General features: G+C 48.8%; 1 protein-coding gene and 1 pseudogene across 1 annotated transcript; both read right to left on the minus strand.

The window, feature by feature from the left end:
- Nucleotides 1–28742: 28742 nt before the first annotated feature.
- On the minus strand, nucleotides 28743–37268 carry LOC103824873 (serine/threonine-protein kinase pim-1-like; annotated as a pseudogene).
- A 10581-nt stretch (nucleotides 37269–47849) lies between these two features.
- Nucleotides 47850–48260, minus strand: LOC115484165 (zinc finger protein 3-like). Its single transcript, XM_030228537.1, has one exon. The coding sequence runs from the start codon at nucleotides 48258–48260 to the stop codon at nucleotides 47850–47852; it is 411 nt and encodes a 136-aa protein (XP_030084397.1).
- Nucleotides 48261–71369: the final 23109 nt, after the last annotated feature.

Raw genomic sequence — 71369 nt, forward strand, 5'->3', positions numbered from 1 at the left:
AGGACAGGCTTGCCCTGTGCCTACCTTCACATCCAGAGTTCTTCTCTTTGTTTAAGCTGCAGGATCCTGGTCTGGAAAAAACAGAGGACAAAAGAACATAGGAGGAGGCAGAAAGAGAAGGGAGGGAATGGGCTGAGCATGAAAGGACTCAAATCTTCTTAGCATGGTCACTCTGATGAAGGAGGAAATGCAATACAGAAACCCAAAAGGATGCAAAGCTGATTCATTATCCTTAAGATTTCAGTTGCTGCAGTCACAGAGAGCCTGCCAAGCTCTGTGTGAAACAATAGCCATGTTCAGCAGAGGACCCATCTAGAGGTGCTTTGAAGCCCTGCCTCCTCTTCCCTGCCACCACCTCTGCTCTTGGGACATTGGTGTTGGCTTTGACATTGTGCTGGTTCATCACAGATGGCCAAAATGCAGAATACACAGAGGTTTGCCTGAATACATGGGACATCTGATTGGGCAAAATTACCACATGTAATGGGAAGAGAGAGGTGAACAGCACACTGCAGGAGCAGACACCATGGCTTACCTCATCTCCCGGGACTCCTGGAATTCCAGCTGTGGAGAGTTTTGCAGAGACCCCGCAGCACTACCAAGAGGGGGACTCACTGCCTTGCGAATGGGGGGGATCAAAAGTGGTCTCCATGACCCCTTCTTCATATGCCCACCATTGGAATAGAGCAAGGAAGTCTGGAAAGAGTAGAACACACAGCTCAGATCAAGCATCCGGCCTTGCCCCCATTCATGCCTCAATGCATTTAGCCAAGCATTTAACTGGGACCTGGCGGGAAAAGTCAAATTTATAGAGCAGCTTGGCCTAGGACAGGGAAAGGTGACCAAGGAAAGGGAAGTGGTGAGGAAAAATCCATGTCACAAATTTGCCACCTCTCCCCTTGTGCTCAGTTTTCTTCAAGAGTGGCTACACTCCCAGCTGGCATTCACATGTTTGACGTCAAGATGGTCTGGGATACCACTGCCTCCACTGGCCTTTTGGATGGCATGGGAGTGGCTTTAGATCACTCTTCTCTCCCTGCCCCGAATGTACTTAACAGCCAGTATTGATCTCCAGCCATGTCCCCACAAAGCCATTCTGCAGGATGTCAAAACCGGCTTTTCTCAAGCCCCTCATTTCTTCTGCTGCTGCCCTTCCCTCCTACACTTCCCCAGCAGCCTTTGAGCCCTGACGCTGCTGAGCTCTCACGATCCTGGTTGCTCTTCAGCTCCCACACATCCATCATCTCAGGCTCCCTGGCATTTAGGAAGTTCAGCAGAGCTCCCTGCCCTGCTGCTCTCTGCAAGCTCTCTGCCTGCCCAAGTTGCTCCAGATCCCCTTCCCATGGCCAGGAATGGGGGTGGAGGCAGCAGGAGCAGATGCACACCCTTCCTTCATATCCCATCATTTCTGGCCCAGCAAAAGAGACAAATGAAGACCTGTTTAAGTTCACTGAAAGGGTCAGTTCCTGTCAGGGATACATTGGGCCCTTTCTCAGCAAGGCTGAAATCAACTACCAAAGTCCTTGTTTGGATATTCTGTCTGCCAAAACTGTTGTTCATCTGTCTTCTCCTGCACCCCACGGCAAACCCAAAACCACTGCAAGTCCTGGCCTTGCTGCAAAGGTAATCGTGGGGCTGGGCTCTGGGCTGCTCTCCCCATGGACACCTCCCTTCACTTCCCTCTTGACTAAGCCATGCCACAGCACAGAGCTCCCCAGAAGCTGATGATGTCTAGAAATAGCATCAGGGACAACTGTGCAGACAGCATGGCTGTACAACTCAAAAGCTGAGCCAACCTGACTTGCAGGTTTTAGCAAACACCTTTTCCCATCCTAACCAGACATAGCTTGACAGAAACCACCACCAAGACACAGAGATGGTTCAAAGAAACCCATACCTTACTAAATCTAGAAGGACAGGTTGTCCAGAATGGACAGCTTTAGCTGCTTTGACTGCTTATTGATGTTTTCTCAGCCATAAGACACACGAGGAACCATGACAGAGCCCAGAAACCATTCAAAGACCTCTGCTTTATTGATACACGCTGAGGACGTGAAGTTCGCACTGCACACCCATTGCAGAGATAGCCTGAAGCGCAGTGTCCAGCTGAGCTCTTCCTTGGCTCAGCTGCTTCCCTGGACTCACAGCACAGGAAAAGGTTTCCAAGCTCTGCCTCCAGCACATAAACTGAAAATCTACTGCACAGGTCTAAGCTTGGTCTCCATACCTTAGAACTTTTTCCTTCTGAACTCTGCTCCTGGTTTTTTCTACTGACATTATCATAGCCAGTGCCAGTTTCTTTGTTCTCTTCTTCCATGCTGTCCATTCTATTACTGTTAGGAGAGCTCTTCCGGATGGGCAGCAATGGCTTTGAGGGAAGGAGCCAAGAGGGACACGGCCGGAAAGACTTGGAGAAAATGAACCTTGTCACGCCTGCAATGTGGAGGAATTTTCACTGCACCTCCAGAGAACACTCCCAGGGACTGGGCTCTGGGAGAGTCCACTGAGCCCATGAAGGAATTGAAACTAATTTAAAGAAATTTTTAAAAGAATGGGTTTTAACCAAGATTTCCAAATGTCACCTCTGAGTCAAGACTACAATAGTCATTTTACGACAGGCTTGCCCTCTGCCTACCTTCACATCCAGAGTTCTTCTCTTTGTTTAAGCTGCAGGATCCTGGTCTGGAAAAAACAGAGGACAAAAGAACATAGGAGGAGGCAGAAAGAGAAGGGAGGGAATGGGCTGAGCATGAAAGGACTCAAATCTTCTTAGCATGGTCACTCTGATGAAGGAGGAAATGCAATACAGAAACCCAAAAGGATGCAAAGCTGATTCATTATCCTTAAGATTTCAGTTGCTGCAGTCACAGAGAGCCTGCCAAGCTCTGTGTGAAACAATAGCCATGTTCAGCAGAGGACCAACTAGAGGTGCTTTGAAGCCCTGCCTCCTCTTCCCTGCCACCACCTCTGCTCTTGGGACATTGGTGTTGGCTTTGACATTGTGCTGGTTCATCACAGATGGCCAAAATGCAGAATACACAGAGGTTTGCCTGAATACATGGGACATCTGATTGGGCAAAATTACCACATGTAATGGGAAGAGAGAGGTGAACAGCACACTGCAGGAGCAGACACCATGGCTTACCTCATCTCCTGGGACTCCTGGAATTCCAGCTGTGGAGAGTTTTGCAGAGACCCCGCAGCACTACCAAGAGGGGGACTCACTGCCTTGCGAATGGGGGGGATCAAAAGTGGTCTCCATGACCCCTTCTTCATATGCCCACCATTGGAATAGAGCAAGGAAGTCTGGAAAGAGTAGAACACACAGCTCAGATCAAGCATCCGGCCTGGCCCCCATTCATGCCTCAATGCATTTAGCCAAGCATTTAACTGGGACCTGGCGGGAAAAGTCAAATTTATAGAGCAGCTTGGCCTAGGACAGGGAAAGGTGACCAAGGAAAGGGAAGTGGTGAGGAAAAATCCATGTCACAAATTTGCCACCTCTCCCCTTGTGCTCAGTTTTCTTCAAGAGTGGCTACACTCCCAGCTGGCATTCACATGTTTGACGTCAAGATGGTCTGGGATACCACTGCCTCCACTGGCCTTTTGGATGGCATGGGAGTGGCTTTAGATCACTCTTCTCTCCCTGCCCCGAACGTACTTAACAGCCAGTATTGATCTCCAGCCATGTCCCCACAAAGCCATTCTGCAGGATGTCAAAACCTGCTTTTCTCAAGCCCCTCATTTCCTCTGCTGCTGCCCTTCCCTCCTACACTTCCCCAGCAGCCTTTGAGCCCTGACGCTGCTGAGCTCTCACGATCCTGGTTGCTCTTCAGCTCCCACACATCCATCATCTCAGGCTCCCTGGCATTTAGGAAGTTCAGCAGAGCTCCCTGCCCTGCTGCTCTCTGCAAGCTCTCTGCCTGCCCAAGTTGCTCCAGATCCCCTTCCCATGGCCAGGAATGGGGGTGGAGGCAGCAGGAGCAGATGCACACCCTTCCTTCATATCCCATCATTTCTGGCCCAGCAAAAGAGACAAATGAAGACCTGTTTAAGTTCACTGAAAGGGTCAGTTCCTGTCAGGGATACATTGGGCCCTTTCTCAGCAAGGCTGAAATCAACTACCAAAGTCCTTGTTTGGATATTCTGTCTGCCAAAACTGTTGTTCATCTGTCTTCTCCTGCACCCCACGGCAAACCCAAAACCACTGCAAGTCCTGGCCTTGCTGCAAAGGTAATCGTGGGGCTGGGCTCTGGGCTGCTCTCCCCATGGACACCTCCCTTCACTTCCCTCTTGACTAAGCCATGCCACAGCACAGAGCTCCCCAGAAGCTGATGATGTCTAGAAATAGCATCAGGGACAACTGTGCAGACAGCATGGCTGTACAACTCAAAAGCTGAGCCAACCTGACTTGCAGGTTTTAGCAAACACCTTTTCCCATCCTAACCAGACATAGCTTGACAGAAACCACCACCAAGACACAGAGATGGTTCAAAGAAACCCATACCTTACTAAATCTAGAAGGACAGGTTGTCCAGAATGGACAGCTTTAGCTGCTTTGACTGCTTATTGATGTTTTCTCAGCCATAAGACACACGAGGAACCATGACAGAGCCCAGAAACCATTCAAAGACCTCTGCTTTATTGATACACGCTGAGGACGTGAAGTTCGCACTGCACACCCATTGCAGAGATAGCCTGAAGCGCAGTGTCCAGCTGAGCTCTTCCTTGGCTCAGCTGCTTCCCTGGACTCACAGCACAGGAAAAGGTTTCCAAGCTCTGCCTCCAGCACATAAACTGAAAATCTACTGCACAGGTCTAAGCTTGGTCTCCATACCTTAGAACTTTTTCCTTCTGAACTCTGCTCCTGGTTTTTTCTACTGACATTATCATAGCCAGTGCCAGTTTCTTTGTTCTCTTCTTCCATGCTGTCCATTCTATTACTGTTAGGAGAGCTCTTCCGGATGGGCAGCAATGGCTTTGAGGGAAGGAGCCAAGAGGGACACGGCCGGAAAGACTTGGAGAAAATGAACCTTGTCACGCCTGCAATGTGGAGGAATTTTCACTGCACCTCCAGAGAACACTCCCAGGGACTGGGCTCTGGGAGAGTCCACTGAGCCCATGAAGGAATTGAAACTAATTTAAAGAAAATTTTAAAAGAATGGGTTTTAACCAAGATTTCCAAATGTCACCTCTGAGTCAAGACTACAATAGTCATTTTAGGACAGGCTTGCCCTCTGCCTACCTTCACATCCAGAGTTCTTCTCTTTGTTTAAGCTGCGGGATCCTGGTCTGGAAAAAACAGAGGACAAAAGAACATAGGAGGAGGCAGAAAGAGAAGGGAGGGAATGGGCTGAGCATGAAAGGACTCAAATCTTCTTAGCATGGTCACTCTGATGAAGGAGGAAATGCAATACAGAAACCCAAAAGGATGCAAAGCTGATTCATTATCCTTAAGATTTCAGTTGCTGCAGTCACAGAGAGCCTGCCAAGCTCTGTGTGAAACAATAGCCATGTTCAGCAGAGGACTCATCTTGAGGTGCTTTGAAGTACTGCCTCCTCTTCCCCAAAACCAGCAGTCATTCTTCAACATGCAGGAGATCTCCCCAATTCTGCTGTCTCTCCTTTTGGAGCCAAGTGGCTCCTACAGCCTCTCTGAAGCAGCAAGAGCTGCTGAGCTGAGGAATGAGCCTGTATGGAGGGCAGCTACTTTTGTACAGCTGACAAAGCTTGACTTTGCCTGCCCGTGCCTTACCCTGGTGACAGTCTAGTGCTAGATGTGGTCAAAGCACTGCTGTCTCATGAGAATGATATGACACCTCCTGGCTCTTTCAAGAACAAAAAGGCTTTTTCCAACACAGCTGCTAGGGAAGTATATTCAGAATGCACTCTAAAAGCCCTACCAAGGTTTTCAATTGGAATGATGCTTCTGTGTCTCCTTCTTTATTGTTATCACTCAGATAAGCTTGACAGCTACATTTCCTCACACATATACAAGCCTCTGTCTTTCAATCAAGTACAGTCCTTCTTAACTCTTCCCTACCACCTTGCCCTCTTTGATCTTAAGCCCAAATCAAAATATCAAACACTGATCGTATTATACATCTATAGCCCAAAACATATCTGGGATCTCATTTCACAGTGGAGGCCCAGGCACAGTGAAGTTACACCTGATGTTTACAAAAGCAGCACCTGAATTTGCAGACACCTCTCTAGGAGCCAATATTTGCCTGTACATAATCTCATGGGTGCAGAAGTTGACAGTGAAGGATCACAGCATTCAAAGGTCTGCAGGTTCCAGACCCATGCAATTCAGTTTCCAAATGATACCACAACAACTACAGAGGGAATCAATAGCCAAGTCCAGCAGAGGACCCATCTAGAGGTGCTTTGAAGCCTTGCCTTCTGTTCCCTGCCACCACCTCTGTTCTTGGGACATTGGTGTTGGCTTTGACATTGTGCTGGTTCATCACAGATGGCCAAAATGCAGAATACACAGAGGTTTGCCTGAATACATGGGACATCTGATTGGGCAAAATTACCACATGTAATGGGAAGAGAGAGGTGAACAGCACACTGCAGGAGCAGACACCATGGCTTACCTCATCTCCTGGGACTCCTGGAATTCCAGCTGTGGAGAGTTTTGCAGAGACCCCGCAGCACTACCAAGAGGGGGACTCACTGCCTTGCGAATGGGGGGGATCAAAAGTGGTCTCCATGACCCCTTCTTCATATGCCCACCATTGGAATAGAGCAAGGAAGTCTGGAAAGAGTAGAACACACAGCTCAGATCAAGCATCCGGCCTTGCCCCCATTCATGCCTCAATGCATTTAGCCAAGCATTTAACTGGGACCTGGCGGGAAAAGTCAAATTTATAGAGCAGCTTGGCCTAGGACAGGGAAAGGTGACCAAGGAAAGGGAAGTGGTGAGGAAAAATCCATGTCACAAATTTGCCACCTCTCCCCTTGTGCTCAGTTTTCTTCAAGAGTGGCTACACTCCCAGCTGGCATTCACATGTTTGACGTCAAGATGGTCTGGGATACCACTGCCTCCACTGGCCTTTTGGATGGCATGGGAGTGGCTTTAGATCACTCTTCTCTCCCTGCCCCGAACGTACTTAACAGCCAGTATTGATCTCCAGCCATGTCCCCACAAAGCCATTCTGCAGGATGTCAAAACCTGCTTTTCTCAAGCCCCTCATTTCTTCTGCTGCTGCCCTTCCCTCCTACACTTCCCCAGCAGCCTTTGAGCCCTGACGCTGCTGAGCTCTCACGATCCTGGTTGCTCTTCAGCTCCCACACATCCATCATCTCAGGCTCCCTGGCATTTAGGAAGTTCAGCAGAGCTCCCTGCCCTGCTGCTCTCTGCAAGCTCTCTGCCTGCCCAAGTTGCTCCAGATCCCCGTTCCCATGGCCAGGAATGGGGGTGGAGGCAGCAGGAGCAGATGCATACCCTTCCTTCATATCCCATCATTTCTGGCCCAGCAAAAGAGACAAATGAAGACCTGTTTAAGTTCACTGTCAGTTCCTGTCAGGGAAATGGTCTCAGAGCTCTGCCAACAGCACATAAATGGTACATTTTCCACACTGGACTTAGTTTGGTCTCCTTACCTTACATCCTTTTCCCTCTGAACTCAGCTCATGTTGTTTTCTACTCTCCTCATCATAGCTGGTGCCATTTTTTCCAGTCTCCTGCTCTCCCCTGCGTGTCGGGCTTGGCTTGGTAGAAGGAGAGCTCTTTGGGATTTGAGGCAATGGCTTGGAGGGAAGGAGCATAGAGGGACTTGCCAAGGAAAACCTCTTGGTAAGAGGGTAGCCAGTCAGGCCTGCAAAGTGGAGACACAAAATGTAACAGAGGCCACAATGCAAACCTAAAGCATCTTAAGCTCCATTTTTCATGGGACACATTTCCTGCAACATCCTAAACAGCTGCGCAGGGTAACATGCTCCTGGATGGAGACACTTGAGGCAGGCCAGGGCAAAACCCTGAGCCACTTCCACAGAGCTTTCACAGGAGTACCCTGGCCTCTGGGCTGCCCTGGGACAGAAGGGAGTCCAGAGCCCTGTGCTTTCCAGGATTGGCTCAGCTGCACATGCACCCTCCTGCTCCTCTCCCCGCCCCACAGCTTAGCAGCTCTACAGCTCCACGGGGCACTGGCAGCAGCACAGCTCATTGCAGGGGCACATGCAGGGCACAACTGTTCCCTGGCAATGTGCACAGCCTCTCTGCTCTGCCAAAAGACCCTTCCTACCACCAGAGATTTGCCCAGCTCCCCCCTTACCTCTGTGTGAGGCTGAGCCGTGCTCACAAGGAAAAAATTGAGTTAGGTGAACTCCCACCTTTATCATCAACACATCTAATGGATATGACACTCAGAGGGAATAATTTTTAATTATTGAGAAAATTTGTTTGGTTTTTTTTTCTCATGGAACTAGCCTGCATTTAATTCCTCTGAGCAGGATTGAGTTAGCAAGTCTGAAGGGAAAGGCGGAAGGCTTCAATGACAAGAGGGGAAAAAAGATTCCTTCTTGAGAATTCCTGTGAAAAAAGATTATTTTTAATCCACAGGAAAAACCCACACAGCTGTGACTGCTATTTCTGCAAACCACAAATACTTTTCAGAAAGCAGGCAGGCCTTATTGGTGTGTCTGTAGCATCTTAATACCATCCTCAAGGCCAGACTCAATCAGCAAGCAGGGAACGAATGGGAAATTTATCTGCAGTGAGACCCAACACTGATGGCAAAGAAATCAACAGGGCTTGCATCTCATGACCATGTCCAATCTGTAGTCAGCTGTGGCCACAGTCCCTGTCCTGACTGACAGTATAAGTCATTTGGCTAATGTCAAAAAGGAGAAAGCAGCATAAACTAATGAGACAATGCTGTGATGCCATTTGTGTCCTTGCAGGATCATCTGTAACTGTCAGCCACCTACTCTGACACAAAGCCAGCACTGACCACCACAGACCAGTTTTCCCTGAAATCTGGTGGGGTTTTTTTTCCATTTGGATCTGGCCTTTCAGCTCCTTTCTATCCTCACCTTTTCCTTCAGGGGTCTTTCCTTTTTCAGTAAAATCCATGTTTGAACCTGTGCCTCTGCCTGGCAGAAGTGTCTGGGTGTGAATTTGGGAACAAGCTCAGAGCAGACAGCGACGGGAGCTCAGTGCCAGCCTTTGAACAAGGTCGGGTGGCTCCAATTGCTAGCGGTTGGCACAGACAGGCAGAGCCAGATGCATCTGCTGCTGCTGTGGCTGTGTCAACAACAACCTTCACAATCCCAGCTTGGGGCTGCCTTTTGTGACATGCTCACCCGTGGTTCTCTCATTTCCGTGGCTGCAAAACCCCACCCCAACTCCATCCCTTTCCCTTCTCTTGCTAAGGGTAGCCAGTCCTTAGCCCAGCCAGGCCGACCTGAGCATTTCACACTGTCTAGGATGTAGGCACTTTCCAAAGCTACTTTTCTAGGCCTTTATTTCTGTGATCCCCACTAAATTCTGGGATGTAGCTTGTTGGTGTAGGATTTTGTTTATTTCTCTTCACATCAAATAAAGTGGTGGGACACAAACAATAGCACCAGGTGATGGAAGTAAAAGAAGCTTTGCATTCCCCAGTAGATGACCCCACATTTCAGCTGGCCAATAGCTGTAGGGAACAAATTGATCATCCAAATGTTCCACTTTTGCTCTGCTTCATTGTTCCAGAGCTTTATTCCCTGCCTTCTCTATTGCACAGACACCCAAACCCAACATAAACATGATCTGCCTCAAAATATTTCTGATTTTGGCAGTTCCTGACAATTCAAAATTTTCTTAATGGAAATAGCACAATAGGCAGGTCATTCTGAAATACTCTCCAACAGAATGGATAAAATGAATCATGCTTGATTTGGCAGAACAAAGCCTGACCCATGGGACCCGCAGGTCTGATCCCTTTTTCTGCACCTGCAAAATAATTTCTTCAAGTCTCATCTCTCCTATCTATTCAAAGAAGCTTTGCACTCCGCATTAGGTGCCCCCGGTTTTTCTGGCTTCCTGCTGGGCTCGTTTGCCCCCAAGCAGGCAGGCACAGGCCGGATAGTTCAGTCCTTTGGAGATCGACTGTCCGAATACCTAAGCCGCTCTTAGCTGCAGGCAACCTTATCAAGCCCAAAGGATATCAGCTCTTTAGTGATTTATCAGCTCTCTTATGATTTCAGCTGTTTGCTTGCTGAAGTGCCTTTCTAGCTGGGAAGCAGACGCAAGACAGGAGAAGGCAGCCCTGGAAGTTCACAGCAAGGGTTTTATTGGAGGGTCTGTGAAGTGTTTCAGTGACGGCTCTTCCGACCAGAATGAGCTAAAGCAGCCCCTTATATAGGGCTAGATGGGATCAGAAATTGTCCAATAGCAGGGGTTAAGGAGAAGTAACCTATGGGGTCACAGAGAGATAAGATGGGGTTTGAAAGGCGGAAGACAGGTGCTTCTGGCTTTTTCACCATGACTTGGCATTTCCTCTCTCTAGGCCTCAGCCCTCCATGGAGCTTTAGTGGGGCCTGTGCCTTCGACACCCGGTATTCAGTGGGCCGATATGATCAGTGTATCTGTAGGGTGTAAATTGGCCATGCAAAGTTCTCCTTTGTTGTGTCAGGAGTTTATTCAAGCTTTCTTTCCTGCAGACACACCCAATATTGCAACACCTGCCTCAAAACAATTTTTATTTGGACTGTCCCTGAAAATTCAAAACTATACTCAGAGCATTTCCCTGTCCCCAGGGACAGGCTCCAAGGCTGGGCTCTCACCTGCATGGAATGAAGAAGAGCTGCTGCCCTTGCCAGCAGCTTCAGGGTCTCGCAATCAGTGCTTTGAATGCAGCTTTTGTACACACTCTGCCTCTCTGAGCCCAGCAGCATTCCTGGGCATCGGAAGTGCTGCTGCAGGCCAACACCCTCCAGGCACAGCTACAGCAATGAGATTGCAGCAAGTCCTGGCTGAAGGAGTCTCCAGGCTGCAGCAGCCCTTCACCTGCGGCAGAATCATCTTGCGCTGCCATGGGGGGAGCAAAGGGGATGACGGGCTCTTTGCAGATGAGGGTCTCATGTGCTGCTGCTCACTGGGCTGATATAGCTGCTGGTGCCCTTCCCCTAAAACTGGATCAGGAGCCTGCCTGGAAAAATAACACTGCCAGTGCCAGTGCCAGCCACCCATCCCTGCCATGGCCCTTCGCACAGGGTGTCCGGCCCACCAAACTGCTCCAGTCAGGTGATGTTATTCACCATCAAAATAGATTCAAACAATGTGTTTTCCACATTCTGTCAAAATCATTGCCATACAGGCCACATGTTGGAGAGAGACTGCTGTTGTCAGAATGGGGGAAGCCCCAGCAGCTGCTCTCCCCATGGCTGGAGGGCCATGGCAGCAGAGGCAAGTCTCTCACTGTGCCCACTGCTGTGGGACCCAGTGCTTTGAACACGTTCCCACTGAACTCAGGCTGCAGCTACAGCAGCATCGTGCCTTCACACATTTTACAACAAAGCGTTATAATAGCACACAGAACTTGCCCCAAGAGCTTCAAAAAAAAAAAAAAAGGGGTGGGGAGTGGGAGGGGGCAAGTGAATTAAGTGAGTTAGAATAGTTTGCTCCTTTTTAATACAAGCATACCTGGATTTAAGCAGGGAAACTGGACTAATCATACTGCAGACTGGTTTGTAAGCCTTGTCTCTAGCGATTCCCACCAGTCTGCAAGCATTTTTCAGTAGAAAGGGGTAGATAAGATTTTACAGCACATGCATGATCAAGTCTGATCTGGAACTCAAAGTACAAGACAAATACTCCCAAATTGGCCATCCATGGGAAAAGGAAGAAGAAAAGCAGATGAAACAAGTGCCATTGTGGCTGAACTGCCTGCATTTATCCCATGGCCCAAGCTTTCTTTATAAAAGCACCTCAGTTCAAACACACAGCTTAAGAGCAAGGAATTCAAGTGTTTCCAGAGCATTTAAAGCCTGATTCCTATTACTTTCAAGGAAAGGTAGATGCTAAATTCCTTAAAAATACAAATATGGGTCTATTTGGGGCTGTATTCTTCAAAAGCAGGAATGGAGGTTTAGAATTGCAGAACTGTTTCCATTGGAAAAGACCTTTAGAGATCATAGAGTCCTCCCAATAACCTGAGACCTCTGACACTGCCAAGGCCACCACCAAAGCATATCCCAGGAAATGTTGCGGGATGGGACATTCTTCTTGTCTCTTTTGTCTCCCCAGGAGCCCCTTGGAAAGAGAAATGCCCACACAGGCTTTATCTGACACCTTCCCAGCCAGCTTTTCCCTCACTCCCGGGTCTCATTTGCTCCACAGCCTTCACTAGCTCGCTCAACTCAGAGGAGCTCTCAGAGGAGAAAACACTGCCTGGTGTGGGGCTGTCTGATCCCTGCCTCATCTTGACTCTATCTGCCCCACACCCTTCCCCATCAAAGAGACCGAAGGATTACCCCCAGCCCCCGGGTACTGCACCAGACCCCAGGCACGTTCCCTCCTCTGCTCCTTGGTGGCCCTGGGGAGGCTCCAGAGCCCTCCCTGTGTGTGGAACAGCTGCTGCACCTCCACTGTGCCTGTGTGCAAGCAGCGCCCAAGGAGCAGCTGCACCAGTTTAGAGTCTGAAATGGAATCCTCAGTGGACACAAATGACAACTGACATTTCAGGGCCTGGCAGGAGAAGCTAAATCCATCTGCTCGCTGCCCTTTCTAGCCATGGCCACACTGATGCAATTGGAAGAATTGCCCCTGCCCAGGATGCTCTCAGGTGGAAGAGAGGAGCAAAAGCCACATGTTTCTGAGGTGCTAGCTGCCAGTGCCTCAGGTTTCCCTTCCAATTTCTAAGGGGTTTGGAGTATTTTTACCACTACAACACTTTCTGTGTATCCCTGTGAGCAAGTAAGCACCACAAACCACCTCCCTCAAAGCCTTGAGGTACTGCCAAAGCAGAACTTGTTCATGCTCTTTTCTCAAAAGATTGACCGTGGAATCCTAGGGCACTTTCTGGGTGGGTGTTTTAATCTGCTTTTCCATGGCCTTGGGCTGAGCATGGTGAGGCTGAGGCCTGGGGCTGGGGAGCCCCCGGGGCAGCGGCGAGGGGTGGCACTGAGGGGCGGCACTGGGTGCACTTCCCCCAAGCAGGCGGGTGGGCGAGCGGCCCGGAAAGGCGCCCTGGGCACAAGGGCAGGCACAAGGGCTCCGGCTCTCTGCAGTGCAGGCAGCCAATTGCCTATTGCTGCTCCTAGAGCCGCTGTCAGGGCCGTGTCTCCTCCCTGCCGCTGACCCTGCACCTGCAGTGCTGCTCCGGCTCTGCCGGGCTCCCCAGCACGGACGGCAAGGACGTGGACACGCTGCAGCAGGTGCCCAGGAGGGACACCGAGATGGTGCGAGGGCTGCAGCTCCTCTCCTGCAAGGAAAGGCTGACACAGCTCGGCTTCTTCAGCCTGGGAAAGAGACTTAGACTTGACCGAGCTGTGGCCTTCCAGTACCTGAGGGCAACCTACAAGAAAGCTGGAAAGGGACTTTGTATGAGGGCGGGCAGGAACAGGACAAGGGAGAATGGATCCAAATGGAAAGAGAGTAGGTTTAGGTAGGGATTCAGAGAAAAGACCCTCCTGGAACAGTTTGCCCAGAGAATGTGTGGATTTAGAGAAGAGGAAAGCAGGAGAAGAGGGAGAGGGAGAGAGATCCACAGTTGGCCTTGGATCCAGCACCATCTCAGCTGCCCTGAGCTCTGGGGCCCTGGGACATGTCATCATTTTCATATCCAAAAACTCATTCAGTAAAGGGCTCCCCCTCCCTTCATTATCCCCAAACTTTGGTGTCATGGTTTAAGAGGAAATGAAGTTTTTTGTGATGGTGTGGGCAAGCCAATCGGTGTTCAGATTTAATATTGGCACCTGGTTTGTCCACTGAGGGCATGGATAAGCCTCTGAGAACACAGGGGTTAAAAGCTGTGATCTCCCAGGGGAACTTACTCTTTGAGTCCGGCTTGGGACTGAGCAGACCCTCAACCCTCCCTGCTCGGCCCGAGCTGGGCGGGGTGGGGGTGGAGGGGAGCCATGCGGCCGGAGGGAGGTAGGCCAGGCCTAGGCCGAGGGGTGGAGGAGAACATTGCAAGGGCTTCGGGCAGCCATCCTCCATTCCCCCCCCCTGGAAAGAGAAAGAGAGAGCCAGAGCCGGCACCTGTTTTAGTGGGCCGGCGTGAAGGAGAAGGGGGGGTGCCCAGCAGGGCCGCCAGGTGTGGGAGTTCATGAAGCAAACCAGCAGAGCCTGGGACTTTTAACCCTTCTGGGGAGGATGGAAACCTTGCAAATGCTGATTCCTCCTGAGGTTGATGAGACTGAGAGGATGTTGAGAAGAATCCTAGGTGGGAGGAGATGATGGAGTGGCCTTTGGCTGGACTTTTCTTGGATAGCCAAGACAGAACCCTTGAGTTCCTGTGACACAGAGACTGCATTCTAGGGGGAGGCAATGGCTCAGAGCCAGGAGAGTGCAGTGATGTGGAGGAGTGTGAACAGAGACGACGGGTGAGGAGGGTGGTGGTGGTGCCCTCCGTCTTCGAAGAAAAGGAAGAGGAAGAGGAAGATGATCTCTGTTTAAGAGACCCCTCGGCCCCAGGGGGTGAAATTTGGGGGGGACAGGTGTCCCAAAAGGAGAGGGACTGTGCTCTTTTTTGGAACTGGACAAAGTATCCTTAAAGGGAAAAACCCTAGAAGCAGCTCTGGTCCATGTGCAGTGGTGAGAGCACTGGACATGGAAGGAAGAAGTCACGATGGCAAAATGTTCTCCGGGCGGTGCAACATGTGACATGGAAACACGAGAAGTTTCAACTGTTTCCTGGGGAAGTCTGTGGTGCAAGAGGGACTTCTCTCTTCTCGAGGAATTGAGAACTGATTATCTAAAGGGTGGATTTGGTGGTAATGGAATTGGAAATCTAGGTGGGGGGAGGAGGAAGAAATTTGGAAGGTTTTCATCTTGGGTTCTATGTGTTTTGTGTGTTTTCCTTAGTGTTTTCCTTTGTAGTTTTAGGTTAATAAAGTTTTTTTTCCTTTCAACCTCAAGTTGGAGCCTGCTCTGCTCTGTCTCTGATCACATCTCACAGTGGGTGCCAGGGAAGGAGGTGATCTCGTGGGGGCACTGGCATTGCGCCAGGCTCAAACGATGACATTCGGCTGTCTCGTTCCAGACCTCACCTCACCTCCCCAGTCCCAACCCCAACCCATCCCACCCCTGCTGGACATCAAGACCCCCTTCCCAAGCCATATTTCCCCCATTTAACACCACCCAAACACCATCCCACCCCACCCCATGCCCATCTCACCCCTCCTGACTTACAGCACACTTCACCCAATCCCCTTCCACCCCCATTCCACACTGACGGCCTGTGGAATCAAGGAAATTTGGGCTGGGAATGAGCAATTTTCAGTGGCCTTGAACCCTCTCATCTCTTTGAGTGCCAAGAAAGGAAGACAATGACATCAAATACCCCCAAATCCCCCCAAGTATCTCCCTGAATCACAAATTCCCCTGAAACCCTTGTAAAAAGTGAGGGTTTAGATGCCTTCAAGGAATTTGTCGATTTTTTTCCCCCCAGTTTTGCCTATTTTAAGGGATGAAGATCACTGAAAACAAAATTAGGGCCAAAACAAAAGGATAACTAGCTAAATGTCTTCCCAGCTCAGATCACTGGGAACATGGGTCTGAAGGGCTCTGACCAACGTGGGTCCTCCAATAGGGGAGGAGTTGGGGCAGCACACAAAGCTCTTCCTGCAGCTGGGGCACTTGCAGGGCTTCCCTTATTGGTGCCTCCATTGGTGATTACTGAAGTTAGAGCCATCTGAGAAGCTTTTCCCACACTGGGGACACTCACAGGTCCTCTCCCCGGTGTGGATGCACCGGTGGATGACGAGGGTGGAGTTGTGTTGAAGCCATTCATGCAGTTGGGGCAGCAGAAATGTCTCTCCTCCCTGTGAATCCGCTGGTGCAGAAAGAGTGGAGCTGTCTGAAACCTCTTCTGACACTCAGGACACTGGTAGGGCCTGTCCCCAGTGTGGATCATTTGGGGACAGGCCCTACCAGTGGCAGATCAGGGTTGGAGCTATAGCTGAAGCCCTTCCCACACTCCCCACATATGTAGGGCCATTCCCCAGTGTAGATTATCTGGTGGCAGATCAGCTTGTTGCTCTCCCTGAAGCTCTTCCCACCCTCCAAGCACTTGCAAGGCTTCTCCCTATCTTGAAGCTGCTTACAGATCAACAGCCCTGAGCTCTGGCTGAAGCTCTGTCCACCTTCGTGGCACAGGGTGACTCTTTACTCCTCAGAGCACCCTGGGCTGGGTTTGCAGCACCTCCTCGTGTGGGATCTCTGGGGATTTTCCTCCCTGTTCGATTCCTGTGCTGTGGAGTTGCCCAAAACAGCCTCTTCCACAAGGTTCTGCTGCAAGGATTTGTCCTCCCTGGTCTCTATCCTCAGCTCCTTGTCTGGAGGAGGAAGGACAAGGAGAGGATGGAATTTGCCTCCATGCCACAGGGAAGGGGAAGAAGATCCTCCCAATGCATCCCTGACAGGACAGCATCAGCAGCAGGATTGTCCTGAAGCCAGGGGCCATGCTGGGCTGGGAGATGGAGCAGTAGAGAGGGGGAAAGGGGCAGTGACTTCCTCCTCACCTGCCTGGGTGTCCCAGGACAGCTTCCTCTTTTTCACAGCCTCCTTCTCCATCCAGCCAAGGTTTGGGAAAGAGAAATCGTGGTTTGAGGAAAAATACAATGTATGAGCACATTGGGTTAGGGGGTTCCAACTGCCCAAATCCGTCCCTAGAAGTCACTGGGAATCTGCTGCATGTATAAACCTCCAAAACACCAAGATTCAGTCCTCAAAATGCATTAATGACCAAGATGCAGCAAAACTACCAACCCTGAGTTTCCCCTCTCTGGTCTCTCCACTCTGGGCTCATGGAGGTCCCCCCCATCTGGGTTTCTCCAGGTCAAGTTTGTATTGTGTACCCCATCTCTGGGCTGCTGGGGCTCCTGGCAATCCCGCAGGTTCCCCTTCTCTGGGCTCACCACTTTGGCATCCCAGGCGTCCCAGGGGTCAGCACTGTCCGCAGTCCCTGTTTCAGAGCCCTGGTGTATCCAAGGGTCCCCCCTGTCCATGCTCCCAACATGTCCAGGCTTCTGGAGCATCCCAAGCTCTTGTATTGACCGTTTTTGCTCCCTTCATTGACCCTGCGGTGCCTGGCGATCCCCACGTGGTTCTGGGTTGACAGCGCAGCCCCTGGCCCGGGCAGAGCCAGCCCCAGCACGGGGGGACCCTGCATCCTCCGCTGCCTCGGCAGCCGCGCCCAGCCCCGGGCACAGAGCTCCGGCAGCTCAGGCAGCTCCGGCAGCCCCCGCCGCCCCCTGCCCAGGGAGCCCCGGGGACCCCCGCAGCCGGGGCTGGCTCTGAGCGAGGCGGCCCCCGAGCCCGGCTGCGTGGCCAGGGGGGAACGGCGAGCCCGGGGCCTCTGTGCCAACGCTTCCACCGCTCTCCCTCAGCCTTTGCCCGGCCCCCCGAGCCCCGCCAGGCCCCGAACGGCCACGGCCGGGCCGGGCCGCTCCCCTCGGAGCCCGCTGCGGACACGGCTGGGCCGGCCCAGCCACACGGAGCCGCCCGGACCTCAGCCCCGAGCACAGAGCTCTGCCCGGGGGCTCCCGGCCCGAGGGGCCCCTCCGAGCCCGGCCGGCCGCTCCCGGCTCCCACAGCCCACCCGGGGCCGCCAGCTAAACATCCCAACAACAAAACCACAAACCAACAACTGCCAACCTGTCCTGCTGCGCCTTCCCAGGGACCCCAGCCCCGGGAATGAAAGCTGCTCCGGCCGAGCCCCCTGGAACCCCCACCTGCGGCCCGTCCCTGGCACACCGATCCCGGCAGCTGCCCCGCTCTCGCAGCTGCGGCTCTGGAGCAGGGAGGCTCTGCGGGACACCCGGGCTGGGCCTCATCCTGGCCGTGCCCTCCCCGCACCTTCAGCCCGGCCTCTCTTGCTGCTCCCGGCTCCTGCACAGTCCCTCCTCTCCATTCCTTGGTCCCCTGAGCTCTCCTCTGGGGCTCCTAGAACACCCGGCAATGGAAAAGAATCGATTTTGGTGCTCCCTAGCGAGGCCACAACTGAAACTTTGTTCCTTTTGCCTCGCTGTAGACACCCCCAGGGCCTTTTCTGCAAGCAGTCCCAGCCACTTCCCCAGGAACTGCAGACTCTGGATGATGGTATTGAGGCAATTGGGGATGTTCCTTTCTCAATCCCTATCCTTTCTCTCCTATAATAATGACTAGGTGCATTACCTTGCTTCTTTTTGCTTGTTGATAAAGCCAAGCTCATAATTTTATTTGGTGGATCATTTAATCATTTTACTTTTGTGTTGCCTTAACACTCACAGTAAAATAAGGCCATTCTTTCCATTGGTTTCTGTGTTCTTTAAATCTCCCCCGTCAGCTGGCAAAACAGGTATCAGAACCTGATGAAAGCCAGGCTCTGATCTAGCTGGGCCTCATGGAATGCAGATGGCCCCTGTCAGTCCATGCAACCCAGGGAAGCAAGGCTCAGATTTGAAAAAGGCATGCACCATGGAACCCAAGAGACCTGTATGGAACCAGGGCTGCAGTGTGTCACAGAGGGAGGGACCTCATGGAAGCCAGGAGAGCAGCATGAGGCTGTGGAGCAATGTGGCACCAAGGTTCCACTGTGACTCGACAGAACCCTGTGGACGTGAATGGCCCCAAACCAGGCCAAGAGACACTTCTGAGACAAAGCCCAAGGAGGGGGATTTGCTTTATTCAGCGCACTGGGTGCGTGGGGATATCTCCTCCTGACAGCACACACACAGGCACACAGCAGATTACAGTAAATAGTTATACTCTATGCATATTCATGGTTTTCCTTAGAAAAGGTGTAGCTATGCTGCCCGTATCCAAAGAGAGTAAAACACAAAACAACAAAGCTGTTTTATGCGGTGCTTTATTGAGGGCCCTGGGGTCTCTGAGGACTAACGTCCCAAAATCAGAGTCCCAGCTTCCCAACAAACTTACAAGATTTTTATACTTCTCTAAGCTTTTCCTTGACTAACGGTTACATTGTATCTCTAACAGAACATTCCTTAGGGACATACATCATGTAGATGACAATTTCTTCTACTGTACATTCTTTAGATAATCATGCTCTACTGATTTCTTGCAACACTGGTTTTTAGTTCACATATATTGTGCCAAGGGCCTACTTGGGTTACAATCCTTAGCATAACTACGTCTAATACATAATTTTGCTATTCTTATTTGAATATTAGAATAACTCACTGCAACAGCTATCCAAACTATTTCTCAGTAAGTCATTACAATCATTAGCATACGCAAGGCGCAGGCACATGCACACTGGTGGTGGCACTGAGGAAGGCTCCCCGTCTTCCTTGGGGGTTTCCTGAAGAAGGCTGGATGTCTTCATCACCATGCCCTTTTCACCTTTCTCCTCTAGGCATGCTTAGTCTCTTGTTGGCTGTTTGAGCGATTTCCTTACTGGTTTAGCAAGCTCGTTCCTTTATTTCTGCAAGTTTTTTTCTCTAGTTCTTGCCAAGTTTCATCCTGTGTCTTTAGCTTGTGGTTAATTTTTGCTAGCTTCCAAATTGTGTAAAATTTATCTTATTCCTGCCCAAGTATGCCTAGGCACAGTGCTTTTAACCCTTTCACAGCCATGGACTGGAGACCTACTCCCAGACACTGGGAATTCCTGCAGGTGCACCCACCTTTGCAGACAATGAGGCTCCAACCTCACTGTGAGAGGGCCCAGCTTTTACACTGTTAAACAAACAAGCTGACATCACTACTAGTGTGGGAACATCTCATTTCCTTCTCCTGTTTGGTTTCTCCCAAAGCCTGGCCAGGGCTCAAGGAGGAACCAAGGGAGGTGACTTTGACCCTACAGCCGCAAACAAAGCCAGATGGGGCCTTGTCCCATTTCCAAATACAGAAAGGAGAAGACATTTCAGAAAGGAACAGATACATAGATCATATTGCTAATAAGACTTTGTTAATGAGCAGACACAAATATAGCATTTGGTTTAAAGGTTCAATTGGAGCTCAGCTTTGCTCAGGGCCTGTTGTTCAGGCCTCAATCAGGGCCTGGTGTCCAGGCCTTGGAACTTCAATCAGCCCTTTCATCTAGAGAGGAGGTACAAAGATCATAACAATTATTTGGATAACAGAGTTTAGATTTAGGTGTCAGTCACAAAGGCATCAGCTCCTGTTCTTCAATTAAGTGCTGCTCAAGTTCATTACTCAGAGCTATAATTCACATTCCTTTTAGAACATGCCTAATTAGTTGCTAGCAGATAATCCATGGCCATGTGGTTCTGCAGAGCCCCATTTGTGTTTGTTGGAGCTCACATGATGTGCTCTTGGATATTTTCACAGTATCATTTCCTACTTCTTCTAATAATTGATTTAGCTCATTAATGAAAACTCCACAGGACAGGGCAGGGCAGATGGGGCATAGGGTGAACCAGAATCTTTGGCTTTCTGAGACCAAAGGCACTCGTTGGGTGGAAAACATTCTCTTGGCCCCAACTCTTCTTGTGGTTGTTGTAAAGTACTCTCAGTACTTTACAGGAGCCAAACCATCCTTCTGGAAGCCGTTTATGGGCAGTCTCTACACACCCAGCAGCTCCCATTCCCAGTACCAAAGGTCTGATTCCCTATTTCCCACTGTGGGCTGCTGATGGATCCAGGGCTCCTCCCTGGCTCTCCAAGGGAACCTCATTCCTCCTAACTTCAGCTGAGAACATACCCATCAATTAGTTACATTGAGTACAACTTACAGACATCAGCAGTACTTCAGTGACAAGGTTACTCATTCTCTTTCCCCAGTCTCATTCAGGTTAGGAATAGTAATTCTGTTGTCCATGGAGCTGGCGCCTTTAATTCCAGAATAATGCCCCCGAGGTCCTTTGCTTGTCCATTGGGGAAAACAGGGAGATTTGGTCTGGCAGGATGTGTAAAACAATATCCTATAATATCTACTTGTTCTCACACAGAACACTCAGCTGCAGGGACACATTCCCATCATTCCTGCCCAGGTTTCAGGATTCAAACAGTGCTGTCTTTCCCCAGAGCTGTTCCTTCAGCTGCCTCGGGAGGACCTTTTGGCCTCTGTACCCACATTCTGGCTCCATTATTAGGACTGCTGGATCCAAACCCTTATCTCCACCAACAGCAGCGATGTGAGATGGATCTCCTACTTTCACAATTGTTTGAAAAACTGCAATGTCAATAATTGTGCTATCCTGCCCTGGGTTTGAATAATCCAATCTTGTTCACTATTGTTTAACACAATTCCTTTAATTTCTCCTTGATAATCTGCATCAGTTCCTCCTCCCAGGACATGAACACTTTGCAAGGTCAAGCTCGAGTGAGCAGTTATCGAACCAAAGTGTCCTGGAGGAATCTGAATTCCTGTTTCAGTACTGATAACTCTCATTTGCTTCTGATTTCTTCTTAGTAATGCCAATGCATGAAGGTCCAGCCCTGCAGCCTCTGGGCTGGCCCTGCCAGGGGCCATCCCAGCCAGAACAATTTCCCAGGCAGTCCAAGTCTCACTGTCCATGGCTGTATTTGCAAATTGGGTGCAGCCGTGCACAGCCAGGGTGTTTCCATTTCCCCAGTGGGTCATTGTTAATGGCATGGAGCACATCTGGGAGATGGGTTCTCCATGGGGACAGGTATTCATCTCGTCTGTGGTATTCACATACCCTCTAAACAGAGAGAAGCTGTGAGACAAGCAGAGAAGAAGGAAAACACAATTCTTATCTCGCTTGCTGTGCCTGTGTTGTGCTAAAGTAGAATGCAATATGGAGATTGTTTACCCAAAGTGAAGATGTTTTGTTCCCTTGGCCTATCAAGGCCAAGAAGTGTTGTGTGTGTGGGACTGTTATGGGACAGTCAAAAGAGAATCAGAGATGAGTGCAGTTCTGTGCAGTTGTGAGCAAGGGTGAGTGCTTGGCAGATTCAGTTTAGATACAATGTACATAGTATAGCATAATAAACTAATTCATTGGCCTTCTGATAGTGGAGTCAGATGCATCATTCTCTCTCTCCTTCATCAGAGGTGTCTTTGATTTACAATATTCATCTCCTCATTTTTTCAACTGCTCTTTTAACAACCCCTTCACCCATTCAATCAATCCTGCAGCTTGTGGATTGTCTGGGATATGAAAAACCCAGCAGTCTTAATCACTTCATTTCTCACACTAATAGAAAAAGCTTTCTGCATTACAGTATCAGCAAATCCTCTAAAAATAGCCAATTTCATCCCTTCCTCCTTTATTCCTTGTATACAGTTTGCAAAGTTTACCACTGACAGGTGGGTCTTGGCCAGTCCTTTTCGGTAGGGTATTCAGCGTTACAGTGAGCAGCCAAAGCTGACATATTAGCATTGTCACCCTTATTTCACATTATCAATTTGTAATTATAGATATGCAACTATATATTATTGTGCTGTATTACATATAACAACTGTTAATAATACTTTTATTATTATTATTATTGTATCACTTGCACAAATGAACCTCATGTGGGAGTGTTCCAACAACAATTTTTTGTTGCCTCATGTGGGAGTGTTCCAACAACAATTTTTTGTTGCCTCATGTGGGAGTGTTCCAACAACAATTTTTCCTTCAGCTGGTGCTGTCTCCAATGTGGTGTTAACAAAATTCACCCTTCTCTTCCCAAACCCACAAGTTCTTTTCATTCTTCCATATGTAATTTTTGGATACATTTTAAGAGATCCGGGGATTCAGCCTCTTTTAACCAACTGCCCCACTGCTCACATGGTGCTCCGACCTCAGCCCACTCCAGAGCCAGTCAACTCCAGGGAAGGGCTTCCTATCTGGGAATTTCTGATGGGACTGATTCCTCACATTTACATTTAAAAAGTGACATTTTGTTGGGATCTGGCCAGACTGCACCAATTTTGTTTTACCAGTGGGCAAGGTCAGCACCAAGGACACAGACTCCAAGTGAAGCAATCAGTGTCATTTCCTGCAGTTCAAAGCAGCAAAGAATCATAAGAGGAGCAGCTCAGCAATGCACCCAACCATCACTACCAAATACTGCAGCAGTGATTAAGAACAATCCAGCACCAGTTACCCTCAGGCTTTACCATCCCCCAGATCCACACGTCAGCTGGGGGAAGCTGTCACAGCCAAGGACTGCAGAGCCACTCCTGGGCACTGGGAATTCCTGCAGGTGCCTCCAGCCACAAGTGAGGCTCCAACCTTGCTGTGAGAGGGCCCAGCTCTGATAGTGCTGAATGAACAAACTGACAGCACTCCTAGTGTGGGAACATCTGGTTTCATTTCCTTTTGGGTCCCTCCTAAAGCCTGGCCAGGGCCCAAGGAGGAACCAAGGGAGCTGACTTTGATCCTTCAGCCCCAAACAAGGCCAGATGTCAGATTTCATAGCCTTGTCTGGCTTTTAAATTCAGAAAGGTCAATACATGTTTCACTAATGAGTAGCTACATCTATCACAATGCTAATGACCACGCATATTTCATTAATGAGCAGATACAAGATAACCTTTGGTTGGAAGGTTCATCCAGAGGCACCTCTGGCTCAGGGCCTGCTGTCCAGGCCTCACTCAGGGCTGTTGTCCAGGCTTTGGCACTTCAGGGATGTGGTTTAGTGCTGGGTTTGACACTGCTGGGTGAACAGCTGGACTGGTTGAGCTCAGAGGCTTTTCCAACTGAAAGGATTCTGGGATTCCATGATTATATCTGCTGCATTCAGCTGAGTCTGTTTTTAGCAGCATTATTTTGCTCAGAAAGTTCCCTCTTGCCCAGCTCCTGTGGCCTGAGGCTTCAGCTCCTTCAGCTGCTGGTGCTGAGCTGCTCATGCTGAACGAGACGACTTGGAGAGAAGAACACATTCCATCCAATTCCTTCTGGGACACAGAGAGGGGAGGCTGTGCAAACAGGAGCATTGTTTGCTGTGGCCTCCTCTCTGCCCTTCACGCCTTTCAGCGCTGTGAACCTGCCAAGAACTTTCTCCAGGAGTGCAATGGAGCAGCTGTTCCTGCTCCAGGGTCTGGCTCTCTCCAGTCTCTGACCTTGCCTGGTTCTGTCCCTCTTGCTGTGCCCTCTGTTACCCCAGGGCTCGCTGGCTGCTGCCCAGGACTGTGGGACTGGCACAGATCCAGTGCTCAAGACCCTCCTCTCTGTGTCCTTGGAGCTGCCTGGGCACAGCAGCCTTTTCCATCTGGAAGCTCCCCATGGACAGGGAGTCCCCAGCTCTGTTCCCTGCACAACCTCCAGGAGCCCAGGGCTGCCATCTCAAGTCCCTGCTGGCACTGGGGGCTCCCAGGTGCCTCAGGCTGCTGTGACAGCGCTGCACACGGGAGGGAAGAGGGGCAGGGGCTGTGCTGAAAGTCAGCTCCATGCTGCTGCTGCTGCTGTGGGGTCATTTGTGCAGCCCTGGCCCAGAGTCAGGGATCAGATCCAGGCCCTGCTGCTGCTCCCTCGGGATCAGCCCCAGTTTGGCTGTTGCTGTCAGGGCCAGCAGAAGCCCTGGCTGGAGCAGTGGGTGCTGACAGTGCCCCAAGCCCCGGGGATGGAGGGGTCCCTGGGCTGGGGCTGGCAGGGAGCTGCCCCTTGTTCTCCCTCCGCCCCAAGCAAAGCTGGGCCAGGAACAAGTGGGGCAGCACAGCCAGCAGGGAGCCTGCCAGTCTCTTCCAGCCCTGTCTGCTCAGAGCTTGGCCCTTGGAGCCTCAGGTGGCCAAAGGCAGCTGCTGCTGGTCCCTCTGGGTGTGCCCGTGTTCAGCAGTGCTGCTCCATCAGTCTGTGCCCAGCAATGGGGAAAAGCCTCAGCCCTGCAGGGCCAGGAGCTGCCGGGCTCTGCCTGAGCAGCTCAGCCAGCAGGAAGGGAGCTGCTCCACACAGGAACCAGCAGCAAAGGACACTCCTTTCTTACAGCATGTTTTCTGGTTTTATGAAAAAAAAAAGGAAAAAGAGAAGAAATAAACCTCCATAAATTGGGAAAGATAAAAACAAAACCCAAGTGTGCAATGAAAAATGTTCAGTAACTTTGAATTAACAGGTAAGTGATCTTTTGAAAGAGAACTCAGGCATTTACGTTGTAAATGTGCTGATGGCATTGATGCATCTTACTGGTTGCAGCAGCTTTTTAAAAAAGATTTTGGGAGTTGTTTCCAACATTGTTATTTTAAATTGTGGTGAAATTGGTGCAAGAAGAAATTGCTTTGTGCCCTGCCAGCTCCAAGCAGGGCTGGAAAGCTGAACTCTGTCAAACCTCAAGTCCCTTAAAAGATGCCCTTTCTTCTCACCCTGTGTGTTGAGGATTTCTTGCAGATTGAGGAGTTTTTGAAGAACAATGGCCATATTCAGCCGATGCAGAATCCAGCCTGCTTGGAATAATGGACAATGGACACGTTCACAAACAATAATGGACATAGTCAGAAAATGGGGTCGGTATATCCTTGAAAAAGATACAAGAAGAAGAGTCAACTGGACTCAGCAAGTTTGTCAGTGAGCTTGGGAAAGTGAGGAAAAAAGACAGTTCATGGGTGGGACAGAAAACCACAGCCAGACACGTGAAAAGTTAGATGATCCAATCAGCACCCTATCTTAGACACGTGAACAGCTAGGCCTAGCTAACCAGGTATTAGCTAGAGATGCGTGGACAGTAGAGAATTATTATAAAAATAGTCTTTTTAGGGATAATAAATTTGGCTTCACTGGATCATATTGGTTGTTGTGTGATGTCCCTGAACCTCCGCATCCCACACTTTTTCCTCCACACCTGTGAATGAGCTTCACATTCCCTTTGAAACTCTCAGGGGTTTCTTACAGACACAAAGTCCCCCTTCTGGCTTTTTGCTGTGGTTTGGAAGTGCAGAAAGGCAATTCTCCATCCATCAGCTCCAGACTGCACTGCCTCAGGAACACGGACCACTCACCGGGTTTGGCCCACTTGTGGCACTTCTAGAGGAGGAAGAAAGTGCAATTGCACAATTCCTGACCAAAAAAAAAAAATGAAGAGTGGAACAGACAAACCATCCTGGGGAGATCCAGGTGTTCAGCTGGGACTGTGGAGAGTTTGGGTTCTTGCCAACTGAATGTGTGTCCCCAGCTGCAATCTCTTGGCCTGCAGGAGAGTCTCACTCGCCTGCCAAAGCAGAAAGCTCAGGCACTGTGCTCGGAACAGGCTCATCTGATGCAAAGCTCTCAGAGCAATGTGAGAGCAGAGCCAGCCCAGCTGGGCCCAGGGCTGAGCCCAGCTGAGCCCTGGCAGAGCCCAGGGCAGCCTCAGAACCCACAAAGCCTGGCTGCAAGGAGAGAAACCAGAACCCACCCATCAGCTAAGGGCTCCTGTCCCCTTGTCCCAGCACCCGTGGTGCCCATGCCATGCTGGCTGTGCCCAGAGCTGTGCCCAGAGCTGCCCATCACTGCTGCCTTTGGGAACAGAGCAGCATAATGCAGCTCCAGGGTTTTCGGCGTCTCCCCGAACCCAGCTGCTGTCCGTGTCCCAGACAGCGAAGTCCAGTGAAGCATGACCTGCCCAGGCCCCTCAGGGACGCTCCAGAGATGCAGGCAATCTTAGCAAGCTCAGCTCTTAAGTGAGATCAGCTCTTTGGTGATTTTCAGCTCATTAGTGATTTTGGCTCTTTGCTTGCTAAGTGCCTTTGGCAGACACAGGGAGTGAGAGGAGAAGTGCTATATGAGGTTCCAGAGAGGTGTCTGTCACTGACATGTTTTACGAAAAATCCTTTCCTTAGGATTTTTCCTTCTGAGAAGCTGAGAGGCCTCAGGAACAAAATGTAAACAATTCTTATCTGCTGCTGTGGAATTCAACAGGTGGATCTGTGATTGGTCTCATGTGGTTGTTTCTAATTAATGGCCAATCACAGTCCAGCTGACCAGACTATTTCGGTCAGTCTGAGCCTTTGTTATTCATTCCTTTTCTATTGTTAGCCAGCCTTCTGATGAAATCCTTTCTTCTATTCTTTTAGTATAGTTTTAATATATCACAAAATAATAAATCAAGCCTTCTGAACATGGAGTCAACTTTCTCGTCTCTTCCCTCCTCCTGGGACCCCTGCAATCACCCACACAGATGTCTTTATTGGCAGCTTCTGCAAATGGTCCCAGGGACAGCTCTTCTGCCAAACTGGGCAGAAATAGGTGTTTATATAGGATATAGGACTTTTGGAAAACAGTCCAATAGTAAGGGTCGAGGTGAAAGTGACTGATTGTCTTACAGAGAAATAAATGAGGGTCTGAGGGCAGAAGAGGGCCTTTTTTTGGTCCAGTCGTCATGACTAGGCATTTCTTATCTTAGGCAACTGACAGCCAGGGAGGCCTTGCAGGCCCTATGCCTGCTGCAGAGCAGGAGGACAGGACATGTGCCCAGCCTGCAGCCAGCCACGGCACATCCAGCCCTGCAGCAGCTACTCAGAGCAGGATGCTCTTGTGCTCGCTGCCATCTCCCAAAAGCTCTGATCCCACCATGCCAAGCAGGCAGGGACCCACCTCACACCGTCCATGGCTGGAAGAAATTATGTCCTCAGCCTTCTCCAAGGGCACGGCCCATCCACGCCACAGCTGGCCCCAAGCACATCCCAATCAAGACTGGACCACCTAGAATGCTTCCTCTAGAAAAACAAACTCCAAATTATTGGAAATAGATTAGAGACAAAAAGGAAAAACAAGAAAAAAGGGTAAAAGCTCTGATCTCTCTCAGGGGCTTGAGGAAGGCCCAACCCCTATGTGCTAGGGAAAAACCGACCCACAGGTGAGGGGAGTCCAGGCTTTATCTCCTCCCTCCATGCACTGCCCCCTAAAAATAAAGGTGATCCCAAAGCAAACAAGGGCAGTGGAGCAGCCCAAGCCCTCACTTGCCTGCACAGCAAGGCAGCAATGCACAGGTTCTGGAGTTCCACCTCTGCTCACGCCATGGAGGTTTGTTTGTGTCGGGCTGACTCCCAGCCCCAGCCCAGGCCATGGTGGGTGGTGGTGGTTGTTGGCAGGGCCAGGAGCCCACTCCCATTTCATACCCACCCCAGCCCATCCCCCCAGCCCTGCCAAAAAGCAGCTGGGCAGCCGACTGAAGGATCAGCTGCATCCATGCCAGTAAGGAGGAATCCTTGGTTCCTGGTCAGGCTGTGCAATGCCCAAATCTAGGAGCATTTCCCTGGGTGTGGACTCATCTGAAAATTCCCTGTGGAGCTGGGATTTGAAGAAGGTGCCAGAATCAAAGTCCATCATCTTCAGCTGCCAGTGGCCAGGTCCAGGAAGAGTCTGTCATCCCTGATGTTGTCATCCCTGATGTTGTCATCCCTGATGTTGTCCTCAATGTCTCCAGCAGCAGCAGCAGCAGCAGCCCCACCTGGTACAGCTTCTTCAGGAGCTCCTTCTCCTTCCCTGGGGGTGAGCCCAGGCTGTCAGGGTTCTGCCCAGGGCCCCAGCTGTCAGTGAAGCAGGACAAGCAAAACCAGCTTGGATGGCAGCCACCAGTGCTGAGAAGAGCAGCTCAGCTCCAGCACAAGGGCTGCATGTTCCGATCCCATGACTCCAGGGCAGTGACACAGGCAGGAAAAAAAGTATGGGTTCCTTTGCTTCTGATTGCCAAGGTGTGTGTGGAGCTGGAACTTACCAGGGCCCCGGATCAAAGTGTGCCTGTGGCTCTCTCCCTTCTTCTAGGGCAGGTGAATATCCTGCACCCAAGGATCACAGAACAGGTCTTCTAGTGAAGGCCTGTACAAGGAGTGCATGGATAATGTTTTGTGGAGAAAATTAAAAACTCTACAACTCCGTAAAAGTTGTAAAGGTGATATGTTTATTGCAGCGCTGGATGCATGAGAGGATTACTTTTGTTAAAAGGCATGCGTACTTCTGGGATGTCTAGGTCTTTTTTTATTTTTCTTTCTAAATACATATGCATGCAATTTCACAATAGGTTCATACATATTTATTTTACAGACTTCATGTGACATTTAGTGCTAGTTTTTTTGTTATTAGAAAGAATTTTTAGGGTAAGTTGACTTGGTTTTTTTTTATTATTTCTGTTTTTCACTGAAGCAGTTTCTTTGAGCTTAGACTAAACAGCTAGGTTAGCTCAGGTGTTAAATAAGTTAGTAAAGTATATGGATTTGCTACTACAGGGTATAAATTATTTGTTATTTTATTGACAGCTCTCAATTTAGTACTATCGGTTATTAGGCTGATTTCTTCTCTGTCTTCTTTTCAGGGGGTACTGCTTAATTCTCACTGGTTGTGTTCTTTTCTTGAGCCTTTTACTATGGGGGGGGTGCATTCTTCACTCTCTCTGGTACAGCAGAAGCTTATACCTCTGAAAATACTTGTTCTAATATCTCTTTACTAATTTCTTTCTTAATTTCAATGGCTGTTAATGTTAAGCCTAACATCTTTATATCATTTGCCTCCAGAGTAACCCCCCCCCCCCCATTTGAGAATGTTTAGAGAATTGGGCATATACAAAAGCTTCTAAGTACACATGTTACTTTAAAGATTTGCAAAAGTATGCCTTCTCAGACTGGTCAGTTGTTCCTCAAGCTATAACACAATGGTTATCTACAGGTACTAAAACTTTATTTAAAACTGAATATATGGCTCCTGTATCAACTAAAATTCCACCTTTTCCTCTTTTCTGGTCTCACTGCCTCTTGAAGAGGGTTTTGTTACCTCCTAGTTCTGGATGAACTGCCAGGAGGGGGATGGGTGCGAATGGGTATACCTTTGGAGCCTGAGTCCTCTTCCCTTTTGGGGAAGTCTTCCTTATCTTCTTTTACTTTAGGAGGAGTCTTTAATAAATTATATGTACTTATTTTGTGAGTTGTAATTGCTTTGCATTGCAGTATGATAAATTTTCTCTGACTTCATACATTGCTATCTTATGCTGCATGCTGAACAACACGTTTGATTTGCTTTCTCTTTGCTTTGTTTTCTTTTTCAAGGGCTAACACTAGTAGGTCAGAGGGAGCTCTAAACCCACAGTTATTCTGCCATTCTGGGTGAATTTTTAAAATAAAACTACATCAACATATGGAACTTTATTTCATTTCCTTTCTTATTTTAAAACAGCATTGTGAATAATGCTTATTTTATGATTGGCTTTTCACAAATATTGAAATGAATATTGTATGTGTTGTGTTAGAAAGTAACGCTGTATTAATTCTCCTCAGTAGTGTGTTAAATATAGTTTTAGGTTATAAAAATTGTTAAAATAGAAACTATGCTATGTAGGATACTTTTTTTTAAAAGAAAGGATTTGCAGCGAGATAGCAGCCACAGGACACCTAAATCTTTCGGAGAAAAAGAATTTATTGCTCCCTTATCAGAAGAAACAAACTTCTTCCCGCCTTGAAGGCGCTGTTAGGATTAGGAGAAAGAAGTTGAAGATGACCAAGCCGAATCCTATGTTTGAATGGAATTTATGCATCATGCATGAAGTGTATGAATATGCAACAGGCTGTTGTTTTTAAGGGTTAATCCTTTGTTGACGGGGGTCCTTTTTCGGGCTTGTGCTGCCCAGAAAAAGGTACCCGGACGTCTGTAACTCGTTGTTTTTATTGTCTCATATTGTCTTAATTCAAATTGTCTAAATTATTATTACTCTAATTGTATTACTTTTTTTATAACTATTTTATTACTATTAAATATTTAAAAATTTAAAAAACAAGTGATTGATGTTTTTCACAAGCATTAACTATAATAAGGTATTATAAATCTTTTTCTTTTCTGAGCCACCCCTACTGGCAGCTTTTTCTCAGTGAGCCCCTCCCAAAGGGGCAAGTTCAGGAACCTCTTTGCTCTGGTTAGTTCTCATTTTCTCTTTCTCTTTATACTATCTTGTTTCTACTTAAGCCTCACAGTGTCGTCTATTCTCAGTTTTTCCCACACACAGAGTTTCAGGTGGCAGGTATGTCATCGTTTCAGCCTGGCGCAATGCCAGTGCCCCCACGAGAATACCCCTTTCCCTGGTATGTACTGTGAGATGTGATCAAAGACAGAGCAGAGCAGGCTCCAACTTAAGATTGAAAGGAAAAAAAGAACTTTATTAACCTAAAACTACAAAGAAAAACACACAGAACACAGGATGAAAACCTTCCATATTTCTTCCTCCTCCCCCCACCAAATTTCCAATTCCATTACCACCCTTTAGATAATCAATTCTCAATTCCTCGAGAAGAGAGGAGTCCCTCTTGCACCACAGACTTCCCTAGGAAACAGCTGAAACTTCTCGTGTTTCCGTGTCACATGTGGCACCGCCCGGAGAACATTTGCCATCGTGACCTCTTCCTTCCATGTCCAGTGCTCTCACCACTGCACATGGACCAGAGCTGCTTCTAGGGTTTTTTCCCTTTAAGGATGCTTTGTCCAGTTCCAAAAAGAGCACAGTCCCTCTCCTTTTGGGACACCTGTCCCCCCCAAATTTCACCCCCTGGGGCCGAGGGGTCTCTTGAACAGAGATCATCTTCCTCTTCTTTGAAGACGGAGGGCACCACCACCACCCTCCTCACCCGTCATCTCTGTTCACACACTTTCACATACCGCACTCTCTTGGCTCTGAGCCATTGCCTCCCCCTAGAATGCAGTATCTGTGTCACAGGAACTCAAGGGTTCTGTCTTCGCTATCCAAGAAAAGTCCAGCCAAAGGCCACTCCATCATCTCCTCCCACCTAAGATTCTTCTCAACTCCTCTCAATCTCATCAGCTTCAGGAGGAATTAGCATTTGCAAGGTTTCCATCATCCCAAGAAGGGTTAAAAGTCCCAGGCTCTGCTGGTTTGGTTCATGAACTCCCACGGCTGGCTGCCCTGCTGGGCACCCCCCCCTTCTCCTTCACGCCAGCCACGCTATCACAGACACAGGCTGCTCACTCTCTCTCTCTCCCTCCAGGGTGGGGGGAATGGGGGATGGCTGCCCGAAGCCCTCGCAATGTTCTCCTCCACCCTTGAGCCCAGGCCTGGCCTACCTCCCTCCGGCGGTATGGCTCCCCTCCCCCCACCCCGGCCCAGCTCGGAGCTGGGCAGGAGAGGGTCCGCTCAGTTCTAAAACGGAACTCAAAAGGAAGTTCCCCTGGGAGTTCACAGCTTTTAACCCCCTGTGTTCTCAGAGGCGTGTCCATGCCCTCAGTGGACAAAAAAGGTGCCAATATTAAAATCTGAACACCAATTGGCTTGACCACACCATCACAAAAAAACTTCATTTCCTCTCAAACCACGACAAGGTATTAGATGTGATCTTCTACACATAAGTTTTAAGATCTCAAGTTCTGAATTGGCTTGATCAGGAACCTTAAATTTACACTTAAGGCACAGAAATCTGTGCCTTAAGGCACAGAAACTCTGCATTGCACACAAGGTGCCAGTTTCTCAATGCACCAAAAGCTCTCAGGAATTGCTTGCAGGCTATTCCTTTTATCACTTCGGCATTTATCACTTTGGCGTTTATCACTTAACTTCTACAGTGGACTGTTTTCAGTTCAAACTTACTATATTACCAACTGAAGTCTCATAAACTCATTCATCTCTTCTATCTAAACTCTGTTTTACAAAATCTCAGTCTTTTCTAGTTCTCTTCTCTCACAATCTAATTCAAGCATTTTTACTGACACTCATTTTACTGCCTTGCAATAGGCTGTGCTTGTTACAGCAAAAACTTTGATATGCCCACAAACAGACTCACACCGCTCCCCCCCTTATCTCAAATTCACAAGTCAGGGCTGGAATTGCTGTGGGCGGGGAATTCTTGGAATTCCTTTAGTTCGTTTTGCTACAGTAAACATAAATCACCGTACCCTAGTTCTTCTGTGTAAAATGCTACATTTGTTGCAAACAAAATCTTAAATCTCTACAAACACTACTGTACAATTCGAGCATCAAATTACCACAATGTGGGGGAAGAACCACACAAACTTACCAGGAAAGGGCATATCTCTCAAAGTGCCCACTTTTCTCAACACAACACAGCATACAATACAGTTCAGCATTTACCCACACGAGCTTCCTCTGGTCTTCACACACTCTGGACACAATCAAAATAACAGCACACAGCAAAATTCTAGAGATAAAGTCTAACTACCAGGGAAGAGGAACTCCCTGAGCTCATACTCACGGTTAAAATGTGCCCAATCTACACAGATCACTACCTTTAAACACAATACACATCTTGACCAACATTTCTCCACTTGTTCTACTCCTCTGCAGGGCAATCCCTGCTCCCACAGCCTGCTGCGGCCGGTACCTCAGGCTTCACTCGGCTCCTTCAGTTGCGGGTAGAAACTCCCCGGCACTGCAGATATACTCTCTTTGTACAACATGCACTCACACAATTGCAAACACACACAATGCATGAACTACACAGCAATACAGTGTCTGGACACCACACACACGCACGAGTTCACTTGAACCCACCAGGGCTGCTAGCGGCCGCTCTATCGGACAGTGAACTCCCGCCTCCCAGCTGCTCTATCGACTGGTCTGCCTGCAGGCACAGACTGAGCACTCAGATGTCTCTGAATGACTGATTCAGCTTCTTTATCTCCCGGGGGCCCTCTTAATACATACTGAATCTGCATGCCAGCAGGTCCTTGTCTGTCTCCGCAGAAGGCAAAGCGAAACAGTGAAGCTCCTCCGGGAAGATCCCGGGGCACGCCTAGGAGGTCCCTCTATCCCTTCTGCCTTGCGGGGACAAAGACAGAATCTCCTGGCTGGCTCGCCAGAATGTTTTGCGGAGAAAATCAAAAACTCCACAACTTTGTAAAAGTTGTAAAGCCAGTATGTTTATTGCAGTGCTGGACGCATGCGGAGACTACTCCACTTAAAAGGTATACGTACTTCTGGGATCTCTAGGTCCCTTTTTATTTCTCTCTCCAAATACATATGCATACAATTTCACAATAGGTTCATACATATTCATTTTACAGACTTCACGTGACATTTAGCACTAGTTCTTTTGTTGTCAGAAAGAATTCTTAGGCCAAGTTGACCTGTCTCCCCCCACCATCTCTGTTTTTCACTGAAGCAGTTTCTCTGAGCTTAGACTAAACAGCTAAGATTTCAAGGCTTAACTAAAAGAAGTACATTTAACATTAATCAAAATAGATTTCTACTTTGGAACTTAAAAAATTTCTACTCTGTCTCAATAAACACCACCTGATAAGAACTTGGCACTCTGGGGAGACAAACCAGAAAACACTGGTCAGTTGGACAAGGCTCCTGTCCCACTATTCCCATGCCCAGGCCATGCTGCTCGTGCTCAGAGCTGGGCCTAACCCTTCCCAGCAATTCTTTGTTTTGGAGGAGAGCAGGAGAGCAGGACATCTACCACCTCCTCAGCTGCTGCCAGAGTAGGATGTTCACAAGCCTGTCTCACAAGTGCTGTCTCCCAGCACTGGTATTCCCCCCATGCCTAGAGAAGAAGATCCACTTTGAGAGAACCCTTGTGGCAGCAAAAGCTGGCCCCAGCTGATGCTCTGGCCCCTCCTGAAAGGGTGCTCCCCAAGACCATCTAGTGCAGCAGGATGCCCAGGGACCAGATCGTTGGTGCCTCACCATGGTACCACCCAAAGTGGGTCCATTCCGGGGAGCTGTATGACTGTGTTCTTATGGAATACAGATGGACTTCAGCAGGGGGATGCTGTTGCTCCCAGAGCCTGGCCCCAGCATCCCTGTGCGTGCGGGGGCTGCACCAGTGGCACACAGAGTGACCACTGCCCTCTCGCCAGTACCTGGGACTTGTGTACAAACTTAGGGTTGGAAAAGAAGCCACTGGGTCAGAAGAGGGCAGCGGAAGCCCTGGCTAGGCCTGACCATGATTCACAAAGGAAAAACCCACTCAGTGCTGGGGAAAAAACATGCCCTCATTCTCCCCACATTGGTCCAGGAAACATTATGGAGCCAAGGCAAGGTAAGAGGAGCACTCCAAGCCCTTCCTCACCTGCACACCAAACCAGCTGGGGCATAGGTTCTGCCCCTGCCTCTGCTACCCCCACCACGGGTGTTTTTGTCGGGCTGGCTGCCCCAGCCCCAGCCTCTGTCCTGGGAAGTGGTGGGCAAAGGCTGCCAGCAGGGCTGGAAGATGGCTCCCCACCCAGCCCCGCTCATAAGCAATTTGGCTGAAGACTCAAATCTTGTGTCTGGCAGCAAAAGGGAGAATCCCTGCTGCCACATTCAGGTTGGGCCATGAGATTTTGGGCCATGAAATGCTGAGACTGCCATTCTACCCCTCATGCACTCACCTGCAAAGTGAGTGTAGGCTGTGTCTTGCAGGTAGGTGCCACAGCCAAAGTAGATCAGTTTGGCCTGGCCAGTGGCCACGTCAACCAGGATGTTCTCTGGTTGGATGTCCCGGTGCAGGACCCCGCAGCTGGTGCAGTGCCGCACGGCCTCCAGCACCTGGCGGAACAGCTCCTGTGCCACCTCCTCGGACAGGAACCCCCGTGCCCAAATGAAATGCTGCAAGTCCTGAGAGCGCTCCGGGTGCTCCAGCACCACCACAATGTTGCTGGGGAGCTCAAGCCACTCCAGCAGCTGGACGACACCAGGGAAGACATTGGACACACTGTCCAGCAGCACGATCTCCAGTGGTGCACTGGTACCATTGGGCTGCGGGAGGAGCACGATGCCATCAATGGGGCTGATGCCGTGCCAGGGCTGGGGAAGCCCTCACCCAGCCCAGGATGCTCTGCGCCATCCGCTGGCCCCACGCCCGCTCCCCCTCGAGCCATCCTGGCAGCTCCCGCCCTGCCGGGCCCTGCCTTATCCCCGCCCGGCACGGCCCGGCTTCTGCTGCTGGCCCCGTTCACTCACCAGTGTTATGAACAAGAAAGGGTAACCCATTTTTTTCCAAAAGTAGAATTACAAGTTTAACCAATTCTGGCGGAGGAGTGCTTTTGTTAGCTGCTTGTTGTAATCACCTGTTAAGTATCAAGTCGTTAGCCATCTATAGTTGAGAATTCACTCTATTGTATCAGCATCACCCTGCTAGTGGCCAGGTGGGAGGATGGCATCCCACCAGACAGTGGAGGGGAGGGAACCAGGAGTTGATATGCAGATAAGTTTAGAGCCAAAATGCAATGGGGCAAGCCCCTATTCCAAACGCAATTAATAAACCCCTAAACCAGCGAGCCAATATGGAATTCAGAGATCAAAGTGGTCTCTAGACATCAGGGGTGAGGTGGGAAGCCAGCAGAGACTCTGAAAACTTTAATGGCCCCTCATCACAACTTAAGAAGATCTGGTTAGAGCCAGGACCTGAGTCTGCCATCTCAGAATTGGGATCCTGGGGGTGTATACCCTTTCCTGCTCTCATGAGGCCGGACCCCCACCTCTGTCCCCTGGTGGACAAAACTGCATTTGCCTCCTCCTCCGAGTCACTCCAGGATGCTGCGACGGCAAACCCGTGGATCTGTCGAGCCTCCCAGCCTCGAGCTGATCACTTTTAATAAAGGCGTCAAAAAGGGAGAAATATCTCCTGCCCTGTTTATTTTAACCAGCTCGCCTCAGTGCAGAATGTGCTTCTGCGGCACCCTTTTGATGGCCCCCTGCAAGCCAAGGGGAGCCACGGGCTGAGCTCGCTGCCCACCCTGCCAAGCCCCATCCTCCTCCTCCTGTGCCCCATCCTCATCCTCCTCCACAGGCCCCGCCGCTCACCGGGGCGCCGTCCGAGAGCTGCGTCCCGAGCAGACGCTGCCGAAGCCGCCGCTGCCCAGCAGCGACCGTGCTCCTGCAGGGCCTCCTGCGCCTTCCCTGCGGGCGAGACGCGGCTGTCAGCGCTCGGCCCGGGGCCAGCAACGGCCCCCGAGCGCCCCTCACCCGCCCCCGGCCGGCCATGTCCAGGCGTTCGGTCTTTGGAACGCGACACGGGAGGCTCGGGGTCGGCGGCCGCGCTGCCGAGGGGCGGAGCTCGGGCCGGGGAAGCCGCAGCGGAGGCGGCGGGAACGGTCGCGACCCGTGTGTCCTCCGTGGGCACCGGGAGGAGCGGGGGCTGGGGCTGGAACTGGATCCCACGTCGGGACCGGGGCCGGGGTCGGAACTGGATCCTGCGTCGGGGCCGGGGCCGGTCTCCGGCCAGGCGGAGCCGAAGGGCGGCGATGCCGCCCCAGCCCCAGGAACTGATGCCAGCTCAGCAGAGCCACCGCCAGCGCGGCCAGAGCCGGGCAGAGGCTAGACCGCGGCGGGACGGCAGGGCACCGGGCATGGCCGGGAAAAGAGGGGGACACCGGGAAAGGGACACCGAAAGCGGGTGCGGGACTGCGGGAGAGGAAAAGCAAGAGAGAGAAGATAAAGTCTCTTGCTGCTGCCGCTGCTGCTGCAACTGAAGCGCCGGGGCCGTTGGTCCGCGTGTCCGTGTGTCCGTTTCCCCCGTCTCCCACAGCCGCGCCCCGGGTGAAGCCCAGATCCACAGCCATGACTCCTGCACAGCAGCAGAGGAATCCCCTCGGTCGCTCCTGTGCACTGTCCCTGCTGAGGGTCAAACCCTATTGGGGCACATTCCCTGTCTGGAGGATTTGTACCCAACCCCAGCCCTGCACTTATGGCTCCAGCGTTGCTTTCCAGCAAAAACAGGAAGGCAGACTGTGTGTAGCTCATGGCATTTTAGAGTGTCTAAAACTCGCTAAGTCACCAATCTTACAAGTGAGATCCATTTGGAATTCATGACATGGAGAATTAGTGCAAGATGGAAAAGGGGAGCAGAGAAATAAATAGAGAAAACCACCTTGGATTGTTCCTTTCCATTCTCATTTCACTTCTGGAAAGCTGTTTCACTTCTCCGGGAATCTCCTCCACAGTCCTGTCTGCTCTTCTCAAGAACCTTTCCTGGAAAATGAGGTCGAGCTCCTGTCACAAGATGTGCCATCAACTGCAGCTTCTCTTGGCTTTCCACACCGTGTGTGCAAGCACAACTTTCGCATCAAAGCAGGACAAATGTTTGAAGAACTTGACAGCTTGTTCTTTTTTTTCCTGGTGGGCTGGGCATTTGTGTCATTGGTGAGGTTTTCATTGTGATTTACCTTGGAAAACAGGAGGTGGAACCAGGACTTGTTAGAGAATAAAAGCCTGATTGTATTCAGAGAAAGAACCTCCAGAGCCTGCAGCCAGAAGAGGAGAGCTCTGTGATAATCATTCACAAATTTCCATGGACACCTGGAAAGTGATCTAGAACATGAAAATGGGCTGACAAGAGGGAGTTTGTTTCTGTGTTCAGTTTGGGTGATTCTACATCTCCTGTGCTGGTATAAATCAAGAGCACAGTCAGTTCATGATAAGCACCAGAACAAGCTGCACCTCTGAGAGTAGGTGGCAGAAAGAATTTGAAAAGGAGAAATGCAAGGAATTACTTTGTCTGGAAGAAGGGTATTTTTTTCTAATTCTTTCTAGTCCATTCCTTCTGCTTTTATCCTTATTAAATATTATAAGGCCATTTGTTTCCCAGATTCCTCATGAAATGAGAAGCGTGAGCTTCTGGAACTGCCTGAAAGATGCCCTGGTCCTACACAGGGACACTCAGGGTGAAACAGGAAGCCATTTTGAATCAATTGTATCAAACAAAACCCAGTTATTAAGCAGAGATTGATGTCACTCACCCAGACCAACCACCATGGGCAAATCTCTGGCTCAGCCTGGAGCAGTGACCTTGAGGGGTGTCTCCAATGCAGGGAGGAATCTCCACGTCCCCCAGGAAGGGAAATGTCAGGAGATGCTGCCATTAAAATTTGGGATGGGGCTTTTCTAGTCTGAAGTGCTGCCCTGTCAGTCAGATGTGCCCAGGCTGTGCCAGCTCAGCAGCTCTGCAGGAGCTCTCTGTGGTGTCACTTGGTTGCTCCATTCTCTGGGGATTTGTCCAGCTCTGTCACATCTTCAGCTGCCTCTGAGGATGTGGAACTTTGGGATGGTTTCAGCATTATTCACCCCAAAAGCAGTGTGACCCCTGTCCTTCATTTCCCGCCGGGGACTTTGCAAACAGGCCTTGCTGGAATGGTTTGAGTCCACTGCAGGCCGAGCCTCCTGCTCCAGCAGGAACTGCCTTTCCTGTGCCATGAGCAGGGCATGTCCCACTGCAGGAAAAGCCCCAGACCAGCCCCAACACAGGGAAGGCCTCGGGCACAAGAGCAGAGTGCCATGCTGGGAGCTGTGCCAGGGAGAGCCTGAGGCACCAAAGGCACCTTGGCAGCAGCAGCTGCTTGCAGGGTGTAGGCGAGACTGGGGGTTGCACGGCCGGGACGGACGGAGACGAGAGATCTCTGAAGCCAGGTCGTGGAACTTGCGGTTTATTGCAAAGGGTGTGGGTACAGGGCCCTGCTGGGAGCTGCCAGCTGCAGCTCGGAGCAGGCCCGAGAGAAGAGAGAGGATCAGAGGGTAATAACATAAAAGGCAAGAGCTAAGAGCATAGAAAAGTAAGAGCAAGAGCAAAAGCAAGGGAGCAAGAGCGCAAGAGAGCAAGAGGACGAAGTTCCCGTTACAATACAATAAATCATCTTCTGTGTTGAATATTCTGATTCTTGCTAACCAATCTAGTAGAGCATACAAATCCTATAGCATTTACATACAGCCTATAAGAATCACTACATTACCATATTGTGGTACATTTTAAACCCTAAATCTACTCTTCGGACCCCTTCTGCCAAGCTGGCAGGGTCTGCTCTGACCCTTGGACCTGCCTGCTTGCAGAGGGTATTGTTTCATCAAGAGGGGATTACCTTCATCCGGCCACACCATTGTTTTCCCGTTGTTCAGTAACTAAGGGATGTCAAAGCTTGCTTTCATTTCAATCTTGCTTATAGTTTCTATATTCTCAAAATCTTTTGCCAGGCAATTGTTACATGGTTTTCTGGGGTCCCAGGATGAGGGAAGAGACGAGAAAGTTGACTCTATGTATCAGAAGGCTTGATTTATTATTATATGATATATAAGATATAAAAACTATACTAAAATAATAAAGTTAGAGCTTTCACTTCCAAGGCTATCCTAAGAATAGAAAAGAATGTGTAAACGAAAAGTCTTCTCAGCCCGAGACACTGGACAGGTGTTTTGTGATAGGCCCCTAACTGGAAACAGTCAGACGGGGCCAATCACAGACCTTCCCGTCGCATTCCACAGCAGCAGATAAGAATTGTTTACAGTTTGTTCCTGAGGCGTCTCAGCTCTCAGGAGAGGAAAATTCTTAAGTAAAAGATTTTTCATAAACTATGTCGGTGACAGGCAATCATATTTGTAAGGCTTTCCTGTTTCATCTTCCCCAACAGCAGGGCATGGCCAGAAGGCTCCCTTGGCAACCCGGCCTGGTGGCCACCACTGCAGAGCTGCTGCCTCAGGGCTCATTTCTGGCTGGGCTCTGAGAAGCCACTTCTGCTCTAGGAGCCTGGCTGGGAAGCAATTGCCTTTGGGGACAAGACATTAATGACAAAACTCTTCATCTCAGCAGAGACAAGATGAGGCAGAGAAAAGAGGAGAGCCAGGCCCAGGGGACAGGGCTGAAATTGTGATGGTGCTGAGGTCACTGCCACTGCAGCAACCTGGCTGCCCTCAGCAGACATTCTGGCCAGAAGCGTTGTGAGGGCACCCAGCACATCAGAGAACCCACACAACAGGAATTCTGTCACTGGGGATGAGAGGGTTCCACTGTGTCTGGTTGCACAAAGCTCCTTCTCTTGGGGGAGAATTCCTGTCATGGGGAATCCACTTCTGTGTAAAAACAGTTGCAGGTTTTTGCCACTCTCATTGTAAAATATTTTCTCCTTATAACAAATCTAAATCCACCCTCATTCAGTTTCAAGATGTGAGAAATGACTCTCACTTTCAAAAATTCAAAAGGTTTATTAAAACCTTATCAAAATACAAAAGAAGAATGAATAAGGATGTGAAAAAGAAAAACAAGGTTCACTCTCCTGGTAAATTTTTAGAAGTTTAATCAAGAAGAGTAGGAGATAAAGATAATAAAGCAAAGATTTACAGCTGGGTGCTTGGTATTCTGCTCAGAGCCCCCCTGCTGTTTTGGAGACACCCTTTACATTGCATCAGCCTAATGCATATTCATAAACAATTATGCATATTTAAACTTTTCCCTAAACTATTTTACATAGTTTAGTGTGAACTGTTTAGCATGTCTCCTCCTTGGGTCCACCTTTTAAGAGCATGGGCATTTCTTGGCTGTGATTTTAGTCTGTTCTTGTTATCACCTCCAGTTTGGGCTTTGGTCCATATTTTCTTACAGGTGGGTGAGGATAATTGGCATGTCTGTAGCAGGGGTCTCCATCATATGTTCATTGAATGTTACCCTAACCAAGCTGACAGTTTAACACAGCATACTATATCAGCTATTTCACTACTGTGTCTCAGTCTAGTTAACAACAGAAATAAAAAACTATATAGCAAAGTTACTTTAACATTATACATACAGCATCCATCTTAATATTTGTGAAAAGCCAATATTATAATACTAGTTATAACAAGGAAAAAATGCAGCACCAGGGGCAAAGGATTCAATCACCGTATGCTCATTTACAAAATGGATGTTCCACCCTTTATACCTCTAGCCCCTCCTAAAGTCTTGTCAATTGACTCCTTCACTGTCCAGTGGTGTAAGATCACTTTCTTACACCTTGACTGGAGGTCAGGTGCTGCCATAGTAACAAGCCAACCCTCCCAAGTGCCCCAACTACTGAGGCCCCCCTGTGATAACAATGCAAGGGGGAGGGGAAACATAACTATACATCTACAAAACTTCACTTAACATATCCTTAATATTTGCCCCTTACTTGTGAGTGTCAACCATCGCATTACTCATCTGTAACAAAGATATTGACCCTTGTTCTGTCACTTCAAGATCTGTGAGAAAATAACTTTGACCACTGTTTCCATTTTCAAAGACCATGTTGAGGACCCAAAAATCACCCAAGATGGGGTTGGGAGGCCTCATCACATAACCAGGATGTAGAGGCTGATGGCTCTGGGCTCAGTTGTGTGCCGACTGAGGATGGGAATAGCCTGAGAAGGACTGAAGGGTTGTTCCAGAGGTGCTGGAGTTTTTCTTCATTATATGAAAGAGCAAGAGAAAGAAAGAATGGCACCAAGGGTGTGGAGTGCCCCTGCCACAGGAGGCAGGGATTCTACCCAGACAGAGAGCATCGGGTGAGGGGCGTGATTGAACGAAGATTCCACCCCTCCACCCTGTGGGGCGTGCCCCTCCACGCAGGGGAAAAGACACTCCACCCCATCTGAAAATAGGAATGGCCCCAGAATGTTCTTCCTTTTCTGTGCCCTCATGGGTTTAAATTCCACTGCAGTATCCCTGCCTTAGTTTTTCCATTGGTTATCCTCCTCAATCTACTCTTTTGCAGTCCCCTGCTCCTCCTGCTATTGGATCCTGACCCTAAACACCGCCTCTACCCTGTCATGTAGAACCCATGGCCTTACCCCCTCTTTTCTTGTCTTGCTCCCTGGCAAAGTACAGGATCTGAGGTTTTGCTAAGCCAGGATCCATCCTGTTGCCTTCCTTTCCCTGTTGGTCATCGGTGGCTGCCTGAGGTCTGAGACTCCGGGGCTCGGGGGAGTTGTTGTGCCCCTCGCTGCAGCGGAACGCAGAACAAGGGCAGCTGGGGAGGTCCAGACTGGACATGAGGAGAAAGGAATTCCTCTGCCAGGGCAGGGCTGTGGGGCAAAATATCCACAAAAGGAGCCTGGAGCAGCACAAGGCTTTGTGTGGGCAGGCAGAGCTGTCAGCAAAGGAAGGGGCCAGCCAGGTGGGACAGCTGAGGGATGACCACAGCCTGCAGGGACAGAAGTGCAGGGCAGGGACACCGTAGGACAGCCTGGGCTGGAGAGGGCACAGCCATGGGCAGCAGCTGCAAGGCCCTGACAGAGCCAACTTGGGCAGCACTTTGGCCATGGCTGCTGGCCCTGGACCTGAGTCAGGAGGGGACAAGTGACCCTTGCAGGCCTGGGGTCCCATTGCCTCCTTGTCCCTGCTCAGCAGCCTGGCAGGGGCCACCCCATGTTCCTGCCCTTGACATTGCACATCCCCCCTTGCCAATGCCCATCCCGGGAAGAGCCCTGAGCAAGGAGGGAAGGACAGGATCTGCCTTGCCAGGGGCTGGGGCTCAGGCCTTGGCCCTTTGCATTCCTGAAACACATCCAGGTTTACTCAGCACCAGAGACCTTGTTTGTCTCTGCCTGTCATCACTGTCTCCAGTGTTCTGCTCCAACTGGAACCCGGGGACGCCTTCACATGAGTTGCGTCCCTCAGTGAGACCCATATAAAAGTTTAGACTTTGAATCTGACTTTGAGTTCTTGAGAAGTTCTTCGAGCATGCTTTGAGGGACTGAGTCTGATGCAAAGAGCACCAAAGCCCCAGAGGGTCATTCAAGTCCTTGTGCTGTGTCTGTGCTGCTGAGCTGGGCTGGGCTCCTGGCCCAGAGGCAGCTCCTGGCAAGGGCAGCACTGCAGAGAGACAGCTCTGGCCAGGAGCAGCTCCTGTGCACAGCCCAGCAGGGCTGGGGCACTGCCAGGGCATCTCAGGGACAGGAGCAGGGCACAGACAGAGCTCACAGGGGCTCAGCACTGGCAGGAGGTGTGGGATGTCCAGAGGGGGCTGTGTCACAGTGGCCCCTCTGTGGCTGTGTCATAGAGGCACAGAGCAGCTGTGATGTCAGAAAGGGGCTGTGTGACAGCACAGACTGCGTTGTGTGAGATCACAGATTGGGGTGTGACATCCCAGAGTTTGTTGTGTGAGGTCATTGAGCAGCTATGGCATCACAGTGGAGTATCAGGGAGCATAATGGGCCCCCTGTTATCCAGGAGGAGGCAGTCAGAGAACTGCTGAGCCCCTTGGATATTCATAAATCCCTGGGACCACAGGGGATCTACCCCAGGCTGATGAGGGAGCTGGCAGATGAGCTTGCCAAGCCACTCTCCATCATTTGCCAACAGTCCTGGCTCACTGGGAGGTTCCAGATGACTGGAAGCTGGCCAATGTGATGCCCATTTACAGCAAGGGTGGGAAGGAGGATCCTGGTCATTACAGGCCAATCAGGCTGACCTCAGTACCCGGCAAGGTAATGGAACAGTTTATCCTGAGTGTCATCACCCAGCACTTACAGGATGGCCAAGGTATCAGAGCCTGCCAGCAGGGGTTTAGGAGGGGTAGGTTGTGTTTGACCAACCTGGTCTCCTTTTATGACCAGGTGACCCTCCTGGTGGATGCAGGAAAGGCTGTGGATGTGTCTATTTGGACTCCAGCAAGGCCTTTGATACTGTCTCCCACAGCACACTCCTGGGAAAGCTGAAGCCCACAGCTTGAACAGGAGCACTCTTTGCTGGGTTCAGAACTGGCTGGATGGCCAGCCCAGAGAGTGCTGGTGAGCAGCACTGCATCCAGCTGGCAGCCAGGCACCAGGGGTGTCCCTCAGGGCTCTGTGCTGAGGCCAGCTCTGTTCAAAATTTTTATTGACCACATGGGAGTCTTTCATAAGTAAATCTGCCGATTACACTAAGCAGGGAGCGTGTGTCCATCTGCTGGAAAGTAGGAGGGCTTTACAGGGAGACCTGGAAGGGTTGGAGGGATGGGCAGAGTCCAATGAGATGAAGTTAATTAAGTCCAAGTGCTGATTCCTGCATTTTGGCCACAATAACCCCCTGCAGCACTATAGGCTGGGGACGGTGTGGCTGGACAGTGCCCAGGCAGAAAGAGACCTGGGGGTACTGGTTGACAGCTGGCTGAACATGAGCCAGCAGTGTGCCCTGGTGACCAAAAGGGCCAAGGGCTCCTGGCCTGGATCAGGAATGGTGTGGCCAGCAGGACCAGGGAGATCATTCTCCACCTGTACTTGGCTCTGGTGTACTTGGCTCTGGTGTACTTGGCATTCTTCCCCTGTAAGGGCACCATACCTTGTGTGCTGTGTCCAGTTCTGCACACCCCAACTTAGGAGGGGCACTGAAGACCTCGAGTGTGTCCAGAGAAGGGCAGCAAGGCTGGTAAGGAGTCTGGAACACAAATGCTGTGAGGAGCAGCTGAGGAAGCTGGAGTTGTTTGGCCTGGAGAAAAGGAGACTCAGAAGTGACCATACCACTCTCTACAACTTCTTGAAAGGAGGTTGTAGTCAGGTGGGCATCAGTCTCTTTCTCCAGGCAGCAGCTGACAGATCCAGAGAACACAATCTTAAGCTGCACCAAGGGAAATATAGGTTGGATATTAGGAAAAAGAGTTTTTACGGAAAGTGTGATAAAGTACTGGATTGGTTTGCCTGGGGAGGTAATGGAGTCACCATCTCTGATGTGTTTAAAAAAGGGCTGGACATGGCACTCGGTGTCATGGTTTAGTTGAGGTATTAGGGCATGGGTGGGACTCAATGATCTTGAAGGTCTCTTCCAACCCAGTAATTCTGTGATGTTGTAAATTGATGATCCCAATGAGTCTCTCCCAGCTCGGCCCCTTCTGCAGTTCTCACCCTTTGGCTCAAGCTTTGTGTACCCTTGAGATGCTGGCACAGCTGTTGGGGACAAGGCAGGAGTAGTGACAGCCCCAGCATTCCCCTGTCTGTGACACCCCAGCAGTGACAGCCCCAGTGTTGCCTCCCTGGAGACGCTCCAGGGGAAGCGTCCAGAGCCGTGTCCACTCCATGGAACTGACAGGCCACTGACCACCCCAGCCAGGGCTGATGTGGATTCCTGTGCAGACAGCTCGAGGAAGGTCCCTCTGGCCACCAGCACAGTGCCACAGAAAAGTGTCAGACAGTTACAGAGCTCTGCCCAGAGCTTCTAGAAAGAGATAATTAAAAAAAACCCAAAACCATAAAAACCAAATAATAATAATAAAAAAAAAAAAACAAAAAACCAAACAAAACCATAACAAAACAAAAGAAATCCCAGCACCCTAACCAAACAAACAAACCAAAAAAACCCACAACAAATCAACCAAAACAAAACAAAGAATAAAAAACCAAACCAAGCCAAATCAACTAACCAAAAAAAAAAAACAAAACCAAAAAACAAACCAAGCCCCCCCAAAAAATCAAGAAAAAGATAACTCCCCCCCAGCAGAGCTTTTCCATCCTTCAGTTGTCACACCTGGACTCACACAAGACCTGGGGCTGCAAAAATTAGAATTCATCGGGCATAATTGCAGGAAAAGCAGGTTTAGGACAGGCTCTCAGCAGAACTGTTCTCAGCTGAGCCAAAAAAGGCCCCTTTGGCAGCTGCAGGGCCATTGGAAATGCAGAGCCTCAGCCCACAGGGGAGAAAAGGGCTTTGAGTTTCCCTCCCCTGACACTAAGCCCTGTTCTCAGGCTGCTTCACACACAGGATTCTTCTGGAGGACTGCACAAAGCTGAGAGTGCCCTCTGGCTTCTCCATGTTTTGTGTCCTAAAGCTGCCTGGGAGAAGAAATTTCGGGTCAGCTCCACTGGCACAATCCCTGCTGGTGCAGGGCACAGCCTGGGGAAGGGCTTTGCGTGCCAAGGCTTTGCGGCAGGCAAGGAAAGCTCCTGGCTCGGGGTCATCTTTGCTGCTCAGCCAGAGCCCTGAGTGCCCCAGCAGCACAGAATGGCAGCAGTGCCACAAGCAACCATCACCATTCCATGGGAACCATCACCAGGCCCCTGTAGCTAAGGTCAGTTTCCATGGCAACCATTACCAGTGCTCTGTTGCTATGGTCACTTTCCATGGCAACAATCACCAGCCCCCATGTGGCTATGGTCAGTTTCCATGGCAATAATCACCAGCTCCCTGTTGCTATGGTCAGTCCCTTGGCAACTCCATGGAGACACCATGCCAGGGTGGTTGCCATGGACACCAGCTCAGGCCTGGAGCGAGAGGCTGTAGCCATGGCAACCATCTGCAGTCCCATTTCCAGGGTCATGGGATCCCAGAATTGGCTGAGTTGGGAGGGACCCGTCAGGATCCTCGAGTCCAACTGCTGGCCCTGTACAGGACACCCCAACACTCCCAGCCTGGGCCTGGCAGTGCTGTCCAAATGCTGCTGGATCTCAGAGAGCCCTGGAGCTGGGACCCTTCCCTGGGGAGCCTGGGCAGCGTCCGAGCAGCCTCTGGGGGAAAACCTTTTCCTGACATCTAACCTAAGCCTGCCCCAACTCAGCTGCAGCCATCCCCTCCAGTCCTGTCCCTGGGCACCAGAGTGAAGAGGTGCCCACAGCCCCCAACCAGGGACCCACTCCCAAGGCTGTTGCCATGGCCACCAGGGCTGGGACCAGCTGGGGTTCTCGATTTCCACCTGCCAGCCTGTAGGAATGGGATTCCTCAAATTCCTGCTCCTGCTAAAACTGCGCTGCCGCTCGCTGTCCTCCCACCTCCCGTAGAAAGCACAAAAGGCAAAGCTCCCAGGCTGGGATAAGAACAATGTACTGGGAACAGCAACGAGATAAAGAACAAACAGAAACAGAAATAATATTGATAACAGAAGGGATAAGAAAAGCTATTTACAGGGAAAACTACATCACCACCGACTGACTCTTCCTGGCCACATATTTCCTCCTGCCTGGAAAGGACACCCTTCTTCTCAGGGAGAGAGAGAGTCCCTTTCCTGCCCCTGGCAATGACCTGAGGTGGGAGTGACTGTAATGACACAGCCATGGCCAGACCCTCATGTTCTTCCATCTCCCATCATGTCATTGGCAGGGGCAGGAAAAGGGACAGGTGTCTTCCCAGCATGGATCACAGGGAACATGGATCACCAGAGCTCTTCCCAACATGGGTCCTCCAATGGGGGATGAAGCTGGAGCAGTGCATGAAGCTTCTCCGTCAGTTGTGTCATTCGCAGGGCTTCCCTTACTGGTGCCGGCATTGGTGTTTGTTCAAATGAGAACTCTGGGTGAAGCTCTTCCCACACTCGGAGCACTCGTAGGGCCTCTCCCCGGTGTGGATGCGCTGGTGTCTGATGAGGTCGCAGTTGTTCTTGAAGCCCTTCCCCCACTCCGGGCAGCAGAAGAGCCTCTCCTCAGTGTGAATCCACTGGTGCAGGAGGAGATGGGAGCTGCTCTGAAACCTCTTCAGACACTCAGGACACTGGTAGGGCCTCTCCCAAGAGTGGATGCATTGGTGGATGATGAGGACAGAGCTGCACCTGAAGCCCTTGCTACGCTTGCCACACTCATAGAGCCATTCCCCAGTGTGGATTATCTGGTGGCAGATCAGGGTGTTGCTCTGCCTGTAGCTCTTCCCACACTCCAAGCTGCTCATGGGCCCCCAGCTCTGAGCTCTGGCTGAAGCTCTGTCCACCTTCCTGGCACAGAGTGGGTCTTTCCTCCTCAGAGCACCCTGGGCTGGATTTGCAGCACCTCCTTCTGTAGGATCTCAAGGGGTTTTCTGCCTCTTGGATTCCTGTGCTGTGGAGTCACTCAAACTAGCTTCTTCCATGAGATTATACAATGGGGATTTCTCCTCCCTGGTCTCCATCCTCAGTTCCTTGTCTGGGGAAGGAAGGAAGGAAGGACAAGGAGAGGATGGGATTTGCCTCAATACCAGAGGGAAGGGGAAGGAGATCCTCCCAATGCATCCCTGGCAGGATGGCATTGGCAGCAGGATTTTCCTGCAGTCAGGGGCCATGCTGGGCTGGGAGATATAGCAGGAAAGAGAGGGAAAGGGGCAGTGACTTCCTCCTCACCTGCCTGGGTGTCCCAGGACAGCTTCCTCTTCTTCACAGCTTCCTTCTCTATCCAGCCAAGGTTTGGAAAAGAGAAATCCTGGTTTGGGTAAAAATACATTATATGAGCACATTGGGTTAGGGGGTTCCAACTGCCCAAGTCCATCTCTAGAAGTCACTGGTCCTCTGGTGCCCATATAAACCTCCAAAACACTAAGATTCAGTCCCCAAAAATATACAAACAACAAAGATTGAGGAAAAACACACAACCCTGAGTTTCCCCTCTCTGGTCTCTCCACTTTGGGCTCCTGAAGGCCCCCCCTGTCTGGGTTTCTCCAGGTCAAGTTTGTATTGGTGTTCCCCCTCTCTGGGCTGATGGGGCTCCTGGCAATCCCGCAGATTCCCCTTCTCTGGGCTCACCATTTTTGCATCCTAGGCGTCCCAGGGGTCAGCACTGTCCTTAGTCCCTGTTTCAGGGCCCTGGGATATCCATGGGTCCCCCCTGTCCATGCTCCCAATACGTCCAGGCTTCTGGAGCACCCCCAGCTCCCGTATTGCCCGTTTCCCTACCAGCCCTGCCGGTCCTGTGCAATCCCCACATGGCTCTGTGCTGACAGTGCAGCCCATGGCCCAGGCAGATCATTCTGCTCCCTGACACTACCTACCAACACAAGAGGACAGTTATCCTACAGGCAAGTCTTCCCGCTAAAGACTGAGGCAAAGAAGGCATTAAGTACCTCTGTCTTCTCCTCTGCAGTTACTAAGTTCCCTCCCTCATTTAATAAAGAACAAAGGTTGGTCTTACCCTTTCTTTTGCCATTAATATATTTGTAAAAACATTTTTTATTATCCCTTACAAAATTTGCCAAATCAGTTCATACTGAGCTTGGCCTCCCTAATTTCATTCCTACATCCCCTCACAACCCCCTTAGGTACTTCTTAGAGACCTGACCCTCCTTTCAAAGATGATACATCCTTTTTTTATTCCTAAGTTCCTTCAAAACTTCTTTGCCCATCCAGGCTGGGCGTTTGCTTCATCAACTCATCTCTCAGCACACAGGGACAGTTCCTGTGCCCACAAAATCTGTTTTGAAGCACACCTACCCTTCTGGAACTCCTTTGTTTTTAAGGGCTGCTTCCCAAGGAACTCTCTGAAGAAGTCTCCTAAACAGGCCAAAGTCTGCCCTCCAGAATTCCAATGTAAAAGTCTTATTGATGTCCCTCCTGATTTCACCAAATGTTGGGAAGGATGAAAGTTTGACAAGAAAGTCTCACAGATATAGCAGAAAGATTTTTAAATGTGGAGTCTGATGAAGGAATAGAGTTGGAAGCAAGTTTTGATATAGAAGAAAAGAATTGCTGAGCCAGTCTTACTGGATAACCAATGAGGCAAAGGGTGTGTTAGTAAAAAGGGGGTTTTATGAGTTAGAGCAAAGGATAAACCCTCCCCAAACAAGAAGATGTTTTTACTAAGCAAGAAGATAGCACAGGCAAACAAGACTGCCAATGTGGCAAGTAGAAAAAAGGTCTCCGAATTTTCCACTGCAAGAAAACTGAATAACAACTTTCAGCTTAAACTGTAAGGTACTGACTTTTAGTGATTGGAGAATAGTAACATGAATATGGTCATTCTAGTAGTTATGATAGACTATAGATAAGAGTTAAGGGATAGATTGGTTCTACTGTATTAAGATGTTAAGCAAAGAAAAATATATAATGCAATGTAACCAAAACCAAAGGGTCCCCAGGCCTGCCTGCAGCTGGAGCTTACAGCTGTAGGCACAGGCTCTGTCGCCCACGACCCTGGGCTGCTGTAACCTTGTGGATGGAATAAACTGCATTTTGGAGAGCTACCTGGAGTCCAGAGTCCCTCATTTCGGCTCTTACAACCAAATATTGTGAACTCTATAATTTCATGGTCACTATGCCCCAAGCAGCCTCCAACCACCACATCCCCCTCCCCCCCACCCCAGCCCATCTTTATAGCCAAACAACAGGTCGAACATGGTCCCTCCCCTGCTGGGCTCACTCACTAGCTGTGACAAAAAGTTGTCTTCCACACTCTCTAAAAACTTGGAGGCTGCTACTGAATTTTACTTCTCAAGAGGCTTGTTCAGCCTTCAGCTCTTCAGTTCAGGAATTCAGTGCCCCAGAGCTTATTAACATTCAGAACACTTTAACAAGCCAAGCCTCTGGGAATAATTTGATTTACTTTTCCAAATCTTTTGTGGGTAATTCGACAGATTTCAGAACCGCGTTCAAAGTGAATATATTATATTTACAAAGACAGTGAGAAAATATGTTTTTGGTCCTGTTTAGTTTTTTTCCTGTTAATTCATTGATACGTGCAATCTCCAATTGACACTGAATCCAAGTACCTCCTCATGCAGTTTGAATAGATATGAAAATCAAGAACCTTTATGGCTGACAATCAACCAGACTTTGTCCCTACCCCTGCCCCACCAGTTCCCCCATCCAAGCCCTGGCACAAGCAGCCTTGTGCCAATCTGAACTCCCTCCAGCCCAGGCTGGACCTGCAGGTTTCAGCTCCTTGGCTCCAGTTCCCACCTGCTTTCCTTGGAGAAGAAGCTGCCAGAGACACAGAGGGATGTTCATTTATTGTCAGACAACAAACCCAAGGGAAGGCACAGCTCTATAAAATGCAAAAGTCATTCATTTCCCTGGCTCTGCCCTGCACCTGATCCCCACAGCCTGTCCTGTTTCCGTCAGGAAATGTTTCCAGTCCCAGGGCAGCATCAAAGGCGAGGGCATGCTGGGCTGCAGGGCACCCATATCTTCTATGACTTTTAAAATTTTTTTTAGATCATGGAGGAGCCTTCACCTATCTTTGCCGGGTTTTGTTAAAACAAAGATAGGGGAGTTCCAAGGGCTGTTGGTTTCAGTGATGTGGCCCTTGGCAAGCTGCTCCTCCACGAGGGCCTCTAGTGCGTGTAACTTGGTGTTAGAAAGGGGCCACTGGTCATTCCACACTGGATGTTGTTGTTTCCAGGTGAGTTGTGGGATGGTGGGTTTCGTGCACTCCACAGTGGCCCCCACTTAGAATCCCTACTGGGAATTTTTAGAGAGCCCCCCCCCCCCCACTGGGCTAGAAGGCCCCTGCCCCAAAAGGTGATCAGTGCCCTCACCAGGAATGGCTGGATGGTTGCCATCTTGCCCTCAGGACCTTCTACTATTCTCTTACTATTTCTCTTACTCCTCATGGAAACCGCCGCACTTCGATCCATGAAATCATCCCTGCCACGGGCTATAGTTCCCAATTTGCTGCCCATTCAGAGCGGGGTATGATAGTAATGTCTGCCCTGGTATCCAGCATGCCCAGGCAGTAAATCTTCTCCCCTTTGCAGAACAGGCCACACTCCATGATGGGTTTGTTGGAGCCCACAATCTGTGCCCACATGATTATGGGGTTGAGGGGAACCTGTTCCAGATTGTCTTTAGGTAACAGGAACACTTGTGCAGTAGGAGTCCCTTGTGATAGATAAAAAGGAGGTTCTATGCAACAGAGCTGTATGAAAATGTCTTCCCCTCGGCCGATGGTCTGGACTTCAGGGACGACATAAATTTACCAGGTCTGTGAAAAGTGTCTCCCAGAATTAATATATTGGAAGGACCATCGGATGGCCCATGTTTTCCCTTTGGCAGGAAGTGGAAGCATTCGTCAGAGAAGTCTATGGACAGCTCAGTTACCAGCTGGTGCCAGGTTCCCTCCTGTACTGCTGCGTGTGTTGGATCCCGCTGATGTCCCTTGGGATACCCCACGGTGATGGTGTCACTCACAGTCTACCTGCCTGCTCCTGATGGTTGTCAGGGGATCTCACAGACAGGGCAGGGGACCTCGCAGCGGGGTGGAGCAATACAGCCCTTGATTTGATGTCAAAGCATGGGGCTGTCCCATGCTCTGCTGGGAGTTTCCAAAATGCTGTTGGAACTTGGACTGGTTTTGGGGCCATCAATGGTCCTGGCAGAGATCCTGAAAAGAGGGCTTCTCTGGGCAGTCAACAAAAAAATATCCAAGTTCTCTGCAATTGAAGCATCGCAAGTTCTGTTTGGATGAAATCACCGTGAAGGCTCCAGACACCCCTTCTGCGATTCCTTTCACAACTGCCTGGGCAACTGTATTCTCCATTGAAGCATGCCTGGTGCACGCTCCAACCATTTGCTCTATGGATGGTTCAGTGTCTAAAATGAGAGCCCTTAATATTGTTCTGCATACTGCACTGATATTTGCCATTGCCATTTTACTTAATATCTCCTTCAGAGCTTCGGGCCCTCTATTTGCCTCTCCAGTGCTGTTTTTGAGCAGTCTACAAACTTTACAAAAGTTTCGGTTGCTCCCTGCTTTACATCTGCAAAACTTTGTGTGCATGTGTTGTTGTCAGGGTGAGGAGCAAGAATGTTTTTGTGGCATTGAATACATCATTGCTACTTCCAGATATTTATCTTGAGGCTTCTAGAAGTTAACTTCTCTTGCTAATTGTTCAAGGATTAAATTTGGCTTGTTAGCATCATTGGCATATGAGTCCAATAGTGACTTCAGGTGTTTTTTCCATTGTCTCTCCCATAGACTGTACTCAGCAGGAGAGAGTAGGCAATTCATAATGTTCTTAACACCATGCAGAGCCAGAAAATGCAAGGAGGAAGTGGCTTCCAACAAGTTCTTGAAAAAATGCAAACCTCTGCGGAAAGCCCTGGGCAGGTGCTGTTGGGATGACGGCCCTCCTGAGAGCAATCCCCTCCCAGTCCAGGGGACAAGCTCCCTCAGCCCACTTTGCGCTCAGGCCTGGATGTAGCAAAGCAGGCATGACCAGAAGCTGAAGGAGGGCTCTTGACATGAAGGATCCAACTGGGCTTTATTGAAGGAACAGCAAAGCGTCCAGGGAAGGTAGGGTGCAAGTGAGGCGAAAGGCAGGGCAGTCAAGAAGGTCCAGAGCCACAGCTGGAGGGTTTCAGGATCAAGAAGCCAAGGAGGGAGGGTGCTGATCTCTCTCCTGGGAGCTGCAGGCACCCAGGCTCAAGGCACTAAGAGCTCACGGTCCCCCCAAACAGGGGAGGGGATTGGATATATAACTGGGGAAGGGTAGGAGGGGTTAGGGTACAAACAAGCCAATAGGGTTGGGGGAAAGGGGAGGAGCTAGGATGGGGTGACACAACAGCAACCAATGGGGAAAGGAGAGGGGAGTGGTTTGAGGCAGAGGCCATTGAGTAGACCAGGATACAGAACTTCCTGGAACAGGGGAGTTACACATCATTTGAGTGGCAGTGCTGTTTTACATGGAAGAAACAGAGGGCTCTGGGAAAAACCCAAGTCCCTCACCCTGAACTACATGGTAGAGTCTTCCCAAGGCATCTCTGCTTCAATGTCTGGCCCATGACCTTCCACATCTTCCCCTTTCTTATTTATTAAAAATGCCTCACCTACTGTCTTCTGGATGGCCCTTTTGAAGCACACCATGGCTATCCTAACGATGGTGATAATAATAAAAAACCAACCAAGGCTTTTTAAAATGGAGGCGGCCCACCTGGGAATTCCCCAGTGCCCAAAAAGTTCATCAACCCTGTCAGTCATCTTCTTTTCTGTTTGGATGTCCTTACCTTGGTCTTGGAGCTCTTTAATATTTGCTTGAATAGAAGTACTATGTGTAGATAAATTGAAGCAGCAGAGCCCTGCGAAGTCTTCACACCCATGGCCATGGGCCAGCAGCAGAACATCTATTGCCACTCGATTCTGCAGCGTGGCATGCCTGGTAGTCTCCTCGTCCACCAACAGATCTTTTAACGCAGCAGACGTAGCATTGGCCTGTTTACTAAGCCAGCACCCCAGGTGAGAAAACTCACCAAGGGCCTTTGCAGCAGCAACCCAGGGAAGAAAAATGGATACCGCGACCCTCTTTGTTTTTTCCCAATCGCAGACTTGGCTATAACGATTTGGATCAAATTCGGTGTAAGCTCTCTTTTGGTGGGCCAGTTTGGTGCTTTGTCTCCAATCATGCAATAAAGTAATGTTTGGGGTGAGGGTAGTCAACTGGCCAAGGCTGCTGGTGTTGTGGTGTGTGTTCAGTTCCCAACTGAGTTATCTCCCCTGTTTTGTATTGTCCCCCTCGTTTTGTGATGATTCCCCCAGTTACAACCCTATACCCAGTTCGATGGTTCAGTCCTGGTTCCCCCTTTCCCTCGAATGGTGTCCTCCCTGTCTGGGCTCGCTGCCAAGCCCTTGTCTCCACCCCCGTTCGCCTGGCAACTGCCCCTTTCCGTTATATTTTCCCCTCCTCCAGAGCCCCGTTCATATCCTGAAACCCCCCCATCCTTCCAGAAACTTCTCCCTTCCACAGGGGGTGATTGGGCAGGTGCCCCGAGCCCCTCCTTCGTTCGTGTATCACTTGTTGCCACCGGTGTCAGTCATGTTGAATTCCCCTCCTCAGTTTCCCCCATTGGTTCTTGTACACCCCTTTATATACTGCTTCTCCCCCTTTTGTCCTGGTCTTTTTCCGCCGGATTCGCTGGAAACAATGTTACATTAAAAACTCTGGACTGCACCAGGCGAGTTAAGACACTCTTTTCTCTCGGCTTCTCCGCCTTGCCGCTCCTTTCGATACTGTTGCTGCTTCCTGCCAAAGGCGCAGCCTGGATGTCCCTCTCGGATCCGGGTAGTGCCCCCCGCTGCTAGCTGCTGCTGTGCTCCGAGCTAGCCACGGCCGCCTTCCCCCCCGCTCGGAGGGGAGTGAAGTGCTTTCGATGCAGCAGCGCAGCATGCTGGGACCCCCTTTTATCTTGGAGGGAATTCCTGCCCACACCCTGTCACCACAGATAAGAAACACACCTCCTGGGAGCATCCTGGGGTAACGAGTGGACTAGGTCAATGTTGTATAATTGCACCATTTGACTACATTGTAACATTTATCATTTGGTGAGACATCTTTCCGGGTAATACTTTGTGGTCTTGTTGTATCCTACCAATCCTGTCTCACCCTCTAATTGAAGTTGATACAGTAGCTCGCCCTGGTGGAGCCCAGTAAGTTTAACTCGTGGGACTCCTGCAGCGCGCGTGGGAGAATCCTCATCCATTCATCCCAGGTGTCCCTGGGTGTTGGGTCTCTTACCTATGTATGGATAGTCATTTGGTGACAGAGGGATTCCTACCAGACACATCAAGAGCCGGTTGCCCACGCTTCCCATGGCCATGCGGAGATTTCCTGCTGCAAAGACTTTGCTAAGGTGACACAGACGTTTTATTTTGGTTGGGGGACAATCCAATCAGTGGTCACTTGGATGGTCATGAGGGGGCTGATGAAGACAACAGTAGTGACAACGCTTGTGCTGTTGTGAGGTGTCTCCGGGGTTACTGCAACAGAGGCCATACTTTCCCACTCTCTCACTGGGTAGTGTTTCCTTTCGGGTGACAGGAACACACATCAGTTTGTTTATCTTAACATCCCGTCCAGTATTTTTATTTTCTCCAACATCCCTCTATAGTTCTCCAAACTTCCCCCTTCCTTTTACAATGGGGTATGGAGGAAAGAGGGGAAGTGGGGAAGGGGAATAGGAAAAGAGGAGGGAGGAAGGTGAAAAATGGAGGGATTGGGGGAAGAAGGAACAGGGATGGGGAGTTACTGATAACAGGAAGGTGGGAAGGGAAAGGGCATGTCTGCATTAGAAATTGATGTGAGGGCTGTCAGTGGGACATATCTGCATTTTATCAGTGTCCATGCAACGATGTTTGGGTAAGTCTATTTCTTTTTCCTTCATCTCCACAAGAAGGCAGCTTCAGGGGCATGGTGTGCAATAGAATGAACTTAGTGTCCATCAGGAGGGCTATCTTCATGCATGTGTTCGAGGTAAGGTTTTACAAATTTTATGGGAATCCATCTGGGTCCAGTGCCTGTAGAAACACAAGCAAATGCTCTCCCCCCGGTGATGAAGGGGTATGGGCCTTCAATAACTTTGGGTTCAGGGTTTTGGATGAATACTGGAAGTTTCTCTTTGAGATGTGCATGTGTGGTGTGGAAATGTCTAAAAATTGGGGGATTGGGCTCTTTCTGGGAGCAGTTCATGAAGTTTCATACGAAAAGTGTTTGCACAATCTTTCTTGGGGAGAAGTAGTAATAGCAGCTGTTGTTTAGTAGTTTTTTAATTTCTTTGTGCACCCTTTCTACAATTGATTGCCCTGTTTTTATTTTAAATAATATCAATACAAATATTATTGGTATATATTTCTAAATATAGAAATAGATAAACAAGATCTAAAAATATAGATACAGAAATATGAAATAGAAATAAATATAAATAATAGGAAGAGGTTATATAGAACACAAATAACACTATATATTTATATACATTTAAAATGTAAATGTGACTATAAATATGAAAACTATAATTTGAAAAATCTAAATACAGTTGAAATGAAGGGGTTATTTTTGCTTTTTATTTGGGTAGAGGCAGGGGTTTCATTTGAAATAATAGAAGTGCTACAGAAGTAAAAATCTTAACCAGAAATATATAATCAATATGTAAAAATATATTAATAAATCCAAGTAGTAGGAATAGATGAAATATAGAATATAAATGTATCTATAAATAGAAAAATATAAATATAAATTTATAAATCAACATTATACATCAATATACATTATAAATAGAAATTGGAATATAAATATGAAAAAATATAAAAAGAAAATATATTTAAATATTGTTTAAAAGAAAGGGTTGGGTTGTTTTTTGGGGTTTTTTTTGGGTTTGTTGTTGTTGTTGTTGTTGTTGTTGTTGTTGTTGTTTTTCCCGCCTTGTGGGCAGAGCGCGGTACTGCAGCCCCTCGAGTTTAGCCGAAAATAGCCCAGTGTAGCCGAAGAGCCGATGATAGCCGAGTGTAGACGAAGAACCGAATATGGCCGAGTTTGGACGAACCGTGCCGAGTTCAGCCCAAGAGCCGAAACAAGCCAAATTTTGCCGAGTTTAATGGAACAGATCCGAACGTCGCCGCCTTCGGCCAAATCGAACGAGCTCAGCCGAACCAAGGCGAGATCAGCCCAACCTTGCGACCTCGACCGAACCGAGGACGAGCTTACGAGGCTGGCTGAACCGAAGTGAGCTCAGCCCAAACAAGTCGCCCGCTCTCATTAGGTTGGGCAGGAGCTCATTAGGCTGTGACCGCACTAGCGCGAGTGCGGTCACAGCCTAATGAGCTCCTGCCCAACCCCCCGTGCTGCAGTCCGTGTCCGTGCGATAGCTGGGCCGCCCGCGGGACACGGCAGCAGGAGAGCCCCGAGCTGTGCGAGTTTAACGTGAGGCGGCGCCGCTCTCCCGACCTCAGGGAGCCGAACCGAGCCGCGCCGAACACACAGAGCGGCTCCGAGTTCTGCCGAAGCGAGCCCAGCGTTGCCGAACAGGCGAATCTAGCTGAATGCAGCCGATAATAGCCGAGTTTAGCAAAAAATAGCTGAATTGAGCCGAACAGCCGACTGCAGAGTGTCGCCTAACCGAGCCGAGCGGGGTGCCGGGGCGGGCTCGGGGTGGAGCCGGGGCTCAGTGAGGCTTCGCCGCCTGTCCCTCTCTCTATCTCTCCTTCCTCCTCCCCTCCTCCTCTTCTCTCGCTCCCTTTCCCCCAGTCCCTCGTCCCCACAAGCCCGGCTCCTTCCTGTCCTGTCCCTACGCTGCTACTCCGTTCTATTCCCCCTCTCTCCCTCCTCTGTCCACCCTCCCTCTACTCCCTCCCGGGCTTTCCCTTCTCTTCCCGCTTTCCTCCACAGCCCGACCTCCCTGCCTGCCCTTTCTCATCCCCTGCTCTCGCTCCTCTCTTCCCGTCCCCCTTTTTCTTCTTTCCCCCGCAGCTGCGGGGCTCGGGGTGCCAGAGAATAAAGCCCGGAGGGCCGGAGCCCGGCGCCCCTCGGCCCCTGCAGAAGTCCCCGCACGGGGCCGGAGGCTCTCGGCGGGTCCCCCCGTGCCCGTCAAACACCCCGCCCAACACCGCCGCTCCTGCGGCTTTCCCGACATCCCGCTGAGAGCGAGCGGTCCCCGCTCTGTGCCGTGCCGTCCCCGCCGTCTCTGTCACTCCCTCTCTCTGCCTCTCGCCCTTGACAGCGAGGCTGGGGAGGAACCTCAGCCCTTCTTGGGGGCTAACCCCCCCTTTCTTGTTGCAGCAGAATCCCCTTCTGGGGGGATGTACATGTGGAAAGGGCTTGAAGGAAGCGCTGCGCTGCTGTCCAGGACAGTTGGATTCTTTCTGTGCCTTCTTTGGGGGTGAGGAAAAGGGGGTGAAGACTCGGGGCTCTGATGCCATTTGGGGCACCCCAAGGTCCCTGGGAGAGCGAGCCACACTGCGGTGCAGGAGCAGGTGGGTGGCGGCCGAGGGGGATCATGCTGGGTGCCGTCCCCCAGAGGGACCCAAAGCTGCCACCAAATTCACAGGGAGGGCTGGGTGTAGAATGCAACCTGTCAAGTTATTCGTTTTTATAGGTAATGGTAAAGAATAGGAATTTGTCTCTAAATTCATTTGGGAAGAAACCCTCTCTCTATCCACTCTCTATCCAGGAATGTAGGAAACTCTGACTAGAGATGGTAGTAAAATATTGCCAAAATATTTTTATCTAGGAATTAACCAAGCCGTGCCCTGAAACCGTAAGAACAGCTGCCGAGGCTGAAGAGAATAGAAAGGGCTCTCTGGCACCTTTTGCCTCCGTTCTCTGCCGGTCCCGAAATCGTGTCGCAGTCCCGGAAGAGGCATTTGTCATGCAGAATGCCAAAAGGAAGACCTGTAAAATCCTAGCTCTGCCTTGTGTTTCATGTGGTTTTTTTACTTCATATTTATGTCATCACAGAAAGAAAGGAAAAAAGAAATGTGACTGGTTCCCACTATTGCTGTGCAAAAGCTTTTTTTAAAGGCTGGTGTCCTTATATTCTCTTTTTCCACTCCAAGCTTGACTTTCCCCCTCCTTTTTCGAGGTCTGCTGCATTGGGTGTCCCAAGGAGGGCTGGGTTCCTCAGCAGGGGTCTTAGGAGCTGGTGCTGATTCTGCTTTTTCTGAAGGTGTATCAAAATGTGCTACCAGAATGACAGTTCTCTCCACTGAAAAGCTTTCCCTCAATTCCATCAGTGCATGTATGTGTTTTAATTTTGGAACCAGAGGGACTGAGAAAAGCCAACACCCGTACCAGGTTTCTGTTTGCTCTGTGTCTGTGAGAAGCGGGCTGTGTGCTGGACAGGGAGAGGCGCTGTTGGAGATTGGCAACAGCCCCAGGTGTGAGCTGTGAGGATGATGGGGGGGCTTGGCGCAGCCCCAGGTGTGAGCTGTGAGGATGATGGGGGGCTCGGATCAGCCCCAGGTGTGAGCTGTGAGGATGATGGCGGCTCGGAGCAGCCCCAGGTGTGAGCTGTGAGGATGATGGGGGCTTGGAGCAGCCCCAGGTGTGAGCTGTGAGGTTGATGAGGGGCTGGCTCCTGCCGGAGGGGGGCTGTTTTGGCGGGGGTAGGGTGGTTACCTTAGCTCCCTTTTGCATGGAGCTACTGAGTAGCGAGGTTTATGGGGGGCTCGCGGGGCTGTCTCATGGAAGGACGGTGAGAGCTTCTCACAGGATCTGGGGGAGCACCAGGATAGGAGCTTGGATACGCGGAGCGTTGCTTAAAGGAAGTGCTGAGGGACAAAGCTTTGTGCTGGGAACCAGCAGCCGAACAGGTGAACCCGTGTGGATTTGGAGCGGGGACTTTTGTCCTTTCCCTTCTCAATTTCATTTTGCCAATCCCTCCCCGGTGTCCCGAGGAACAGAAATGGAGCTTTTGAGGACAAAAGAAATTAAGGAGAGGGAAGCAGCTACTCCTCTACTATTGTCTGTGTTTGAACCGGGGGGGATCTGCCTTCACTTGTGGTTTTAAGGGTGTTTGAAGGAACACCTGCCTTTTCCAGGCTGTTAGGGGTATCACAGGGGCGACAGGGAATCCCTGCGTTCTGTTCTAAGGGGAATGAGAAAAATATTGTTGTCTTATTACGGGTTTGATTTCAAAGTAGCCACCCCATTTTCATCATCCTAAGGTACAAATTGAGGCAGCAACCCTGGTGTCTCTCCTTTTCAAGGGATTTGAATTGAGGTCAGAATCCCCCTTTTCCCGTCAGTTGAAGGTTTCCCTTTGAGGAACCCCCTCCTTTTCTGCTATTATAGGGGATGAAATTGAAGGGGAGAACACATTTATTTGCCCTTGTTGAAGCGAGGTGAGCCCCGCCTGCGGCATCAGTTTCGGGGTTCAGTTGCGGGAACCTCCAGCTCTCGCAGCGTTCGCAGGGTTGCAATCGGGCTGTGCCGCTGCATTTGAGGGCGCTTCTTCTGCCCGTGGCCCGGCACCGAACGTTCTCACTCGGGAGCCCTGCGGCACCGCCCGGGCACTCGCTGAGGTGGACGGGGAATTTGGCGCGGCTGGGCTGCCGCGGCAGTGCCGGAGCCGCGCCGGCGCGAGCCGTGCGGAGCCGGGGCCCCCTGGGCCCGGTGCCGGCCCCGCCGGGCAGGGGGAACGGGCAGGGGTCTCCGGGGCGGCGCCGCCCCTGCGTGCCCGAGGAGCCGCTGTCCTACCGGGAGCTGCTCTCCGCCCGGTGCAGGGAGCGCGGGCTTCGATTTCTGAAAGTTCTTTGATGTCGTGGTTTTGAGGTGGTTTTTGGGAATCGATTGCATCGGTTTTTTTTGTTTGCAGTTGGTAGATGCTAAGGGGTTGGGTGCTCTCCCTGAGTGTTCTGGATCTCGGTTCAGGTGGTGATGATAAAGGTTTGTTTTGAATTGAGTTTTTTATCGGATATATTTTTTTTGCCGGGTATTCTGTTTTTAAAAGTGTGCAATGTTTTTTACGGGTCATAGCATGAAGCAGAGGTTAGGTTTTTAATTCTGTTGTGGTGGTTTTTATTAGCGTGAGTGTGTAGCGTTTGTTCTGGTGGATTTGAGGTAGCGTCATGTAGTTAATAGCAGCGGGGTTTTTAAAATATTTATAATTGCATTTGTGTTTATCGTCTTACAGGGCTTTCATTTATTTGGTTTGTTTGATTGTAGTGTGTGTTTTATTGTTACGGATCATTTGGGAGTTATTGTTTATGGTTAAGTTTCTCTTTAGCCTTTGTGTTTATTTCTAGGTGGCATTTTATTTTGATAGGTTGAGGCACTATGGGTTTTATTCAGTTAGGAATTATTTGTTGTTGTAAATTTAAGTTTATTTAACTTTAAGTTTTGGGTTGTTTGTTTGTTTGTTTTTTGTTTTGTTTTTTTTGATTTGCCTTTGATGTATTTGGTTGTTTATCAGTTTTTTTTTTTGGGAACATGGGTGTTTATATGGTGGGTCTTTTTAAGTAGTTTTTTTATTTGGGTGGTTATTTTCCTATTTTTTAGTGGGTGAGATTTTTTTCTTCTGTTTCGGTATATTAGTTCGGTTTTTAAAGTTATTTTTACAGAGTATTGGTTATTCTTTGACTTAGTGCAGAGGTAGAATTTGGGTTATTTTTTTTCAATAACATTTAGGGTTAATGGCACTCTTTGGACATTAGTAAGCTCTTCTGAGTCTTCTGATTTTTTTTTTTTCTTTTTTTTTTAGTAGTTTTTATGATTTGCTCTGTGTGTTTCTATAGGATTTTCTTTTATATTCGTTGCATTTTTCTGATGTGATGAGAATTGTTACTGCAAAGAGTGTTGTGTGGTTTTTTGTTGGCTGTATGTTGGCTGTTTGTTGGCTGGTGGAGGTATCTTGATGTTTTTGGAGGATATTGGTGGGAATTTGAAGCTGTTTGTTTTGTCATTTTATTTAGGAATTGGATTTTAAATGTAAAATTATAACGATAATTAAACAAAACAAATATATGTGTAGAAATGGGAATAAAAAACTTAAAAGGTAAATATAGACCGAAGATATAAAAGTGAAACATGTAACATGAATCATTATATAATACAATAAGATATTATAATTTTTAATACTGAATATTATATATGTTTATAGATATATAAAATATAGATTATAAATAGAAACAAAACCTCAATCAAAATATAAATATAGAAATGTATGAAAAATATATCCAGACATATATAAAAATATAAGATAATTATAAATACAGAATAATAAAAATCGATACAATACATAATACAAGTAATACTGTACATCTCATATGATAATATATTATAGGAAATATGTATTAAATATATATAAGTATAGTACATCAATATGTTATTATATAATATATAACAAATTATAAATATAATATATTATAAATATAATATATTTATATTTATAATATATTAATATTATAAAGATTCATATATTATAAATATAATTTATAATATGTGAATGTATAGTTAAAGCGGGGTTTTTTTATTTGCAATGGACAGGGTCTTGATTAGAAAAATTTTTAATACAAATAATATAAAGGTAGAAATCTAAGTATAGAAATATATCATAAATACATACAGATATATATAAAATTTAAAAATATAATAAAAAATTAGTTGTAGCAGTAGATATGATACATAAAAGAAATAATAATTTAAATACCTTTTTTAGAATTTTATATATATGTAATCATTATTATAATGCATCAAAAGAAACTATAAAATTAAGTGTGAATATAATTATAGAAAGTATAAATAAAAATATTTCAATATCTTTTAAAATAAGGTGTTTTTTTGTATTTATTTTGTTAGAGACAGGGTTTTTATTTTCAATAATAGAAGTATTATATACATCTAAATAAAGAAATATATAATCAATATAGACAAATATTTATAAAAACGCAAAATATAAATATAAACAATAGGAGTAGATGTAATATAATATATAAATTACCTAACACATCAATGTCTGGTATAAACATGTGAATGTAAATATGAAAAATTTAAATATAAAATATATTTAAATAGGGTTTTAAAGAAAGGGGGCTTGTTTCGTTCTTGTTAGCTAAGAGGCAGGTTTTTGGCCTTTATATCAGAGGATTTTTTAGGGGATCGCAGCTGGATTTCTGCCCGCCTTCCCCGCCCGCAGCAGAGCGCCGTGCTGCCCCGTGGACAGGCAGCGGCCAGGACGCGTCTCTGCCGAGGCGCACGCGCAATCGCGCCCTGGGGAGCGGCTCGGCCGGGACCGCGCTTGACCTTCTCAAGATGGCGGCAAAAAGGGCGGGAAAAAGGAGCACCACGGTCCGTATGCTAGACTGCCCGTACGCCGCCCCGGCGCTGCCCCGGCGGGATTTTCCGTGAGGTGTGCAGTGCCGAGCACACGGGCCGTGGGTCAGTGGCGCCGCTGGCGGGCGGGTGGTGGGCGGGCACCAACAGGCAATGGCATAGACACCTCTCTCTGCCGAGGACCCGTAGCTGTTACCGTCCCGGGACTCGGGTGACCTTCCCAAGATGGCGACACAAAGGGGGCGCAGTCGAGGCTCACGGTCCGTTCGCTGCGCTGCCCGCACGGCGCCCCCATGGCGGCGCCGCCCCGTCGGGGTTTTCTGCGGTGGTTCCGGTGCGGGGCTCACGGGCTGTGGGCTCGGCAGCGCCGCGGGCGGGCGGGTTTTGGGGGGCCACTGACGGGTATTGGCGTGGTGGCCTCTCTTCGCCGAGGTACTCACGGTACATCCTCTGCTGCTGGAGAGGGGTTTTGTACTGGGAAAGCTTATTTTATTTTTCCGAATGAAAATAAGCTGCCCAGTATGCCCAAGTACACGTCAGTAAAACACTTGCTTTGATAGGGAATTTAGTACTTAAAAGTAGGGGGTTTATTTTATTTTAGCATGGATGAGTCTCCAATGACTTAATAGTCACAACAATGTCAATATTACAGTCAAAAGGTCTTAATCAGATAGATGTTGAGGAAAAAAATACACTGATATTCCTGTGCTGGCACATATCTGCATCTGGGAAAGAGCAGATGAGCTGCACTGTACAGCTGTTAGCAGAAAATTTGGGAAGAACTGCTCTGGTGCAATCTGGGATTCCAGTTGAGGATTCATCGATGGTGATGTTAACACTGTCAGAATGGCTCACTCACTCTCTACCAGGCTGGTGTGGCCTCAAAGGCTGCCCCTGCTGACGGCAGTGTGTGTGAAGCCTCTGCTGAGCAGGCGGTGGCATCCCCCCAGAACTCCTTCTCACAGCAGGGACGGAGATGGACCCAGCCCAGCACATGGAAATGGATCTCTCCAGCTGAGCACTCAGGTGAAGCGTGCTCAGCACGAACCAGGTGACCTTCACATCTCCAGGGCTAATGACTCTTGCACCTTCAGAGCCACAGTATCACCCAGCTTTTTTTTTTTCCCCAGGCTTTCAATCACCTCTCAAACAAGCGAATATTCCCCTTGGAGGCTGCTGTGCCCTGTGCGCTTGAGAGCCTGGCAGGTGACCCCGTTGGAGAGAGGAGGGCAGTTGTGAGCAGGCAGCCCCCAGGAAAACATGGGAGTTTTCAGTGGTTTCTGAAGTGGCATCCTGGTCCCCATAGGTTTTTCTGTTTACTTTTAGCTGCTTTCTTCCCAGATTATTGAGCTGAACTAGCTCAAAAAGGAATCAGATAAGTGCCAGAGCTTTCAAACAAACAAACAAAACAAAAACCCCACCCAGATGCAAAATGGTGCATTTGAAAATAGAAGATTTTGCATTTCTCATAGATACATGGCATACTCTAGAATGATATTGCCCAAACGCTTTGGTTTTGGTTTTTATTTTTCCTCAATTCTAAATGTTAAGCATTCTTTTTAGCCATTTTAGTAAACAGATTTTCTGATCCATGTGAAAGACTGTCCGAAGTTCCCCACATTTGCCTCACGACCGTCCCTAGGACAGACATCAGGAGGCTGAGGACCCTGATCGGAATGCTGGCCTGCCGGTGGTGGAGGAATGCCAGAAATCCTGAGGCCCCAGAGCAGAATTCTGGCCTGCCAAGTGATTGTTGGCAGCTGTGTCTACAGTGACTGCTTCTAGCAGGGCCTGCCAAGGGGCGACACGACCTATATGCTTGCACCTGCTTGGCCACACCAGCCCAGGAATTTTCCCACCTCTTGGCCAGATGAACTTGCTGGGGCAACTGTGGTAGCCACCCCATGGAAAATCCTTCATCTGCTCCACTACCACCATGAGGGACAGAGATTGAAGCCCCCCTCCCAAGGACTGAGGCTGAGACCCCGTAATTCTGATCCAGGGGTGCTGGCCTGACTGAAGCAGGATGCCTGCTAAGTGTTGCCTGCAGATGTGTTCACTGGACCTAGACTGGTTTCCCATAGAAACCAGTCCTGAAACAATGGCTCCCACTCACTGCTGATATTGCTATTGACTTACCCTGCTGAGAACATGGACTGTCAGTAGCTGTCTTCAATACCTTTGTGTCCCCCCCCCTCAGCAATTTCAATAGACTTGCTCTTTATTGTATCTGCTCCCCCTCAGCCATTTCTAGATCTGTTTCCCCCCTCAGCAATGGACTAGAATAGAACCTTGAGTAAACCAGGACTTGGAGATCTCCCCTAGGAGAACTCCATCGGCTGGACTGCGAGGACTTCATCTCTCTCCATTCGGTACTTATACTCCCTCTCTCTTTCTCCCCCTCTTTTCTATTCTTTTCCTCTCCCTAATTCCTTTAAGACATTTGCTGTGGTCATTCTAGAAAGGTGCATTTGTTTGGAGTGGTACTGCAATCCCCTTTCCATCTTGTCTTTTGCACTCCAAGATCAGTTAAGAAAACGTCACCACCCCCTTCGTATCAGCAGATCGTGACAATATGTTCTTTCCAGCTGAAATTGGTTCTAGTCTATAGAAGCACACTGCTAGGTAAAAGTAGACTACAAAAGATACCATTCAGAATGTATTCCCAAGTGAAGAAAGCAGACAGATCTTCAGATAACATGCTATGCAAATTGAAAGGCATCTTCTTGGAGGCAACTGTGAAACTCACGCAACGAAATAGAGTTCCAACAGATGAAAGAGTCACATATGATGTCAAATCTGTACTTTTAATGTTTGAATGAAAGAATATTTCTTGAAGTACAATGCTATCAAATGAAGGTGAATTTGCAGAAGCAATTGAACTGGGTCTCCTTTAGAAACACAATGTTTTCCAATTAAACTGAGGATTCAGGAATGCAACCTTGAAATCAAAAGGATGTAGAAACAGACAAATACCAAGACTGGCAGTTCATTATCTTTCACAGTCTCTTAAAGATATGATTTATTTTTAACTTCCACTTGTAGTAGGTCTGAAGACATTAGGAATGATGCAATATAAAACATCCAAAGCAAAACAACTTTCTCAAAAAGTTTTGAGAAACCAAAGAAATTATGATTTTTAGGGGTTAGGTAGTCCTTTAAAATTTGTCTCGGGGGAAAGAGATAAAAAACTGATGGAGATCAAATGACTGTGGAGTATATTCCAAAACTGTCATGAAGAATGTAAGGGGCAAGAGCCTGTAATAAAAATACTATGCTGGGTTCATCTGTTGAAAGCATTCCAGAATGGTTGAAATGATGAATCACATCTTGTGGGATTACAAAAAAAAAAAAAAAAAAGGGAAGAAGAAGAAAACATAAGGAAAAAAATATTTTGAACATATTTTCCTATTCTGAGATGGTATAACGGCTTAATTTCATTTTGTTCCTAGGACCAGTTAATAGCTTAGGAAGTGTTTTGCAATAGAGAGAGAGAGAGTGGTCACACTAACCATACAATTTGGGTGGAGTTCTTTTACTTGATATAGCAGCAGCTATGGTTTAGCACTCCACAATTCAGTCCCCAAAAGTGAGTACGTGTGGCAGATTTAACCTAACTGCCCAATCCACCAGAATGCCTAATTATCTTGAAAAATGCTTTGCTATATCTCATGATCTGGATGTGTCTCTCTAGCTGCACTTTGAGCTTCTTGATCTTTCATCTACAGGATGAGATCCAATGGAGCTTAACAAGGATATAGCCTTTCCAAACCATCTCTTTTATCTTCCGTATTCTTACAAGTAGATTTCTACTGCAGGGACCAGTTTGGAAGATCCTAAGTTTTATTTCTCAGATATGTTGCTGCATTAAACAGCTCTTCTTTGAAGTTTGTTCCCTGCTCAAGTCTAGGGTCAGTGCTGAAATGATTGTGATGCTAACTCCTTATGATATATTCTGCAGGCTTACAGAGTATGCAGCAAAGTTTCCTCTTCTTCTGAGGACATTCTACTCTTTTGATGAGAAATGCTGAAGGTCTGACTTCAGTTGCAAAGGTCACTGATTGACAGATTGCAAAATGGTTAAGTGGTGGAAGAGCAGGAAAAGTGTGCTCTTGCTGAGGATGTAAATGTGGTGTCAGCTGCTGTTGGGATAAAAAGCATGAGCATAAGCAAAGATATCTGCATGGATAGAAAAGAAACAAAGAAGACATTTGTTGTGATTTCTGCACTAAGGAGCAAGAAGAAGCATGAAGCACTAATTTCAGTGGCTGAGACAGTATCCTCCTTGGGCCAGTTCTCTTCAACATCTTTTGAACAACCTGGACTCGGCACTTGAAGGAATATGAAGGAAGTTTGCCAGAGACACTACATTAGGAGGAGCTGTCAACTAACTCCCTTGAGGGCAGAGAGACCCTGCAGAGACATCTTGACAAATAAGAGAGATGGGCAATTATGGCTGGCCGGGAGTCGATGCACAAATCACGAAAGGGGCATGACTGCTGGGGAAGGCGTCCCAAGCTGTTGTATTTTCCAGCATCAGTCTCATGACATGGTTATGACAGTGGGAAGATGCCAGCAGCTCACGTCCCTAGCAGCAGACTAAGAACTTCATGTTACAACTTACTTGAAAAGGTTTTTGACCAATCCCACAAAGCAAAAGCATATTGACAGTAGTTCTCTCCAATCCTTAGAAGCAATCATACCTTTGGTTCAAAGAATGCTTACTTCTTTTGAATAAAAGACCTGCTTGTAAGCCTTAAGATACAATGCCCAGAGCTCCATTCTTAAGCTTAGAACTTCCTAACATCTGGCTAGATATACTTTGCTGTAGCTTAGGGAGTTCTTCTGGTCAAGCCTTAATACACAGGCCATTGTTCTATTTGTCCTTACTTCTCTACTTCTTCAATCATTTTTCTGCTGACAAACCTTATGACTACTGTTTAGCTCCAACCACAGTTCTGCTGTCTCTGAGGCCTGCCTTTTGCAGCTTTCCCAAAATCCTCTCTTTTCAAGGATTCCCACAGGCAACCCCCAACCATATGGAGTTGTACAAGAGCGAGTGCTGGATTCAGCACCTGGGACAAGGCAATCCTTGTGTGTGTGTGTGTATGTGTGTATAGACTAGGTAGCCAGAGGCTGGAGAGAAGCACTGCAGAAAGGAAGGCAGGCTCCTGGCCAATGGCAAGCTGAATGTGCATCAGCAGTGCCCTGGCAGCCAGGAGGGCCAAGCCTGTCCTGGGCTGCATTAGGCACAGTATCGCCAGCTGTGCAAGAGAGGGCATTGTCCTGCTCTGCTCTGCTTTGCTCTGGGTTGGCCTCACCTTGAGGGCTTGGGGCCAGTTTTGGGTGCCACAATGAAAAAAGACATGAAGGTATCAGAAAGTTCTCAAATGAGGTTTACAAGGACAGAGCTGGAGGAAATGGCATGCAGCTGAGCCAGGGGAGGCTTAGGTCAGGTATCAGGAAAAAGTTTTTGAACCAGAGGATGGCTGGGCACTGGAAGAGTCTCTCCAGGGAGTGGTCACAGCATCCTGCCTATCTTGAGTTCAAGAAGCTTTTGGACATTGCTCTCAGGCATCTGGTGTGATTCTCGAGGAAGGTCCCCTGCAGGGCCAGAGGTTGGACTTGATGCTCCTGACGGGCCCCTTCCAATTCAACTGATTCTACCACTCTATGGTTCTGTCCTGGCCACTCAAGGTATATTGCTTGGTCTCACCAGATTTTGACATGCTCTTGTTGGTCGGAATTTGTTGCTACTGCATAATGATATTTACCCCAAAAGACAAAGTGCCTTTCCTCAATTTTCTCCAGAAAGTTGAACATGCAGCCTAGAATCCTAACAAAGTCTTTTCCTTGAAACAACACTGTCTCCTGCCCAGTATTCTTTCCAGATCTGAAGGAGAAAGAAGGCAAAATGAGGGGATGTATTACAATGAAGCACTGTCAATTTTCCGGACCTTTGGCAGGCTATTTGTACTTCCACTAGTCTTTTCTATAAAATCATGGTTTTGTATAGCATGTCATTTTCTAGCAAGACACATTTTTGCAACTGAGCCCATCAGTCTCTGTGAGAATATATTGTCAAAAGCACAACCCATATGAATGGGCAGTTGCAAGTGAGGGGAAAAAAGAGGATGGGAAGCAGCTCCGTGATACTAAAGTAAGACAAGAAGGAGGAGGAGGTGTTCCAGTTGACAGAGCAAAGAATCCCCCGCAGTCCCTGGAGCCATCCTAGTGAAGCAGGTTGTCTCCCAGCAGTCCCTAGAGAACCATGGAGGAACACATACCTACACTGCAGCTGGTGCAGGGCTCCGTGGCACAGCAGGTGCAAGTGCCTTGAAGGAAACTGCAGCTCATTGAGGGAGGGCCAGAAAACCATCCTTGACCTCTTCTTTAGCGGAAGAGTACGTGCCAGTGTTAAACAGCTGCTAACTTTAATCTATCCTCTTTCCAGTTTTTGTCCTAGGTAAGTAGGACAAGACAAGACTTAGAAGCCTATGTTGTTTTGCTTGAGGTTCCCATTCTCTCTGCCACTCCCTTCAAATTTTGTTGGAGATGAAATAAAACTCATGATCAAGTTCCTAAGGCTTGATGGTCAGGCTTCTCAGAAAACAGGGAGTGCAAAGAACTCTTGTCACTGTCATTTTTTTTCATGGAACTGAAAAAGTTAAATGACTGTTTTCTAAGAACTTCTGGAAATCAATTGGTAGAGGTGGTGAGAGAGAAGAGTATCATTAATCTGGAAAGAGAATATCACGTAGTTACCTCATCTGCATGTAAGTTTTTTACCAGGAACTCTAGACTTTTAAACAGACTTAGGGCACAATAGTTATCTCTGGGAATGTTTTGGTATGTATAGAACATTCATCTTTAAATAGCTCGATCTGTTTTACAGTTATGACTTACGTTTCAAATTTGATTTGAAGAGAAATATTTGTGATTCAGATCATTTCCAGTTCTGAAGCATTTCAGTTGTTGACAGTTTTTGCTGTCTCCTGAAGGCAGGAAAATAGTCTTGGAACCAAGATTGAAAGAAACTAGATGGAAAAATCAGTTTTCCTGATTCTTTTCTGTCTATTCTAAGAGGCACAACAGCAAAACCACTGCTATGAGTCTGAGTTGCCCTGCCACTCATGGATGACAACCTTGTCGTGACTAGTCTATTATTTGCACGCATTTCTGAGGCTGGTTGTTTACCGTTGTGCAGAAAGATCTGTAAACTATTTTCATGGAAAGACATTTCTGAATTGCTTCACTTCTCTCTGAAGCAGAGAACTAAGCTCTGCTTCTGGCACTCTCTTTCTGAGATCTTGCTGTGCTCGCCCCCAAACCCATTTCTTTCAAATGCATTTTCCTTTCCACCAAAGCACTTTATTACTTCATGATGTAATCTCTTGTTCTTAATGTTCAGGGGATTGCTTTAAAACAGTAAGAACATATTCTAGTAAGCAGGTAGAACATCTGTCTTAAGTAGTAGGCATCACTTGTCTTTGGTTCATGTATCATAACATCAGCAAGGAAGGTCGTTTCCAATCAATAGATGGGTTGGGGTAAGAGGCCACA

The sequence above is a fragment of the Serinus canaria genome, chromosome 25 (genome assembly GCF_022539315.1).
Source record: "Serinus canaria isolate serCan28SL12 chromosome 25, serCan2020, whole genome shotgun sequence".
Classification (NCBI taxonomy): domain Eukaryota; kingdom Metazoa; phylum Chordata; class Aves; order Passeriformes; family Fringillidae; genus Serinus; species Serinus canaria.

What these genes read in the sequence shown, in the direction of transcription:
- LOC115484165 (XM_030228537.1), bottom strand. Translation starts at nt 48,260, where the DNA reads ATGAGCAGCTTGGAGTGTGGGAAGAGCTACAGGCAGAGCAACACCCTG.